Raw genomic sequence first — 60,948 nt, 5'->3', positions numbered from 1 at the left:
TGTTCCTGCTCAGGTCATCAGGCATTAGTTAGAGTCTCATAAGGAGTGCGCAATCTGGATCCCTCACATGCTCAGTTCCCAATAGAGTCTGAGCTCCCATGAGAATCTAATGCCGATGCTGATCTGACAAGAGGCGGAGCTCAGGAGGTAATGCTTGAAAGCCTGCAGCTCACCTCCTGCTGTTTGGCTGGGTTCCTAACAGGCCATGAACCAGTACCTGTCTTGTGACCCTGGGGGTTGGGGACCTCTTATTTAAACTATAAACTCAATTTTTCCCAAAGAGAGCTTGGGAGAAATTGCACAGGAATGAGCAAAGACAGCCAGCCTGTGAGGCTAGAACCAAGATGGAGTCAGCCATGTCAGCTTTCTCTTATTGTCAGAATTTTGCAAAAGTAGTTTCAGAGGGACTACCCTGGACACTTGTTAAAAACCTGAGATGGATTTTATGTACTACAGTAGGCAAGAGAGACCAGCAGAGAACTGAGCTCAACCTCAAATACAGCAGGAAGAGTTGAAGATTATAGCCAATTGCAAGATAAGAAAGTCAGTGGATGGAAAGTTACTAAGAGGAACTTGATTAGCTATCAAAGGTGGTTGGGAGGACTTTTGCTAAGCTAGACTCAACAGTATTATTTTCTGAAACTGGACTTTCAGAAACCAATAGAGAAAAGGGCTCAAAGGAAAGCACTAAAGTTTGGTAAAAGATGGAGTCCTTGTCAACTCTACATTGAAGCTTCTGCAAATAAACGAAGACCAACCAAATGAAAAAAAGCAAAAGCTATTTATTCTGAGTTTGCTATAGCAGGGAGTCAGCCACTGTTACTTGTGTTTTGGTAGAGACTTGAAGGCAGTCAGAAGGGTGGGAAAGCTTTTTAAAAAGAAAGGCTTCAGGTATGCTTGGACTGGACGCTGTCAGCATGGTGAAGCTGTAGATAGATGAAAAAATCAAAATATTTTACTCCAGAATATATTTCTTTGGCATATTTTAAGACGACTGTCAGAGAGCCAGCAAACAGAAGTAACTCTGCAAAAGTATCTTTTGTAGGGGAAATTTACACCTGGAGAGAATCTGCATTAATCCAGCCTTCCCTTGTCAGGATTGAGAAATAAAAATAAGCCCTAGGCCCTACAACGAACTGAATGGACTCCCTCTTGGCTGACAGGACCTCAGAGAAGCCTTGAAAGCTGTTTCTGGCTGTGACAGGATAGGATGTCGGACATGCCCCCTTAAAACCCCTCCCTCACTAACTGCCATTATAGGCAGAACAGCAGAGGGAATTGGAAGTTGGATAAAAGGCAGAATGAGTAAAAGCAGAAACAGAAGCAAGGTGATGGGGTGGGAGAGCAAGAAGGAAAATAAAAGGCAGAAGTTGAGTAGCCAAAACAAAAAGTAAGATTAAAAAAAGCAAGCAAGCCTGGGTGCGGTGGCTCACGCCTGTAATCCCAGCATTTCGGGAGGCCAAGGCGGGCAGATCGCCTGAGGTCAGAAGTTTGAGACCAGCCTGACCGACATGGAGATACCTGGTCTCTACCAAAAATACAAAAAGCTAGCTGTGCGTGGTGGTGCACTCCTGTACTCCCAGCTACTCAGGAGGCTGAGACAGGAGCATCGCTTGAACCTGGGAGGCGGAGGTTGCAGCGAGCCGAGATTGCACTACTGCACTCCAGACTCTGTCTCAAAAAAAAAACCAAAAAAACAAAACAAAAAAAAAACAAAAAAACCCAGCAAGGATCCCCATTGCTGGCAAGATCCAAAGCAGTAAAGGGGCAGCTCCTCAGAGATAGACATGTGCATTCAAGAAAAAAAGTATCCTTAACCTGACTCCATATGATAATCAGCTCATTAAAACTCATGTATTTGGGCCGGGCGCGGTGGCTCAAGCCTGTAATCCCAGCACTTTGGGAGGCCGAGACGGGCGGATCACAAGGTCAGGAGATCGAGACCATCCTGGCTAACATGGTGAAACCCCGTCTTTACTAAAAATACAAAAAACTAGCCGGGCGAGGTGGCGGGCGCCTGTAGTCCCAGCTACTCGGGAGGCTGAGGCAGGAGAATGGCGTGAACCCGGGAGGCGGAGCTTGCAGTGAGCTGAGACCCAGCCACTGCACTCCAGCCTGGGCGACAGAGCGAGACTCCGTCTCAAAAAAAAAAAAAAAAAAAAAAAAAAAAACTCATGTATTTGGACTACATATCATGCATGTACTTAAAATTATGGGATGGAGGCAATGTGCAAGCACACAAGGGCCAAAGTAACTAAGCAACCCACCTATCAATCTAAAGGCAAACACTGGCTAAAGAGTAGGCATCCTTGTGAAGAGAAGAATAAAAACCACACATGAAAAGACCCAAAGTACACCAAACTAATACTGATCTCATCTCCCAGAGGTCAGCCCACTCTCCCCACTCTGAGAGTGTTACTGTACTTAATAAACTTTTGCTTTGCTTTGCTGCTTTGTGTGTGTCATGCACAGTTCTTTGTTTGGGACACCAAGAGCCTGGAACTGCATGGCACCATCTGGTAAGAATTAGGATTTTTTTCCCTAAGGGTTAACAAACCAACCCTTTTGAAAGACTTGCTTCACTACTGTTATCAACCAGCAGCCTGACACTTTCCCTGCCTTTTGTGGTTTTGACAAAGCAAGCAAGCAGCATTCCCTCCTGATAAGAGACCACCGACCTAGGAATGATTCTGGCCAGACTACAGAGGATGTGCAGTGAGGGTTTTCATGTCCTCTGTTTCAGCTTTTGACGTCAGAGGGCTGCAAACTCCACTCTCAGATAGCTAATGCCACCATTTTATGAACATGGGCCCCATGGAGAGGCACGAAGCTCAGTTGCACATCTGCACATTTTTCCTCTTGTAAATATTCATATTGGAATATTATTAGGTATTGCTCCCGTGAAAGATACATTTGCAGAATGTACTCAAATTAGAAGCGTTATATAAACACTATAATGTAGCAATGGCGCATCCAGTTCTCTACACTATAGAAATATCTGCGGTGTAGACATTTCCACAATGACCAAAGATATGTGTACAAGAATGGTGGCTGCAGCATTCTTTGTAATCCTAAAACCATGAAACCAACCTCATCTCAAAAACATTTTTTTTTGTTTTGTTTTGAGATGGAGTCATACTCTGTTGCTCAGGCTGGTGTGTAGCGATCTCAGCTCACTGCAGCCTCCACCTTCCAAGTTCAAACAATTCTCCTGCCTCAGCCTCCCGAGTAGCTGAGATTACAGGTGCATGCCACCATGCCTGGCTAACAAAAACATTTTGAAAAGGGTTAAATAAATCATGCACAAACTGAGGAAAAATACTGTTTTCAAAAATGATGGAGAGGATCACTATGATGATGACAGATTCCACTGGTCACATTATTGATAGAACAATCAGTAAATCCAGTCACATCCTGGGGATACTACTGGACTCCTATTACTAAAATATGAAAAAATGGAGGCACGTAAATTACTTGTTTAAGCGTATAACGGACTGAATTAGAATTTTATCACACCACAAGTGGGTTCCTAGGTCTCTGTTTCAGGATTCTTGAGTTACGCAGGTGTAAACCTGCCATTTCAGGAGATACCCTGTTAAGAATCTGGTCCGGGAGGTGGGCTGGTCCTTGACATGGATCAGTCATAAATTAGTGGTTTGTTACTCCGGGAAGATAAAATCTTCCCCGTTTGCCTAGTGATTGACAATGCGCGCATGCTTTAAAAGTTGCAGTAAGCGTCCCTGGGTGGGCTCGAACCACCAACCTTTCGGTTAACAGCCGAACGCGCTAACCGATTGCGCCACAGAGACAAGTGCTTTCGAACTTACTAGGCGACACAGGAAGGGCGCACTCACTAAACTTCCTCCTTTCCTTCTATTCTCAGGGCCCGCCCGGCAGGACGACTGAGCAAGGCCTTGGAAAACCAGAAAGATTAGAGCGGTGAGTCGCGCTGGTCACGTTGGACACCTGCGCGTTAGGAGATTTTGGAGCCAGAGGGAGAGCCGAATGGCCTTCGCCCGCCTTGCCCCTCTCCTTCTTCAGAAGCCCCCAGAAACTCCCCGGTCGGCGACCCAGCCCGAGCCGCCTGGCGTCCCAAGGGAAGCTGAACGCACGGTGGGCTCCCAGGATGGCTCTTCCCGTTCTCTGCGCCGCCTTCAGCCAGTGAGGGAGCCTGTGCCCACCCTGCCCAGTTGCTTTCGGGGCCGCTGCGGAGCTGCCGCTGCCATCTTCGGATCCTGTGTCCCGCACGGGGGCTCCACCAGGGCAGGGATGGTGGCGAGGGTCGTTCGTGGGTCCCCTTGCGGGGAGCAGGGTCTGGCACTCACCAGGGCGCCCGACTAGGACTTGCCGAATGAATCCATCGTCGCCTTTAGCTTTTAGTCCTTTGAAGAACCCTGAGAGTGGAAATCAAGAGATATTTTCCGTGAGGAAGTTCTGTTTACAAATCGTTGATTTCTCGGCACCCCCGCGGGGCAGGCAACTGGCAGGGCCTCCGGTGCACCTTCTGCGCGGTGGAGCCGCGGGAACTCAGCTGGGCCGTGGTCTGGTCCTGGGGCCGTAGAGCGGGAGCGGGGGAGGGGAAAAGCAAAAGCCTGGAAAGAAGCCGGGGAGCGGCGGACCAGACCTCCAGACCTCCTGAAAGGCTCGTGCAGAGGCACAGGCGGGATCTTCTGGAAGTGAGAATTGTTTTTGTTTGTTTATTTATTGTAGCAGAATGGGGAAATGGAGAGAGAACCTGAAAGAGCCCCAAACTCGAGGACCTGTTGCTCCCCAAGAATAACATCTTCCAGAACTAAACAGAAAACTAGGCGTCTGGGAACCCTGAAATCCTTGGAGGAGTAGCAAAATCATGACCCTCTGTGTTCCTTTTGGCAAAGGACTTGCTTCCATTGTTTGTTTGTTCAATTGTCTGTTTGCTAAATAAATAAAACTCTTTTCATGTATCTTTAAAATTATGTTGGTTCCATTATTTTATGATTACAATAGTGCTGCAGGCATCATTCTTGTACACTTCTCATTGCCCACTGGTATATTTCTATAGGGTGGAGGCCTGGAGAGCAGTTGTTCCAGGATAGTGTTTACATAGCTTTTACTTCATTCCGTTTTCTTTCTTTTGTTGCTTTATTAGCTATAACCCTTTTCTTATTTCAGTGGCTGCTTTCTGGAATACATCTTTAATTTATCACAGTCTGCTTTCAAGTGTCATTATACCTCCTTTTCTGGCCTTTATCCCAGTGTTATATATTTTTACTTTATGCATTATAAGCTTTGGGATTCATTATTATTACTTTTATTTATTATGTCAAATATTTTTAAAAGATTTAAATTATAAGAAAATGTGTAGTACATGCTTTCTAAATGCCATTTCCAATATTGGTTTCTTTGTATGGGCCCACATTTTATTTGGTATCCTTTTGCTTCTGCCTGGAGGACTCTTAAGATTTCTTGTAGTGTGGGTTGGTGAATTCTTTTAGCTTTTGTATGTTTTTCACTGTCCTTATTTCACAGTTTTGAAATTTTATTTTTGCATAGAATTCTAGGTTAACTTTTTTTCTCAAGGTACTTTAAAAATGTTGCCATTAATGAAGCATTGTCATTATAGTATCTTTCTTTCCTGTGTTTGTAAAAATGGCATAAAGCCGGTTTCTTGTGCTGGTTATATAATTTTCAGATTGTGTATTTAAATTAAAATATTAAATTTTACTAAAAAAACTAAAAATAATAATCATGAATGTCGTTAATTCATCTTAAGTTCCACCAACAGTGCACTTAAAATGTGCCCAACCTGAGAGTCAAACCTACCTGCTGACGTGTAATTTGTGTTTGTGAGACATTGTCAACAGCATTTGCTTTCCCCAGCCAAGTGATTTTCCTCACATCTGAATGTCTTCAGTGCAAAAGGAAACATTTTTCTTTGCAAAAATACTTGAAATTATTCTTACTTCAAGTAAGTGCATTAAATACAAACTTCTCAGTTGCATCCCTGGAATCCATCAAAAGCCCGAGAGAGACAATCAAGTCCTTCAGGATCAAGAGCTAAACAGGGGAGGACAAAATGTGGCTTCTTCACTAGGAGTCAAGCCAAAGTCAACTGATTTGGTCTCCAACGGAGACCAGAACTCGGTTCACCAGCGACGTGAGGACCCGGCCCAGAGGAGGCGGCCTTTCTCTTCGTGGTGCCTTCAGATAGGCAATCTCCAGGATTTCTTTCTTTCCCTTTGATCTACTCCCAACTCTCCCGTTCTATTTCTTCAAGACCTTTTTCAGATCCCTACTACAAAGGACCTAAGGGGCTGGTGCCATTCCCTACTGGTCCTTCCCTGGCTGGGTATCTTCACCCACGCTCACCTGGGACGTTACTGCCCACCAGAGACAGCGAGAGGACCAAGGAGGGCGGCGGGTGCGGTGGGAACCACAGAGTCACCTCGCACCTGTGCCTCCTGGGTTCCTAGCAAATTGAATAAATGCCCCCTGGAGCTTCTCTGCAGGTCACAGGGAAGGGGAGGGTGGCTGCCAACCTGGCAGGAGAAGCTTCAAGAAGCATCAGGAGGACCTGGCCCTGCCCCTGCACCTTGAAGACAGGCCTGGCCAGGTTGATTTTGACGGGTAGGCCCAAAGGAAAGGTTCAAGGGCAGCCCAAACCCTACCCAGAGATTAAGGCTCTTAAATGTCTGACGGTTTTGAGACTCCTCATTAGAATTGATCCCGCCTGTATCAGGAGACTCCTTTGCCAAAATTCAGAGACCAAGAAAGAGAAAGATTAGGCAGATCAAAGTCTGTAATTAACCAACCAGGAAACAGAATTTTTCTGACAAATTGTATGTGTGCTGTGAGAAACAGACTAGCCTCAAGGAGAATCTGTTTTTTTGGCTTGAGTGTAGGGAAGAATGGAGTTGCCACCAACAATGGTGTGTTGAAATGGCAGGTGCATCAGGATGTAGACGTCAAGGAATTAAAAATATTTTACCCCAAAATACATTTCTTTGACATATTTTGAGATGTCTGTTCAGAGAGCCAGCTGCAGAAGTAGCCCTGCAACGTTGTCTTTTGTTGGGGAGATTTGCATCTGTAGAGAGTCTGCATTGATGCAGCCAAGTCTTTCTTTGCCCAGATCTAGGAGAGATGAACTGAAATCCTGACACCTGTAAAGGTCTGAAAGAAACTTTTAGGGTTTATTCTCTCTGAGAGCTGCTACCTGTAAGGTTTCATTTACATATTAAGACCAACTTTGCTAGCCAAGCCTCCTCTTCTCTCCCTCCCATAACCTGTCTTTCCCACAATAAATGGACATACCTCTGACTCTGATGGTACCTGGTTTTGGCCATGCTTTGTGCTCTCATTCATTCTGTTACCTTGAGATGGTATATAAGCTTCTGCATCCCATTGTGGGTAGGGTAGGGTAATCACTCTGTGACTCTCCCCATGTACATGTTAGTACATTTTATGCCTTTTCTCCAATTAGTCTGCCTTTTGTGACTTGATTTTGGAGTGAAACTTCAGAGGGTTAAGAGGGGATTTCCGTTGACCTCTACAGTTTTGGAGCTGTAAGCAGGATAGCAAAGCTTTGCTCTTCTGGAAGCTGCAGTGAAGAACCCAGGATCTGATCAGCTGTCATAAGGGTAAGAATTTTTTTTACCAGCCAGGCTCCCGGCCTCCTTCTCTGTGTGGAATCTGTTCAAGTGGATAGTAAAAATCACTGTTTCTTTCTTTTCCCTCTCCAAAATCTTGATTAATGGGAGAAAAGGATTTGTGTGACTAGTCTTGGGTGTAGTGACTCTGGTGTGCTTTTTGGTACTTTGTGGTACCAATTCATATTGTTTAATCCCTTTCTTCCCAGAAATTGTCTGTTCCTTTGTCTTTGTCTCTATGTGTTATTCTGTCATAAAAGAGGATACTGGTTGAGGTTCCTTCTCATCTTATTTGATGTCCTTGAGAGCTTGACTTGTGACCAAGTGGGAGCACTTTCTCTTGGTTTTCGGTATCTGGAAAGAGGTGGTAATTTTCAGGTTATAGTAGGTGGCCTGTCTGAAAATGGCTGGGAATGTGAGCACACTGTTTGCTCTGACTATGTCAAGCTCTTGGGATTTGTCTTAAGAAATCCCATCCCTTCAAGGCTTTTGTCGTCTCAACTTTTGTTGCCTGGTTAGTCCTAGGAAAGCTCAATCCCAAGAGGACCTACCTGGTATAACAGATTCACAGGTCTGTGACTGGAAGCCCCCACAAATGTGTGGGTTACTGGAGGCAAACATCATCCTTAACCATCTGTGGCCTACTCCTTGCATTGAACTTTTTTCTTGGAGGGCAATCATTGGGATTGCCTCTTGTATGACCTTCCCAGGAAGTTAACCTGGAAAATGACATCCTGGGCTTTCCACAAAGAGGCTATTTGGTTGAATTGCTTTTGGAATAATTATACCATTCTAAATTCTAGTTGACAGTGGACTGAAGATGGATCCCTTAGACACCTGAATTTAAAAAAAAAAAAAAAAGATTTTAGAGATCTCTTATTTTAAACAGTTGATAGGAAGATCAAATTTAAAGCAAGGCACATACTAGTGCCATGGCTACCCTTAAAAATTCTCTTGACAATATTATCTGTGTTGTGTAGGGAAAAAAATTCCCTTGACTAAATGAAAGAACAAAATTTGACCCAAAACAAAGTTAAAATTCTTCATAAGCTTAAACTGCCTGCTCTGGATCCCTTCCAGGATTCACAGTAAAGTCTGCTCTACCTTGCAATTCAGTACTTAAAGTTCTGTGCTTTTGCTGCCATAGCCTGGGTTCAATTTGCAGTCAGGGAACCAGTTTATTTTGGCTTGATATTTGTGTGACTTTTGACTTTTTGGAATACCCATTTATTGATCCTTTTCCTTTTCATGGGCAGCTTTTGTTTGTTTGTTTGTTTATTATGATGGAGTCTCACTCTATCACCCAGGCTGGAGTGCACTGGTGCGATCTTGGCTCACTGCAACCTCTGCCTCCCAGGTTCAAGTGATTCTCCTACCTCAGTCTCTCAAGTAGCTGGGCCATGCCTGGCTAATTTTTGTATTTTTAGTAGCGACAGGGTTTTGCCATGTTGGCCAGGCTGGTCTTGAGCTCCTGACCTCAAGTGATCCACCCGCCTCAGCCTCCCAAAGTGTTAGGATTGTAGATGTGAGCCACCGCTCCTGGCTGTTGGCAGCTTTTGATTTCCTGTCCTTCCAGCTTCCAAAGTTTCTGATGAGAAACCTGTTGATAATCTTATTAAATATTTATGGCATATGACCAGTTGCTTTTCTCTTATCGATTTAAAGATTCTCTTTTTTTGACTTTTGAAAGTTTGATTATAATGTGTTTTGGTGTAGGTCTCTTTATCTTACTTGGGGTTTGTTAGGCTATTGTGTTTGTATTCATCTCTTTCATCAAATTTGGAAACTTTTCAGCCATTATTTCTTCAACTATTCTCTCTTGACCTTCTCTCCCTCTTCTTTAGAAATTCCACAATGCAAGGCTGAGTGCGGTGGCTCATGCCTGTAATCCCAGTATTTTGGGAGGTCGAGGCGGGAGGATCACCTGAGGTCAGGAGTTTGAGACCAGCCTGACCAACATGGAGAAACTCCGCCTCTACTAAAAATACAAAATTAGCCAGGCATGGTGGTGCACGCCTACAATCCCAGCTTCTCGAGAGGCTGAGGTGGGAGAACCGCTTGAACCCAGGAGGCAGAGGTTGTGGTGAGCTGAGATCGTGCCATTGCATTCCAGTCTGGGCAGCAAAAGCGAAACTCCATCTCCTCACCCCCCCAAAAAAAACAACAACAACAAAAAAGAAATTCCACAATGCATATGTTGTCCACTTGATGGTCACTTAGGCTCTACTCACTTTTCTTCAATCTTTTTTAATTTCTGTTCCTCAAACTGGATGATTTCCATTGCCTTATCATCGGGTTCACTGATTGTTTCTTCTGCCTGCTCAGCTTTCTTCCAATTTGACTTTGAATCTCTCTAGTAAATTTTTTGTTTCACTTATTTTACTTTTCACATCCAGCACTTCTTTTTTCTTTCTTTTTTGGTTTTCTATCCTTATTTATATTTTCATTTTGTTCATGCGTCATTTTCTTGTCTTCTGCTACATCTTCCTTTAGTTAGTTCTTTGGGCACCTTTAAGACAGCTGTTTTAAAGTCTGTCTAGTATAACTTCCAGATTTTTTTTTTAATTTTTATTTTTTCTCTTTAATTATTTATTATTTTTCTTTTCATTTATTCCCCCATGACCTAATCTTAACTTGACTATCAGGTATTTTTCAGTAAGAGTTTCTGTTGGTTCATTTTTTATTTTTATTTTTATTGTTGTTGTTGTTAAAAACTGGACATTTGAATCTACTAATATGGTTGACTCTGGAAATTAGATTCTCCTCCTTCCTCAGGGTTTGCTGTTTCTTTGTTATTTTTTTGTTTTGTTTTTTGATTATTGTAGGTTGTCTCTATGCCAAGGATCAGCCTGAGGTATAAAGTTGTGGTCTTCACAGATGTTTTCTGAGCCTGAACCTTTCCCTGGGTGTGTGGTCACTCCCTCATTTTACCTGTATATGCAGCTATTCTTGAATATTTTATCCTTTAACGTCTGGCTCCCAAAAGGGGAAAAAGAGAAAAATTGAGGGAGGGTGAAAAAAGGGAACCATCCCTTTAAACTTTCTGGAAGTTGCTTCAGCTTAGGGTGAAGAGCTTGCTACAATGGGGGGAGGTACAACAGTAGCTTCCAGCCTCTTTGTCTCTGTGCTGCAGTCAGCCATTAGAGAACAGAGCCCCAATGTGTGTGTGTGTGTGTGTGTGTGTGTGTGTGTGTGTGTGTGTGTGTGTGTGTTGAGATGGAGTCTTGCTCTGTTGCCCAGGCTGGAGTGCAGTGGCATGATCTCAGGTCACTGCAGCCTCTGCCTCTTGCGTCAAGTGATTCTTGTACCCCAACCTCCTAAGTAGCTGGGATTACAGGTGCCTGCAACCACACCTTACTAATTTTAGTAGAAACAGAGTTTTATCATGTTGGCCAGGCTGGTCTTGAACTCCTGACCTCAGGTAATCCACCCACCTCATTCTCCCAAAGTGCTAGGATTACAGTCATGAGCCACTGCACTTGGCCCAGACCCCCAATATTTGGAGACAGCATCCTTTTTTGCCAATTCTGGATCCTGAAAGATGTGTGCAGCTTACTGTAGGAACACAAGTTGCCTACCTTGGAGGTAGTGTTGGGTAACTGCTATTGTGCTAAGGGCTGAAATTGGCTGAAATTACCTACAGTTTACCATCTGGGCCTTCCTCTGGAAGTTGCAAGCCTTCAGTAGGCTCCAGAGTTCTGAAATATTTACATCAGACAGATCCTGCCAGTGCAGTTGTTGTCTAGATTCCAGGTGCTTCTCATTCCACCATCTTCCCAGGATACCCTCTGACCTTCTGGATTTTGAATTCGGTCAAGCTGTTCTGTAACAGCTGGGGTGAAAGCCAACAAAGTTCCTGCTAAGAAAGCTCCCTGGAAAAAAATGTTCAAAAGTAACACAAATATCAAACTGGAAAAAATTGATTTAGGAACCGAACCCAGATTGTCATAGTGAAAAAAGGGGCAGACCCTTAGCTACTGAACTGCAGCCTGGGTGTGAGGTGACAACCATTGCTCTTTTAGTTTGGTTTGGCCAGCAAAGGTGGCCTTGTTGTATAAATAAAGCCCCTCAGGTAGTCAAAACCTTTCTTTTTTTTTTCTTCTTTTTGAGAGGGAGTCTCGCTCTGTCACCCAGGCTGGAGTGTAGTGTCGCGATCCTGGCTCACTGCAAGCTCCACCTCCCAGGTTCACGCCATCCTCCTGCCTAAGCCTCCCCAGTAGCTGGGACTACAGGCGCCCACCACCACGCCTGGTTAATTTTTGTGTATTTTTAGTAGAAATGGGGTTTCACCATGTTAGCCAGGATGGTCTCGATTTCCTGACGTGATCCACCCGCCTTTGCTTCCCAAAGTCCTGGGATTACAGGCATGAGCCATTGCGCCTGGCCAAAACCTTTATTTTCTTGATGGCTGGATTTGTTTTTGTTTTTTTTTCCCTTTCGCTCTCCCTCTTTTTACATTTTATTTATTTATTTATTTTTCTGCAGGGATTTATCCAATTCAGAGGCCTTGTCCCCATAATTTGGAACTTTCCTTTGGATTTGATCAAGTCAGATAGAATGGGTCAAACCCAATGGGGAAAAGAAGGAAACAACAACAAAAACTGAAACAAACAAACAAAACAGTTAAGAAAAGTAATGATCACACAATTTATATGATTGCTGAGCACTCTAATGGTAAGAAGAAATTATGACCAGTTGGTTGTTAATCTTAACTTTAGTCATTTAGGAGAATTTCCAAGACAAAACACAGATTCAGTTACTTATAGGAATGGGGCCCAGGCTGAAGACTGCTCTGTACCATCCTAGAAGCAGGAAAAAATCAAACTCTCCTTCCCTGTCAGAAGTGAACTGAAACTCCAGAAAGGAATTGCCTGCTGTCCATCATTATGGAAGGAGAAAAACTTGCCTTCATTGCTGGAAGCAAGTAAAACTCCAGAAAATGAGTTGTACAGCAAAATAAACCTTAGATCTCAACCAAATTTTGGGAAATCAGGGATTCTCTGGAGGGGGTGGATCTCTGAGGCCTCAGCAAATTGTCCTATTGGTTTGAGCAATAAAGATAGCTCAAGCTGGTTCCAAGCACCTATAAGAATTTTGCCAAAGGTCAGGGCATCACCACTCAGAATTCCTTCATGGTTATAAATTGTAAACTAAAAAGTATGTGAGACAGGTCTGAATTGATTTAGAAAGCTTATTTTGGACTCTTACTCATAGGTATTTGCAGTCTTCATAGAGCATAGCAGCTAGGTGCAAATTGTGGGGACCTGGCAATAATTTTGGTATAACAGAGATTAAATAATTTGTCTAAGCAATAGCTTGGCAATTTTTGGAGCCAAGTTGTAATCCTGGAAAGATTAATGCTTGGCCTGAGATGTAACAGCCACTCTTCCAACTTGTCTTTTAACGTGGGAAGTAAGTTCTAGTGTGTTTCTGTAGTGTGGAACTTTTAGAAATAATATTCTTGTCACATTTGACAATACCTATGGCTGATCTAGACAAAATATCATCCAGTCACTGTTTAGCCCTGATTTGCATATGAGGCTTTGGGCTGGTCATCTGGTAAGTTTTCACTTGGCAGTGGGGATGAAGTAACTGAAACTCCAGAAAGAAGACTTACTAGATACCTCAAACATGATGAAGATATTAGAAGTCCTGGCCTTAGGGGTCCAAGGAAGAGCAAGGTTTGTGGGTAATAATCTGTATAAATCTGATAGGAAGCTTTAAGGAGGACTCTTAGGACTTTGAGGTGAGTGAAGGTTAGAGCCTGGATTAATCAAGGGCCTATGGCTTCTAACACCATCAATTGCCTGTACTCAGCCACCTTCAGCAGTGGCTCTAGAGAGCCATAGCATTCCAGGAGAGAAGGCTGCACAAAGACCTGGTGTTTGTGTCCCCCCATCTAGACAGACAGACATAGCATGCAGGGACAAAGCGAAAGAGAAGAGTAGGCAGAGACAATGTGAATCTGTTCACCACATATTGTAAATGCATTTAAAAGTATTGTTAACTCATATTTGCAGGTAGCACTAATTATGAAGTTGTTGGACTGAGGACTTTATTTATTTGTGACTCTCACCATCTTCAAAGTCAGCAATGAAGAGTTTCTTCCTCATTGAATCACTAACATGTTTTGGATCTCTCTGACTTGCTAGATTGCTGACCTCTGACCTCTAGACCCAGACTTTAAAGGCCCATGTGATTATATTAGTCAACCTGGATTATCTCCCCATTTTAAGGTTAATGTAATTATATCTGCAAAATCCCTTTACCATACAATGTAACATAATTATGTAATTAGCAACCATAAGAAAGCTGAAGTGACTTTTAACCCAACCCAATTGTCCCATGGAACTGATGTTTATGGTTTCTTTTGAATAAACATAGAAATTGACCCTCTCAGTCTTGAAATCTGAGAAAGTTACATTTGTATTATCTGAGTTCCTTTCTCAGGAAACCAACCATGGGCCTTCCAGATAGTAGCAAAGAACTGAAATTTACCAGAATACCACATCTGCACAGCAAGATGTCAGACCCCTCACCCCATCATAAATGCCTAAGTGGTTACCTGCTTCCTGTTGACCAATTCCTCTTTCTTACCTCTCCCTAATTCCTGTTTTTCTGCATGTAGTTACATTTCTTCCCTGCTATCTAAACCCCGACTTTTCATTGGTCAGGAAGATGGATTTGAGACTGATCTCCCATCTCCTAAGTTGCAGTACCTGACGAAAGCCTTCTTCCCTGGCAATACTAGTTGGATTCAGTGATTGGCTTTCTGTGCAGTGAGCAGCAAGACTTAAATCAAACCTCTGGCGTTTCAGTAACAACTATCCTAATACCAGAAAAAATAAACAAGAGACTTTAAGACAAAAAAGTTATCAAAGACAATGAGGATATTTTGTAATGATACAAGGGTTAATCAATCAGGAAGAGAGTGCAATAAATACATATACATCTAACAGAGCCTCAAAACACAGGAAGCAAAAACTGAGATAATTGAATGGAGAAATAGACAATTTAACAATAGTAGATGGAGACTTTAATACCACAACTTTCAATAATGGATAGAGTAACTACGAAGAAGACCAATAAAGAAATAAAAGATTTAAACAACATAACCTACCAGACATCTGTAGAATACTCCACTCAACAAAAACAGAATACACTTCCTCTCAAGTATACATGGGACGTTCTATAGAATAGAGCATATGCTAGCCCTTAAAATAAATCTTAATAAATTTAAAAGGACCAAAATCATATAGTTTCTGATATATCTCACAAACTAATACTGTTATGCACTATAGTTTCAGGTTAGCATGTAGGGTATGCAGTTTGTTGGTCCTGCTTCCTTCTGTTTGTCATGAATGTGGAGGTGACCATGGTTACACATGTGTAGGCCAGTAGCCCAGGAAAGTCAGGCAGCTGAAGGGAAAGGACAGATATTCCATAAGAGTCTCCCTATCTCAGTCTCACAAAGCCAAGGAGGAATTGATACATAGGAAATGAAGAGGTACATCAGGGGATCACTTCTCTTCTGTCTATATATGCCTGTCTTTAAAACCTCAGTTTCTATCCCACTAAACCCCATTGCACAGGAATGCTGTTGATCACCACCAACCACCACAGACTCATGACCTTGATTTTTACCATGATCTGTCTGAGAATATATCCTCAGGCCAATGGCTTTGGCTCAATGCAGATCTTTAGTGTTCCATAAAAACTGCTTCAAACATATACTAACAGTTTATAAGTCATTCCAAATTAGGTGGCCACTACATGTATTTAAAGAGATATACATAAATTATTTCAGTGATTACGACAAATTGGAAAGAAAACCTGTAGAGTTAGAATGAAAATCATAAGTGACAAGCACAAAATATGTATATAGAGATCATAACACAAAGCAACCCACACATACGGGAGTGGGGTTAGGAGTTACGAATATAAAACTTGTCCTCAAGTTAAGTGAAAATCCAACATGGACCAGGTGTGGTGGCTTACACCTGTAATTCCAATACTTTGGGAGGCCAAGGTGTGAGAATAACTTGGGCCCAGGAGTTTGAGACCAGCCTGGGCAACATAGTGAGACCCCATCTACACACACACACACACACACACACACACAAAATAGCTGAGGGTGGTGACATGTGCCTGTAGTCCCGGCTATTCAGGAGGCTGAGGCAGGAGGATCCCTTGAGCCTGGGAGTTTGAGGCTGCAGTGAGCTGTGATCACACCATCGCACTCCAGGTTGAGCAGCAGAGCTAGACCCTGTCTATAAACAAACAAACAAACAAACAAAAAACTAACATGCTTCCCCAGTGGGAGAAAAGATGCCAGTATAACATTGGTTTGCAGCAAGAAGTATATTAAGACATTGACCAAAATCCTTTTATTATTTATTTTGTTTTTATTCTTTGAGACAGGGTCTCACTTTGTCATCCAGCATGGAGTACAGTGGCGTGATCTTGGTTCACTGCAGCAGCAAACTCCTGGACCCAAGTGATCCTCCCACCTCAGTCTCCTGAATAGCTGGTACTATAGGCATGTGCCACTATGCCTGGTTAATTTTTAATGATTTTTTGTAGAGGCAGGGTTTCACCATGCTGCCCAGGTTGGTCTCAAACTCCTGAGCTCAAGTGATCCAACCACTTTGGTCTTCCAAAGTGCTGGGATTACAGGTGTGAGCCACTGCACCTGGCCTCTAAATCCATATACATCAATTATTCACACACTGAGAAGAATATTCAGAAATTTTTTCTTATAATATTAAAATGATGTGGAAAATGGGAGCGCCAAAGAAGAACATCAAGACTATCTAGAAGTTTTAAAGTTTTCATTAGGAAGAAAATGACTTCATGTCAGTCCTCAGGAGAATGATAGAACTTAGGGAACTATGTATTTCTTGATGTTTTCTATGCATTAGCAATAATAAACAATGAAAATATGGTTAAATTTTAGAATGAGGCCTGTGGTATTGTCACAAAGGTATACAAATGCTGAGAATGACTGCTGAGGGAGAGTTGTCTCCATTGGTGGTGTCCTTCAGAAAAGACCTTGTGTTTCCATATGGCCTAGACCTGGAAGGCAGATATCCTAACATTCCATGACACCCCCACCTTCTAATTCTGTTATTGTGACTCCAGACTGTTACCTGGCACTAGGTCTTACCTTTGGCATTCCTATCAGAGCCTGAACCACAGACAGTACCTTAGACTCTAAGCTCGGGCACCTTGTGCCTTGTTTTTGTGGCTGAGGATTCTTAGAGTTGTGGGATGCTGATAAAGTTTATCCCAAAAGTAAGTAATGAATCAGATCTGCTTTCTTTTGACTCATTTAAATCTTTGTTTAATGTAAAGAAACTTTATTGAGGTGTAATTTACATACTATGAAATTTACTCATCGTAATTGTACAGTTCAATAAGTTTTAGTAATTTACCCAAGTAGTGCAACCATTACCATAATCCATGCATTTGTTTTTAATGTATTATTTGTTTGGGTTTATTCTCCCTAGGCTCCGATTCCACTTCCTCCACAAGCTTCAGCATGGCCGTATCTCCCACCACTTGTTCTGGTCCAAGGGCAGAAACAAGCATCCTAGAAACCAATCAGTACTTGCGCTCTGAACTGGAAAAATGCAAACAGAACTTCCGAGACCTCACAGAGAAATTCCTGACATCCAAAGCTACTGCCTACTCCCTGGCCAATCACCTGCAGAAATACAGTAGGTCCCACAGGGGCAAGGTCACCAAAGTGATAAATGATTGTCCATTTTCCTCTGTGAAATGAAACACTGCAGACTTTATTCTCTATCAGAAGTAATTTTATCCTAACTACCCTCCCAAAAAGGTAGAAGTGGGCATTTTACTCTCAATTTGCCAAGGACAGAAAAACTGAGGCACAAAGGTGTAAAGTTTACAGAGCAAGTGTAGTGAGGAATAGAGACTAAAACCTTGGTTTAGGCATGAAACTGTCTTTCCCTTCTCAGCAATGAGTATCAGCTTCTACAAACATGTAATATCACTGTTGGTTAAAACAGCTCAGGATTCTATGAAAACTTTTTAAAGAACACCCATTTGCAAAGAACTGTGCCAGGGGTGAAAGAGGTAATAGTATATACCCTATCTTCCTTGAAGGAACTTAAAACTACTTACTCTCAACTGAGTCATAGATATGTGGAGATGCGAACTTCAGTAGCAGACATGGAGAAAAGTCTTTATGATACCTGGATCAAGATTCTCTTCCCACAGAAGTTCAAATAAGCCATTCCTCATGCTCTGGTTAGATTGAGGGTATTTCCAGAAAATCAGAGACTTTGTAACACCCTTTCTGTCTCTCTCTGAGTATCAGCTTTACAGACAGCAAACAACTGCAGGTGGACGTCCAGGATCAGAGCTATGAGACACATGGCCAAAATGAGAACAAGGCCAAGTGGAGCAGACCGCTGTTCTCAGTAGAAGGCCAGGCCAGGTTAGGGGCTGACCCTTTCCTCTCCACAGTCAGCTCTCACATTTGTAAATCCGCTGTAAAATCCCAAACCTGTTACTAATATTCGGGGAAGAGAGAAGCTGTAATGACAAGGAAACATGGGAACAAGGGCATGAGAGGAACAGGGATATTAGAAGAGGATTCTGGTTAACATTGAAATTGAGTTTGCTTTCCAATTTCCACAATTATTTTAAAATAAATCATTGCGTGGGGGTGGGGGGTGGCTAAAAGTTGCTGTCTAACTTACTGTCATAGAAAAGTAAAGCCAAAAGCCCACTTACTAAAGAAGGGAAAAGATGAGCTTTGGTGTGTGGAAAAACTAGTTTAAAAAAAAAACAAAACAACAACTTCATGTCCTATAATTGTAGGACAAAATTTTCTCAAGCTAGAGAAGAAGAAAGACATTACCTAAGACATTAGTGTAAAGGTATTATTGCGCAGTGATTAAAGAGCATATTCCCTAGGGCCAAATTTCCTGGGTTCAAATCTAACTTATCATCACTGTGCCTCAGTTTCCTCATCTGTAATGGTAATAGGGTAGTAACTACCTCTTTGGATAGTGGTGATGATCACATGATGATAATTCTTAAAAACCTACTGCAACAGTACCATGACAAACACTATGTGTTGGTTCTCCCTTTAAAACACCACCTACCACCTATTAGCATTTGGGCATATATCATTTGGATCGTTCTCCTCCATATGCAGTTTTACACAGTTGTATACAGATAAATGTTTAAATCTTTGAAATATTTTGGGATTATTGAAACTCTTGAAACAGGAGAATCATCAGTCCTATAGTTCTTAGTATCCTCCCAAACACACAGGAAGTCATTATTTCATGCCCTCATGTTCATGTTTTACTTAAGAGACTGTAAGGCTTGGTAAATTGGCCTTAAGATTTGAAGTCATGGCCGGGCGCATTGGCACACTTACTGTAATCCCAGCAATTTGGGAAGCCAAGGTGGGTGGATCATTTGAGGTCAGGAGTTTGAGACCAGCCTGGGCAGCATGGTGAAGCTCTGCCTCTACTGAAAATACAAAAACTAGCTGGGTGTGGTGGTGCACACTTGTAATCACAGGTACTTGGGAGGCTGAGACAGGAGAATAACCCAGGGGTCACAGGTTGCAGTGAACCGAGATTGTGCCATTACACTCCAGCCTGGACAACAAAGTGAGATTCCATCTAAAAGAGAAAAAAATAAATAAATAAAACAAAATAAAAAGAGAGATTTGGAGTCAAACCTCAGGGAATGTTAATTCTAACTGTCTCTTTTCAGTTGAATCATCTTGTCATGTTACTTTATCGGCCTGTGGGCTTTTCTTCCTCATCTCTAAAATGGGGAGTAGTTGAGAGACTGAGGAATAAAGATATGGAAATCCCAGTATAAAGCCTGGTACTGGGGATACTTTTATCCTTGAGATAGACCCTGCCTCCTGCCCTGCAGGCAGTGACCACAGCAGCACGTCCAGCCTTCCATGATGCAGGCATGTCTGTCTTTTCTCAGACTGTGAAGAATGCAAAGACCTTATAAAATCTGTGCTGGAGGAGGAGCTGCAGTTTCAGGAGAGGGAGCTGGCCGAATTGCCGAGGCCAGCTGCAAGGCTCCGGTAAGGAGGTACCTCTGTGGGAAGTGTATAAATACCGTTTGAAGTGGGGCAGCCCAGGCTGGTAGAACAAAGAGAAAATTTGTGCATGGAGAAGGGCAGAAATGTATGAGGCAGGCACAGAACTAGACTAAGACACAATGAGGCTATGGTCCAGTTAGGTGTCTAGGGTTTTCTGTTAAATAGCATATTAGTAAAATGGAGACAGCTGCCTGTGTTGGCATAATAGCAATGTGGCTTCTATCTGTGTGTCCTTGGTCAAATTTACTTCACTTTTCTGCATGTCATCAACCTAGGCTACCTCATTTATAAAATGGAAATACTGACAGTATCTACCTTAGAGGGTTATGAAGATTAAATGCACAATTGCAAGTAGTTAGAACCATCTCTAACACATATAAAACTCTGAACAACTATTTTCTGTAATTATTATATTTGTTCCCATTTATAGATGTGGTGATTGTCATTAACATTTTCTGTAAGAGATATTTTCAAACTTTCCAAAGTGCCTTTCATGATAAGAATGTTTCTCCTCCAAACTTTTTAAAAAAGTGTTATACTAGGTGGAGTATTAACTGCTAGGGCTATTGGATAGATAGATGATTGAGCAGCTGTTATGCGGAAAATGAATTATTTGCTCAGGACCAGCATTGACTATCCTTAGAGGGTTTCAGACATAAGGTAGATTGTAGCATTCGACACTTCTTTTAATGCTTTGTTGAAATGAAATCATAGAAGCTCAAATGTGTAAAACTCACCAAAGCAGAGAGATTTGATTGAAGGGGGGACAGGTCTGGAGCCCCTGCTTCACCCCAGTATGCGTCTTTACTTCCCCTGACACTTTCTAGTAATTCTAAGGAATAGAGTTTGAAAGAGGACCTGCGGATAACTACTTAGAAGAATAACAGGGAGAAAACTCGAGCATTAGATGGGGTAGATGACTGTAAATGTTCAGTCCAGCTCTGGGACTACATGGTTCTAAACATTAACTGAATAACTACTCGTATGTGTACATACTACCGGGTGCCGTAAGTTGGGTCATAGGTGGCACTGTCCTTAGACTCAAAGAGCTCACACTCCACATTTGAACCCACGTGTATTAGTCCATTCTCACACTGCTATAAACATGTATCTGAGACTGAGTGATTTATAAAGGAAAGAGGTTTAATCGGCTCAGGGTTCTGTGGACTGTACAGGCTTCTGCTTCTGGGCTGGCCTCGGGAAACTTACAATCATTGTGGAAGTCAAAGGAGAAGCAGGCCTGCTTCACATGGCCAGAACGGGAGAGAGAGAGTGAGAGCAAAGAGCGAGGTGCTGCACTTTCAAACCACCAGACCTCATGAGAACTCATTCACTATCACGGGAACAGCAAGGGGGAAATCCGCCCTCATGATCCAGTTACCTTCCAGCAGGTCTCTCCCCCATCACAGGGGATTACAATCCAACATAAGACTTGGGTGGGGACACAGAGCCAAACCATATCACCATGAGAAATATTTAAACAATAATTAGAAAACAATGAAATCCAACATAGAATAATGAAATTACTACTCAGAACTTTACTTTTTTTCTTTTTTAGATGGAGTCTTACCTTGTTGCCCAGGCTAGAGTGCAGTGGTATGATCTTAGCTCCCTGCAACCTCCACCTCCCAGGTTCAAGCGATCCTCCTACGTCAGCCTCCCAAGGAGCTGAGAGTACAGGCGCACACCACCAGGCCGGCTAATTTTTGTATTTTTAGTAGAGATGGGGTTTCACCATGTTGACCAGGCTGGTCTCAAAACTCCTGACCTCAGGTGAACTGCCGCCTTGGCCTCCCAGTGTGCTGGTATTACAGGCATGAGGCACTGCACCTGGCCAGAACTTTCGTTTTAATAGCCTTCTTACTGATTATGGCCTATCTTCATGTCATTCAAAAGAATACTGCCCTTCTTGACTTTTTCACTGATTTTTCTTTTTAATTTTCAATTCATACCAGAGATACCTGCCCAACACTTTTGATCCTGGCTTGCTTTTTTTCTGGTTCTTTTTTTTTTTTTTTTTTTTTTTGCCAGCTACTGCATAATGCTTGATGTATATCATATGAAAATGTACTTGGACTGAAGTGGGGAACCCATGTGGCATCTTTTTAATGCAAAGTTAGTAAAATAACAGACAAACCCAGAACCCAAGGCTGTTTCTTCATTCCTTCTGCCACAGGCAAGTCACACAACTTGTACAAGAATTGATCTTGGGCCGGGTGCGGTGGCTCATGCCTGTAGTCCCAGCACTTTGGGAGGCCAAGGTGCATGGATCACTTGAGGTCAGGAGTTCGAGATGAGCTTGGCCAACATGACAAAACCCCATCACTACAAAAAATATATAAATTTTCCTGACGTAGCGATGGGCACCTGTAGTCCCAGCTTCTTGGAAGGCTGAGCCAAGAGAATTGCTCTAACTTGGGAGGTGGAGGCAGAGGCAGAGGTTGCAGTGAGTCAAGATTGCGTCACAGCACTCCAGCCTGGGCGACAGAGTGAGATTGTCTCAAAAAATAAAAATAAAAAAAAGAATTCAACTTGGGAGTTCCTTACAGGGATTCTAAGAGATCTCTCCTCTGAAACTTCTATAACGTATTATTCACTACATTCCCTCTTACATTTTACTCCTCTCTCCCACCTTAGGATACATGATCCCTTAATTCAGGCTCAGGCTAAAGAACTGACCCACTTACGACAGAAGATACAGGAAGGGAGAGGTGTCTGCTACCTTTTCACCCAGCATGTGAAGAACACAGTCAAGTCTTTTGAGGGCCTTCTCAGGAACACTGGCATTGCCTACTACCAGAGACAGAGATTCTGTGAGCAAATGGTACAAGGAAGCCAGCTGACAGAGATCCTTGTCAGAAAACTGGCCACAGGTAAGTTGGCTACAGGCTCTGAAGACCCTTAGCTCCTCCCAAGTGCCCCAAAGTGAGGAGAAAAAATGCAAACTTATTTCCATTGTATATTTTATTTTAGTTTTGACTATGGTCCTTAATCTGCATTCTATTGTTTTCTCTTTAGAGCACTCAGGTAATCACTTTTAATGTTCTTTCAAGAGTTCTTAGTTTTGTTTTTTATCTGCATTCTATTGTTTTCTCTTTAGAGCACTCAGGTAATCACTTTTAATGTTCTTTCAAGAGTTCTTAGTTTTGTTTTTTATTTTGAGACAGAGTCTTGCTCTCTTACCCAAGCTGGAGTTCAGTGACACGATCTTGGCTGACTGTGATCTGTGCCTCCTGGGCTCAAGCAGTCCTCCCACCTCAGCCTCACAAGTAGCTGGGACTACAAGTGTGTACCACCACGCCTGGCTAATTTTTGTATATTTTGTAGAGGCAGTGTTTCTCCATGTTGCCCAGGCTGGTCTTGAACTACTGAGCTCAAGTGATCCACCTGCTTTGGCCTTCTAAAGTGCTGGGATTACAGGTGTGAGCCACTGTGCCTGACCTGAGAGTTCTCAGTTTCAATCAGTAAGAGGGATAGAGTATAGTGGATTACTTCATCTTAATGAGCATAAGAACTCACCTTCATTTCTGGAAGATATTTTCACTGGGTGTAGGATTCTAGTTGACAGTTTTTGTTTTTAAAAAGTGTTTGAAAAGTGATATTCCACTGTCTTCTGGCTTACATTGTTCCCAACAAGAAGTCTACCATAATTCTTATTTTTGCTCCTCTGTACATAATATGTCATTTTTCACTGGCTACTCTTGAGATTTTCTATTTATCACTGGTGTTAAGCAGTTTGATTATGATAAGACCTTGTATAGTTTTATCTTTTATGTATTGTTTTACTTTATTTAGTTTTTTGCATCTGCATGTTTATAGTTCTGATCAAATTTGAATAATAATGACGTATATGTCTTATATATGGCATATACAATATATATAGCATATATATATCAAATATATATAATATATATTCTTTCTCTCTATTCTCTCCTTCAAAGACTCCAGTTATATTTGTATTAGCTGCTTTGAAATTTTACCACAGTTGACTAATAGTCTGTTCATTTTTTGTTGTATCTTTTTTTTCTCTATTTCTTTCTATTTCCATGTCTTGGAATTGATTAATCTTTCCTCAGCAGCATCTAATCTGCCATTAATCCTGTCCAGTGTATTTTCATCTAAATTTTATTTATGTCTTTTTTAAACTCTTCTATGTAACTCCTCATCATTTCATATTTTCCTCTATCTTCTTTATTTTATTTTATTCTATTTTTTGAGACAGAGTCTCTCTCTGTTGCCCAGGCTGAAGTGCAGTGGTGAGATTTTGGCTCAAGTGATTCCTATGCCTCAGCCTCCTGAGTAGCTGGGATTATAGGCACTTGCCTTCATGCCCAGCTAATTTTTGTAATTTTTATAGACATGTGGTTTTACCACATTGGCCAGGCTGGTCTCAAACTCCTGACCTCAGGTGACACACCCACCTTGACCTCACAAAGTGCTGGTATTACAAGCATGAGTCACCACACCTGGCCTAGCTTCTTTAATACAAGGAATATAGTTATATTTGTTTCAATGTCCTTGTCTACAGATTCTGTCATCTGTGTCCTTTCTATTGTTTTTTAATTCTCACCTGATGTGTCCTTTCTAAGTCAATTTAAGTAGACTGATTTTTTTTCCCTTCTCATCATGGATTATGGTTTTCTGTCTCTCTGCATTCCTAACACTATTTGATTTGGTGTTAGACATTGCAAATTGTAACCTATTGAATGCTGGATTTTTTGCATTTTGTGTTAAAATTCTTTTGACTTTGTTTTAGTATACAATAAAGTTACTTAAAAACAATTTGCGTCTTTTCAAGCCGGCTGTTTAAATTTTTTAGGCAGGATAAGCACAGCTATTAGTCAACGGCTACTTTTTTCCCACTATGGAGGCAATATGCCTTTAAAAAAATAGACCTTATTTTTTAGAGTAGTTTCAGATTCACAGCAAAATTGAGCGGGAAGTACAAAAAGTTCCCATATACCCCCTGCCTCCACACATGCATGGCTTCTTAGGCTATCAACATCTCTCCCCAGAATGGTACATTTGTTACAGTTGATGAACTTACATTAATGTGTCATTATCACACAAAGTCCACAGTTTACATTGGGGGCAACACTCTTTTGAAGGTTCTAAGCCAGTGATTTCCCACAGATTTGGCACCAGGGACTGGTTGCATGAAAGGCAATTTTTCCACAGACAAGGTGGGGGTGGGATGGTAGGGGTTGGGAGTTGGGTGGTTTCAGTAGGAAACTGTTCCACCTCAGATCATCAGGCACTAGTTAGAGTCTCATAAGGAGCGTGCAACCTAGATCCCTGGCACGTACAGTTCACAATAGGGCTTGTGCTCCAATGCTAATCTAATGCCAGCGCTGATCTGCCAGGAGGTAGAACTCAGGCTGTAATGCTTTCTGGCTGGCTGCTCACCTTCTGCTGTGCGGTCCCATTCCTAACAGGCCATGAACCAGTGCTGGGGGTTGGGGACCCCTATTCTAACCAATGCTCCCTCTATTAAAAGGGATTTTCACTGTAGTTGATGGAAACACCAAGTGTTGCAAGCTCTGTGTGAGCTACGGAGATTATTCCTTTTGAGAAGTTCTTTCCCCTGCTTTGCATAATTTCCTCAAATACATGTACTAATCAGTACTTAGCTGAAGATTGAAGACAGATATCCAAGGCATTCTGTCTGTGCAGCAATCTATTCTCTAGTCTGTCCTGTGATGTCTACCCACCCTGACTTCTTCAAGCTTACTACCAGGCTCTGCCTGGGTCCTCCCTCCCTGCTCTGCAGTTGACAATCTCAGGCAGGAAACTGGAGCAGTCATAGGGCTCACCTCTTTTATTTTCTCTCTCTCAGGGATCACTGTACTGTACTGCACTATATCCAATGTTGAAGCTAGAGTTTAAAATACCTTTTCCAGTTTCTTAGTTGTTTAAGGTGGAGGACAAATCTGGTCCCTATTACTCCAACTTGGCCAGAAGCTGAAGTCTCCGTTCAATCTTTGTGGTCAGAAAGAACAGCATGACAGAAGGCAGCTTGTTAGAATGGGAAGACCCCTGGACTAAGAATCAGAATTACCTAGGCTCTAGCCTCAGCGCTGTATTTACTAACTTTGTGCAAGTGATTGATCCTTCTTGAATTTCTGTTTCCTCATTTGTAAAGTGGGTCAAATCATAATTCCACAACTGCTGTACAGATCGGTTGAAGTAGTATCTTAATGTTCATGAGTGTATTTCTCTTTCAGGGTTATTTATTTATTCATTTATTTTCAGGTCCCAATAAATTGGCCAAATCTTTTGGGGTTAGTTTAGGCACTGGATATAATAGAAGCTGATGTTAGAAAACTTGATTTATACTGGAATATTTTTCATAGAATCGCCCCCAATTCTCACTAACAAACTGAGAAGAAAAAAAAAAAAAACAAGAATTACCCCCAAGAACATCTGAGGAAGCACAACAGGGACAGACTTCAAGGCACCTGGGCAGTCCTCTGGTTTTGGAGTAGAAGTAGGAGAGGGCTATATGTCCTCTCCAAGACTGGAGCAGGTTCTGTGTGTGAGTAGCAATGGGACAGTCATGGTCTGGCAACCAGCCTGTGGCAGGAAGGAAGGTTACAACTGGAGAAGTCCAAAGGGCAGCCAGGCAAGTATTCTTTGAGCTGGGGAACAAAAGACTTTTGCTCTGCTTCAGGCAGCTGATGTCATGGTGATGATTCACCACATCAGGAACACCCTGTCCAGTGGACTCAGGCAAGCCTGCCAGGCCACTTCTCTAAAAACACAACCTGAGGCCTCCTGCAATAATTCTCACAGAGCATTCTGAACACACATGTCAAGTGTTATGTCCCTGATCATACAGGCCCCATGTGTGCAATGTGTGAATTGAGACCTGCTTAATTTCTGACCAGCTCTTTTAATTTTGGTTTGCAGAAAATCACAATGGTAAGAAAAATGAAGAGAGGCAAAAGCTACTGGCTCCCAGGTAACTCCGAATGATGAAGGGGCTGATAATAGACTGACCAAATCTAGAGAGGATTCCAGAAGCAAGGACTCAAATCTAGAGAGGATTCCAGAAGCAAGGACTCAAATCTAGAGAGGATTCCAGAAGCAAGGGCTCAAATCTAGAGAGGATTCCAGAAGCAAGGACTCAAATCTAGAGAGGGTTCCAGAAGCAAGGGCTCAAGAGGTTAAAGGTCCCAGATCTGGAAAAAGCAGACACTGCTGAGTGTTCCTTTTTTTGTTGACTGATTATACAATGTGTCCTTTTAAAAACGGTTCTCTGCTCTCTTTGCAGTTCTTGTATTGGTTCCTATTTCCTAGTAATTTCTCACACTTAGTTAACTAGTCAGTCTTACCAAAAAGTAAACTAACCAGGGATCCCTGGTTTCTGTATCTTTAAATCCTATATGGTTGCAAACCAAAGGGAGATGCCTATCTGGTTTCTGCACGGTTGTCCTGAATTATGTTGGCAGATATTTTATAGCCAGAAAATTACCTTGAAAAATAAATTGAAACCATAGCAAGTATTTAGAGCTAGGGGTCTAAAATATGCAAAAGCCCTGGGATGTTACGTTGTCTCAAGAGCCAGTATTCAATGGATCACTCCACATCATATTAAATAAAATCTGAACACAGCATTTTGAAGCCAATAGTATGGCTCTCTGTGTCCTGTGTGCCCTGAGTGTATTTTAGAGTAGTTGTTGAGTCTGCTGCCTTATCTGTGTGTTATGAGGTCAATGCACTGATCACTTGCTGTTTTCACTTCTATACTAACTCTCGACTCACTATACTCCCAGTCAAAAGTGGATTGTATACTTCCTCTTTGATATGATGGACCAAGAGGTCCTCTTGGTGCCTCTTCCATGAGCTTCAGATCAGAACTAGCTATGAAGCTGTGGTTCCAGGCTGCCTTGGTTTAATCCCTTGTCTTGCCTACTCCACCAGGCTCAGGAGGGAGGCCCAGGAGGAAGAAATGGATGAAGTCCTGGAGGACTCACTAGATGAACAGTATTTGACTCATTCCAGCCGCCATGACTCCCACCAGCTTCCCAGCAGCAATGCCTTCCTCTCTGATGCACAGGAAAACCCCTCTTCTCTGGATTTAGCCAGTGAGTGCTCCTTTGATAAGAAAAATAAAGCTCCATTAATCTCTCCGTAGCTCCTACATTCTACATGCTCAACAGCTCTGTCTAAACTGAGAGATGTTTTTCTCTGCAGGCAGGCCCTGAAGATTCACTTTAAAAAAGTGATTAGGCTGAACACAGCTCTGGTTTCAAGTCTCAAGTACAGGTCCCTAGTGTGGGTCAGGTAATTTGTTCTGTTCCTGTCCTCACCTCAGTCTCTCTGGCCCGGACTGGCATCTGCAAGCTGGTATACTCAAAGCAGGTCAGAATGGAGAGAGTGAAGAGATTATGGCAGACTCTGCCACTACTGCAGCACATGTACAAATCCGTTTAACAGATCTCCTTCTTTAAAACGGGACATCTTATCTTTCCTGAAATATATAGATTTTTTGAGACAGGGTCCCTTGTTCTGTCACCCAAGCTAGAGTGCAGTGGCATGATCTCGCTCACCACAACCTACAGCCCAGGGTCAAATGACCCTCCCACTTCAGCCTCCTGAGTAGCTGAGACCACAGATGATGCCACTACTCCCGGCTATATTTTTGCCTATTTGGTAGAGACAGGGTCTTGCCTTGTTGCGCAGCCTGGCCTCAAACTCCTGAGCGCAAGCAATTCACCCACCCCTGCCTCCCAAAGTGCTGGGATTACAGACGTGAGCCACCGTGCCCAGCCTTCCTGAAATATTCTTGATAATTATAGTTCCTGAACAGTTTTCCCAAGCTGTTCTAGCCATCCCAAGAATGTTGGCAGGCTTGTCCATATGTTTGGAGGTGCAATTATAATTTCAAGCTCCAGTCTCCATCTCCCCTCAGGTGCTTGCTTTCCCATAAGGTTCCATCTGACTACTAGAATATCAGGGGACTTCCATAAAGACAAGACTTTGATCTTGGCAACCCTTTGGTAAATAGCCAGGATTCTCAATCTTTGTGCAGCACCAAGGTATTTTTACGATCTCTGTTAGTTTAGTCTCAATGTTGTAATTCAATCTAAATAAACAACGAGGCTATCTGCTGGAGAAAAGGCTGAATCTAACAGCAATGCCACCAGCATGCCCTCTTCCCAGAATGACTCCACGCTAGCCATTGGAGCTTCTCTAGGTATATAAGAGCCCTTTGGGTTGGTGCCTCACTGGTGTATGTATAGATTAAAACCTTGACCTATGTCTCCTCTCCCTTACTTGAATGTTTGACTTTACTTTGGGGGCAAAAGTTTGGATTGTTAGGGGACTATAATATACTCTTCTACACAATAGAAAGAGACCATATTAATTCACTCATTGAGCTTTCATAGTAATGTAAACCACATTAGGCTTGTCATTTTGTCAGGAATGGGTATAAGTATGTGGCTTTTATTACTCATACCATCCTCTGACAAAGGTATCCTTATTTCTCTTTACAATTTCACAATAAGGTGCAGAAGAAGGTCTTTACCATCTGTTAAAGATGTTCAGGGCCGGGCACGGTGGCTGACACCTATAATCCCAGCACTTTGGGAGGCCTAGGTGGGTGGATCACTTGAGGTCAGGAGTTCGAGACCAGCCTGGCCAACATGGTGAAACCCTGTCTCTACTAAAAATGCAAAACTTAGCCAAGCATAGTGGTGCACGCCTGTAGTCTCAGCCACTTGGGAGGCTGTGGCATGAGAATCCTTTGAACCTGGGAGACGGAGGTTGCAGTGAGCCAAGATGGTGCCTCTGCACTCCAGCCTGGGTGACAGAAAGAGACTCTGTCAAACAACAACAACAAAATAAAGATGTTCAGGAGAGATATTTTGTAGAGAGGAAGATGTTCCCTAGTACCTATAAGTCATCTCAAGGAGGTGGTCACACCTTTCCTAGTGCTAGAAAAGCCCTGCTCAGAGACCTTCAGTGTTTTCCCACCTCCTGTCAACCTGCCTTATACTTCCCATATCTCCCTGTGGGAGGCATCCCTGTGGAGTCTGCTTAGCACTTGGCCATACTTTGTTTGAAACCTTAAAAGCTCTTAAAGAAAGTTGCCTTATGTTCCCTGATGAGAAGATGAAGTTGGCAAAAGCATGGTGAAGGCCAGGGATCTTGATGAGAGGCCCCTGACTACCCCTTTAGTGATCGGCATTCTTCATTTCCCATCTCATTCCATGTCCTGGTGGAACGGCTGCAGAAGATGAGATCCAGAGCCAGCGGCAGCACCTGAAGGAAACCCTTTTCATCAACAACTGCCTGCGAGAAAAGCTGGAACGTTATCTCAGCAGCTTTGATGAAGAAAATGGTAGGAGAGGCCCAAGTGATCTGCTTCTGGCAATATGTATTGTTCTAAAGGCCTGTGACTGGGGCAGAGTTTTGTAGATTTCAAGCACTTTGACATACTTTACTTCACTTATTCATTACAAATGTCCCAGCTAGAGAGGTAGGGCAGCTACTATCATTCCTATTTATAGGTGAATAAATAGGCTTAAAGAATTGCCTCCATCTTAGAGGTGTCTACCTCTAAAATCATTCTTGTGATTCCCAGGCTGTCTGCTGTCTTCTCTCTGCTTCTGTACACTGCCTGCTGTCTCTCTGCTTCTTATGTGATTGGCATTCACTAGAACCCAGGTTTCTGAGCACCTCATGTAGCAGAATGAGAGTCTCCTCTGCTGCCATCCTCATCAGCTTCCCTTATGTCTTGGTTACTCTTCATTCTACCACCCCAAGGTGGTTCTCTCCAACCCCCTCCTCTTCGATTGCTCTCACACAGAGGCCATCATTTCACAACATCATGCTGGGCCAGAAGAACAGTAACCAGGTCCCTTCCCATACCAAAGCAGCAACTATTTCAGGAAAGCCTCCTTCATATTTCAGCCATTGGACATGATAATACATGTGATGTGCTGGCATTTGTTCAGAATCATGTGAAAATTTAGCTTCTGCCCCATCACACTAAAGTTCCAGCCCTGAGTCCCCACGGTTTTCTCCCTAGGCTAAGATAGAGAGGAAGAACATGAAATGTGCAGAAAGCATTCTCTTAAGCAAACGTGTATAACTTGCCTAAACTGTAATTATTTCCTGGAACAGGATGCAACTCTAACCTCTACAGGCAGATCATAGATTCCGTTGTCCAGCTGTATAATGAAAATAGAGTTCTCAGAGAAGAATACCGGAGACTCCCCCGGCTTGCCTGAATCAAATTTCCAGAGGTAAGTGGTGAAAGGCCACAATATGAAGTCACTCTCAGATGGGTCCCTTCTCTTGTCACACCCCACTTAGAAACAAAAGAGGACGGGGAGGCCATAGCTGCTCAAAGCCTTATAACCCACGATTCTCATAGTTATTCTCAACTTAGAGACGGCTGCTTTCTAGATGCACCCCCTCCAGGCCCCCAGACTGCCAGCCTCCAGGAATAAGTAGCTCTAAGAAATACACTATTTAGGTACAAGCCACACTCCACTATTGCAAATTGGAGAAGAGAAGGACAAACTTAAAAGGTGAAAATATTTAAGAGAACAACATGGTGAAATCCGGTCTCTACTAAAAATACAAAAATTAGCTGGGCATGGTGGCACGCGCCTGTAGTCCCAACTACTTGGGAGGCTGAGGCAGGAGAATCATTTGAACCCAGGGCGGAGGTTGCAGTGAGCCAAGATTGTGCCACCGCACTCTAGCCTGGGTGACAAAGCAAGACTCCATCTCAAAAAAAAAAAAAAAAAGAAAAAAATGTAAGAGAACAATTATTTTAACTGAATACATTTTGTCAAGATTAAATCAACTTTCCCTTAGAGTACTGAAACAATAAGCAATCATAATTTAGATTCTAAGTTACTGGTCTTTGAGAAAGTGTGAAAACCAAAAAGATGTCATAAGCCAAAAAAGGAGCAAAAGTCCTAATTTTCAAACTGATGAAAATAAAGTACTAAAAAATTGAAATAGTCATAGTTCATCTTGGTCCTTGGCAAAATACAAATTTATTGATTTAAATCATAATATCCTAGCTATCTTTCTGTGCCTAGCTCTTACCACTGAGGAGAAAAACCAAACGTAAACAAAAGTATGTTCAAATTGGCAAAAATGTTTACAAACCTGCAAAATCTCTTCAGCCTATCCCTTAAACTCCAGACTTGGTATTTACTAAGCTCTGCTGTGTACAATACCCACCTTAGTATCCATTCTTGCACAAGTTCTGTTAGGTATAAGCCAAGACCAGATGGGATTTCTTTTTTTGTTTTTCAACCTCTCATGCCTATGTTTGCTTTTGCTTCCAAAGACCCTTCTAAGGACTGTCCTCAGACTACTGGAGTCACTTAGTCACAAGCTTGCCTGAGGCTCACAGCTGGCAATATCTGGGAGTTTATGTCAATCCCACAGCACCCAGCAACCCCGCCTGCAAAGTATTTACCCATGATTGACAGGTGCAGGTGTATGAAAGCCCAGCTCCTTGACTTGATCAGTGCCTTTGTGGTGAATTAGCTTTGAGAAAAGGGAATCCAGAGGACAACTTAGTAAAAATTCAGATAGATAAATGGAAAGAAATCTTTGCCTTGGAAGGCCAATTGAGAAAAGATAGCGATTTACTTGAGACTGTGAAAAGACAGACTGACGTCTTCACTTTCTCATGGGAAAGAAGCCTATGGTGAAAGAGAAACAGAATGGTGGGAAATAGGTGGGTCTACTCAGTAGCTTTAAACCATTCTGTCATATTATAAAGCCTTGTGAGGTTTTAACTAACACAAGTGCCTGGACTCTACACAGAGATTCTGATTTAAATGCTTCCAGGTGGGTAGAAACCACTAGTAGTACTGAAAAGTTCCCAAGTAATTTTAACATGTGGCTAGAGATGAAAAGGACCATCTATCTACTAGAATCTCAAGTCACCAGCATAGAGGTGTCCCAAATGTACAACTACCTCATAGAAAAGGCTTAACACCACCCATTGATGGAATTTGCCTTCCTCTCTCCATGGTCTTGTTTGCATAGCATGGAAAAAAGAGAAGGGAAAAAGAGGTAGACAGATAGATTGAACCTATAATTTGCCTATGTAGAGCAGTTTCTCAAACTTTTCTGACCACAAGATGCAGCGAGAAATACACAATTCTTTGTGATCAGTTTTTTGAAAATCTTTTACTATGTGTAATCCACCCTACCTAGTATTTAAATAAAGCCTGTAGTAGTATGCCGTCCACTATATTGATTTCACAACTCATAAGTGGTTCAGAATTGCAATTAGAAAATTTTTACTTTTGGCCGGGTGTGGTGGCTTGCGCCTGTAATCCCAGCACTTTGGGAGGATCACCTGAGGTCGGGAGTTTGAGGCCAGCCTGACCAACATGGAGGAACCCCGTCTCTACTAAAAATGCAAAAAAAAAAAAAAAAAAAAAAATTAGCTGGGCATGCTTGTGCATGCCTGTAATCATAGCTACTTGGTAGGCTGAGGCAGGAGAATCGCTTGAACCTGGGGGGTGGAGGTTGTGGTGAGCTGAGATTGCACCGTTACACTCCAACCTGAGCAACAAGAGTGAAACTGCCTCAAAAAAAAAAAAAAGAAACAAACAAACAAACAAACAAAAGTTGTTTATTTTTGCTCAGCCTTTTTATCAAGCAAAATCCCAAAATAAGATTTACTGTAAAAGAACATTTACTATAAACATCCTTCTGTGAATCCTTATTTCTGTCCCAGCCACCATGAACCAATAATCTCTAGAGCCTGTTAGTGTTCTCCAGATTGAAGACTTCCTTCTAACTGCTCCTAAACTCTGTGATGGAGTGGAAGAGGTTTGAAGCCTCGATTGTCATCCCAGGTTTTTCACCCACAGATCACATGGCCTGAGCCTCTTGACCCATTGTCTCCTTATGGTCAAAGATGGAACTGTACTTGGATGGTATCTGAGCACCCTGCTGGCTTTCACATTCTAGGGCTCTTCCCTTGGCACCACTCTCTTATTTAAAAGGAATAGAATGTGGACTTAGGAGGGTTATTTCTCTGCAAACTGTCCTCTCTTTCTGATGACAAGTTATTTCTGAATGTGCACATTTGAGGCTAAGCAAATCCCTTCCTGGTAGGTGTGAAAGAACTTTATTTCTCTCCACAGGAGTATTATGGAGAGTCAATTATTACTGAGGGGGTGGTAGAGACCTAGCTAACTCATCTGCAGTGGCTTTGAGCAAGGCTTTTAGAATCATAAGGTGGCTGGGGTCCTGTGTCCTACACCACAGGCCAGCTAGTTCATTTCAGGAGACTTTCTTTTCAATCTATTATTACTATCTTCTTCTAGGAGAGAGATTATCTTCACTACCAGAGATTATCCACTTAGCCGCACTCAGTTTGCACCTGGCCTGTATCACCACTTAGCTCTCACTCCAGTCTCAGTTAGGTATCAGCAAACCTCACCAAACACTATCGTTTAGTTGTGTGTCTGTGTGTTTTTGTTTATTTCAGGTAACAACTAATGTTGGAACTATGAAAAGCTCTTCTCTACTTTTAACAAAGCTTAGTCACAAACAGTTCCCTAGTTGATGAGAAAAACTGAAAGAACAGAACAATTGAAAGTCCAAATCTGAAAGCTCCATCTCTGAGAACCAAATTTTACAGCCACTCCAGATTTGTACTCCAAATGGATAGTTTGATTGTAGAAATCACATCCCTTCAGCCTGCAAATGTGATAACTGCCCAAGAGACAGTGATACCTAGATTCATAGATAATCCCCTTTCCCCCAACCTATATGTAACTGGAGTCAACAGCAGCTGGAGGAAAATGGCAAGGACTTGGAATCAGATTTAGAATAACACTGCTGTAGACTGTTTATCAACTCTTCAGCGTATGTCCGTTTTCCTTGAAGGATGAGCGTTTAGAAACCTCTGACAATAAAGTTTATTTTACACACATTCTCTTGCCTATGATTTTTTTTGTACAAATCACAATTATAAAACTTTCTTGCTCCAGCTAAAAGCAGGAAACGCAGTCACGAATGTGTTCATTACATGTATACCACAAAATGATAGCAACCAGTCTGAATGCATCACTTGATTCCAAAATTAAATGTTAGCACTCAGTAGTGAAACTGCATGTATCTTCAACTCCAGAAGCTGCAGGCAAGATATTCCTGTTTCCTTGCAAGGAAACAGATCTATAGGCAGGGCAGCAGTGTCACACATGTACATTCCTGGGAAACCCAAGGAAACAGTGGTAGTGACGCAGGGCAGGCGAGCCCCAAAACTGGTTCATAACCTGGGAAAATTCTTCCAGACTGCAGTTTCCGTGGCTTTGCCAAGGAAAGAATTCAAGGGCAAGTCGCTGGCGAGAGAAAGCAACTTTTATTGAACTGGTGCTGCTTCTTGCAGAGCAGGGCTAATCCACAGGCAATGTGTCCAGAGTTGGTGCCTGTGGGCTGCTAGTTAGTTGTATTTAGACCCACTTTTAATTACATGCCAATGAAGAGGTAGGTTATTCAGAACTTTCTGGAAAAGGGGCAGGGAGTTTCCAGAACCATATAAAGTAACTTTCAGGTCATTGCCAAGGTGTGTTGCTATGACATTTGTAAACTGGCCATGTCCCAGTGGTAGTGTCTTTATGCTCATAAGCAGTGAGGGCAACTAGAGGTCACTTTCATCATCATCTGCTGGTTCCAGAGGTTTCTTCACTGCGCCCTGTTTTGACCAGATCCTGCTCTGTTCAATGGGGTTGTGACTGGATAATAAGTCCTACTGGTCTCCCACCTCATTTCCCCATCAGAGATTCTATACTCCTCCTTAATCTTAAGGGGTTTGCAGAAGGGTGGAGGTTCATCTTCTGTAACTGCTTCCTGCTGATGTTATGGGCACAGACCCTGCCTAGCAGTGGAGAAGTAAACTCTCTGGATACCTGTTCTAAAAGGCCCAAAGGCAGGATGTCTTTATTTTCTGCGTCAGAATACGGGATGGGTTGGAAGCCTTGTGCCAGCATCATCTTTACATGGAATTATTGTAATCTAGAAGACACAAACTTTACAAGGAGGTTAAACAAGCAAGGACCAAAGATTAGTAATAACAAGATATCTGTTAAAGGTCCTAGGAAGGGTAAAAACCAAGTGCCTGCTGGTAGAGATTCATTTATTGAATTCCATCAGCAGGGCAAAGTGGTAAGATAGAAAACATCGTAATTAGGAGTAAGAGAAAAACTTTCATGCTCATCCACAGCATCATGTTATTAATACTTATCTGTGCATTTGCAAAACAATAGCTTTAAGTCTTCTGGGAGTTTGCAAGTGTAGGTCATGGCATCTTCCTCTGGCATCTGTGAGACTCATAAGAATCCTTGAGACTGGGCACGGTGGCGCATGCCTGTAATCCCAGCACTTTGGGAGGCCGAGGCAGGCAGATCACGAGGTCAGGAGTTTAAGACCAGCCTGGCCAACATGGTGAAACCTCGTCTCTACTAAAAATACAAAAAAAAAAAAAAAAAAAACAAAAACAAAACCAACCGGGCATGGTGGTGCATGCCTGTAATCCCAGCTACTCGGGAGGCTGAGGCAGGAGGATTGCTTGAACCCAGAAGGCAGAAGTTGCAGTGAGCTGAGATAGAGCCATTACACTCCAGCCTGGGTGACAGAGCAAGACAACATCCCAAAAAAAAAAAAAAAGAAAAATTTAACTTTGAAGTTTGACTAATTCTCCAGGTCAAATGGGGGAGTTAATCCTTATCCTTGTGGGAGGAGGTTACATTTCATTTCCATATGGTTGAAGGGCCTTTTGAATCTGGCCTAAGTGATAATCTATGTGTCTCTTCATCAAACAGAAGGTCTAAAGTTAAAAAGGGCCTTCCATAAGTCATTTCAAATGGACTAAGCTTTAAAGTTCCCTTTGGAGCCATCCTCACATGCAAAAGGGCTATAAGTAGCAGAGAAACTCAGGCCTCTGAGGTCCCCTGAAAGAGTTTTGCTAATGTCATGATTGGCTTTCTATGTTATCTGAAGATTGAGATCTCCGTGAGGGGTGAAGATAGGAGGGTCACCTTAGCTATGAAGGGAGGTCAGTTATCACCTTTCAAAGCTTTTGGTAATCCAAATCTTGGGATGATTTCTTTAAGTAAGAATTTAGACACTTCCAATACTTTTCCTGTCCTTGTGGGGAAAGCTTCTATCCACCCGGTGAAAGTGTCTATAAATACTAGCAAATATTGTCGTCCCCTGTAAGGTGGCATCTGGGTTAAATCTGTCTGCCAGTCTTCACCATGGTATGTTCCTTGGTGTTGTACAGGTTTAAGCAGGAATCAGGGTATGGGGTGGCTTCCTGAATGGTAACCCTTTTTATAGTTTGGAACAGTCCCTTCCCCTAAGAATATTTAGGAAACTAATTTGAATGGAGAATCCTGTCCCAAATGTGAGGAATCATGAAAACGTTTAATTATTTCCCATTTCTCAGCCTCAGGAATAGAGTTTGTTATATTCTAGCAACCATCCAGAGAGGTCTCACTGGAAGCCTTTTACTCAGTTCCTTTAATGTCCTTAGGGGTATAGTATGGTGCCACTGACATGGATGGAGTACCTGGTAGTAGCGCAGCAGCCTGAAATACCAGGGTTTCCTTAGCTGTGGCCTTAGCTGCTCTTTCCACCAGGGACTTTCCTCTAATCATAAAAGTGTCTCCCTTCTGGTGTCCCCTGCTGTGAATACTTGCTATTTCTTTGGAAGTTGGACGGCATCTAAAAGTTCCAAGATCTGAGTAAAGTTGTATGGGGGATCCCTTGGCTCTTGATAGTCCCCTTTCCTTCCGTATGGCTGCAAGAGCATGAAGCACCGGAAACCCATATTTAGAGTCAGTAAACACACTGATTCTTGATTTTTTTTTTCTTTTTTTTGGAATAATCTTGCTCTGTCTCCCAGGCTGGAGTGCAGTGGCATGATCTCAGCTCACTGCAAACTCTGCCTCTCAGGTTCAAGCAATTCTTATGCCCCAGCCACCTGAGTAGCTGGGATTACAGGTGCCCACCACCACACCCGGCTAATTTTTGTATTTTTAGTAGTGATGGGGTTTTGCCATGTTGGCCAGGCTGATCTCGAACTCCTGACCTCAGGTGATCCACCCACCTCGGCCTCCCAAGTACTGAGATTACAGGCCACCACACCCAGCCTTAAGTCTTTTCATAGTTGGAAGGACCTAATTAGAGCAGTTAATTCTGCTTTTTGAGCAGAAGTCTGAGAAGGTAAACACTTGGCCTCAATGACTTCTTGTTGGCTAACCTTCCTCTCTTACTTCTTCATGAATAAAGCTATTTCCATCTAAATCTCTCAACATTGGTGTTAGACAAGGGCTTGTCTTCAAGGTTGGGCCTTCTAGAGTAGATCTCTTCCATGGTTTCCACACAGGTGTCGATAAGTTGAGGATCTGTTTCTTGGGACATGAGGTCCAGCAACAGAGTAGCAGGGTTTAAAAATCAGCATACTTTAAGGGTAACATCTGGGGTGTCAAGCAGAAGGGCCTGACATTTCAGTAACTGGCCCCCTGGTAGCCATGGTGTACTTTTGCTTCTAAGACCCTCTGTACTGTACTTCATGGGGTGGTGTGGGGCGGGGGTTGGTACGGCATCTAATTGTCCCAAGTTAAACTTACTGGCTTCCTCTACCAACAGAGTGATGGTAGCCACAGATCTCAAGCTTCCTGGTCACCCAGGTGCCACCTAGTCTAGCTGTTTAGAGAAATAAGCCACTAGTCCAAGGTAATTCCTGAGTCTTCGAGTTAGAACATCCAAAGCAGTCCCTTGTTTTCCATCCACACAGAGGGTGAAAGGTTTTTCTAAGTGTGAGAGTCCCAAAGCAGGGACTGTCCCTAGCTTTTCTTTTAAGATTAAGAATGCCTGTTGAGGCCGGGCGTGGTGGCTCACGCCTGTAATCCCAGCACTTTGGGACCCTGAGATGGGCGGATCACGAGGTCAGGAGATCCAGACCATCCTGGTTAACACGGTGAAACCCCGTCTCTACTAAAAATGCAAAAAAATTAGCCAGGTGTGGTGGCGGTCTCCTGTAGTCCCAGCTGCAGGAGAGACTGAGGCAGGAGAACGGTGTGAACCCAGGAGGTGGAGCTTACAGTGAGCCGAGATCGCGCCACTGCACTCCTGCCTGGGAAACAGAGAGAGACTCCGTCTCAAAAAAAAAAAAAAAAAAAAAAAAGCCAGTTGACAGGTTCCACTCCAATTCAAAGGCTTGTGACCACTCCCTTTTGGAGGTTCATAGAATGGCTTTGCTATGAGCCCAAACCTGGGAATCCAAACCCAGCAGAATCCAGCTGTTCTCAAAAAGGCTTCTTAATCTGAGGGACCTGGAATGCCAACAAGGTCTCTTTTCATCCCTGGGCCAAGATCCTGGTCCCAGGAGTGAGCATGTGTCCCGAATATGTGACCATTTGGACAGAAATTGGGCCTTTGGGGGGGACACCTGATACCCTTGTTTTGCTTCAAAATTAAGGACTTGAATTGTACTTTTATCAGAGTCTTCCCCTAGTAGGGCTGGAAATTAATAGGTCATAAACATACTGTAAGGGGGATCCATTAATTAACTGCAGTTCCCTTACCTCTTTTGCCAATGCATTGCCAAACAGATGGGGACTGTCCTAAAACCTTGGGGACAGGACAGTCCAGGTAAGATGAGATGCAGCATGAGTGTCTGGATTAGTCCATTCAAATGCAAAAATGTATTGGGAGTCTAGGTGTAAAGGTATGTAAAAGAAAACATCTCTTAAAATGAATACTATGAACCAATGAGCATCTTCAGGGACTTGAGTTATTATTGGGTAAGGATTAGGAACTATGGGGTGACTGGAACTACTGCCTCATTAACTGCCCTAAGATCCTGAACAAATCTGTATTCCCCGTTTGACTTATTAAACGGAAAACAGGGGTGTTACATTGGGACTAACAGGATCATAATAATCCATACTTCATTATCAGGGGATGGACGCCCCTTGGAGCCTAAGATCTAAAAGGATACTGGATTTTTTTGTTTTTTGCCTTTTCTTTCTTCTTTTTTTTTTTTTTTTTTGAGACAGAGTCTTGCTCTGCCATGCAGGCTGGAGTGCAGTGACGCGAGGCTCACTGCAACCTCTGCCTTCCAGGTTCAAGCAATTCTCCTGCCACAGCCTTCTGAGTAGTCGGGATTACAGATGTGTGCCACCACACCTAGCTAATTTTTGTGTTTTTAGTAGAGATGGGGTTTTGCCTTGTTGGCCAGGCTGGTCTCAAACTCCTGGCTTCAAGTGATATGCCCGCCTTGGCCTCCGAAAGTGCTGAGATTACAGGCGTGAGCCAACACACCTAAAAAGATATTGTCTTTCCCATAGATAATTAACATTGGGTTTCAAAGTATCCTGGACTGGGAGTACACTTACAGTTCTTCCAGGACCTCCCATGTCACAAGCAGACGGGTCTACTTACGGAGTAATATGTGGTGCAAGGAACGTCTTTACTTTATCTGTGTTAAGATATGAACTTAGAGCTAGGAGAAGTGTCCCTTCCCAGCCTGTGGCCTTCTCTTGAGGTGCTCCAAATTGAACTGCAGGCTGTTATTGGGAAAGTGAGTCTCTTCCCAGTAAATGAATACAGCACTCAAGAATAAGCAAAACTCTGTGGGAAAACATATGGTTCCCCACAGTGCAACTAAAGGAATGGGTGAGTCTCCTAGCTTTTAGATGGTCATCAGTCCTCACTACAGTACAGGAGTGGGAAGACAGTGGTCCCAAGGACTAGATCAGAACTGAGAAGGTGGCTCCCATGTCCAATAACTCAATGTTTTTACCCGCCATGTCAAGAGTTACCTGAGGCTCTTCTGTAGAGATGGTAAGGTGTCTGGTGGAAGCTGCAGGGAACCCTGGACCCTGTCAGTCGTCTGTTCTCTCAGCCATTAGGAGTCCAGGGAGCTCAGACTCCCTTTGGAGACTGAGGCAGTCTTTCCTCCAGTGGCCTCTTGCTTACAGAAAGCATGCTGATTCCGGCCCAGGGGCTGGCAAGCTGGCTTTCGTCTGGGCATCCCAAAGCCACTCTTACAACACTTTCCCAGGATGAGCAGTTCAAAAGCAGTAGGAAACTAAAAGCAGCTGCTAAAAATTGCACTTTTTGGCAATTTCTTTTGGTTTTCTCCTCTTCCTCTGCCCTGTCCCTGTTGTTGTAAAATCCAAAGGCCATGTTTAAGGGTTGGCTCATGGAGTTTGGTGTCCCATTCCTGCCTTTTGTAACTTCCTCCTAATGTGAAGGGTAGATTGAGTAATAAAATGCATGCCCGGAAGAGCCCGCCCTTCCTGGGTGCCTGGGTCTACATTAGTATATTTCCTGAGTGCCTCAACCAAGCAGCCCTAAAACCGAATGGGATTTTCATCCTTCCACTGAGTTAATTCTCTCTCCTTGTCATAATTAACCGTCTACTAAACAAGTTAGCATGTGATTTCTATGTTCAAATTCTTGGGAACCCTTCTGGTAGTCCCACTGAGGGTCTCTATGTGGAACTCCATCTCCTCCTACATAAATGGCATGGCCTTGGATATGAGCAACTACTCTCTCTGTATATTCACCAGATAGTACCCAGAATCCTTTGCTTCTCCTCTATAGTACAGCAAGTGGATAATAATATTCGCAAATTGTGCCAAGTTAAATCAAAGGACACGATCAACCTAACAAACTCCTCTATAAACTTCCCTGGATCCTTCAAAAACCAGCCAAATTTCTTCTTCAATAAAGTCAATTTGGACATAGGAAATAGCACATATATTCTGATTGTTCCTCTATCTCTGCTACTACCTCCTGCAATGGACACAGATTCTATTTCAGGGGCTGATATAGAGCTCCACTCCTGGTGGTACTGGTCGGGCTTACTTCCTTGGGCAGTGGAGGATATAGGCTGGAGCTAGCTGAATAAAAGGGAGGGGTTCCTGATGACATTGGGGTGGAATCCCACGGTGGAGAACTGGCAGGAAACCTCTCAGAACTGGGGGACTGAGAAGACCCTGGGGAGGGCATGGGCCTTCCAGGGGGTGCCACTAGGAAGGGAGCATCGAGGATATCCCACGCAGTTTCTTGGTTCCTGGAAGTAACATGAGCCAGACACATCCTGCAGTTGGCTCTGAAGTCAGAATCCTGGTAGGGGCCATAAAAGCCTGTACATAAGGAACTTCTTCCCATTTTCTTTCCTTTTTACTGAATAAGTCCAATTGTAAAATAGTATTATCATGTAAAGAACCAGTTTCAGGCCAAATTTCTTGTTCTCCCAAGAAAATGTGTTTCTTTTTCTTTGAGCCATCTGATTTGAATTTGCTCCAATTGCCTTAAAGACACACTAGTGGGGAGTCCTTTGGGATGCTCGCCCATGTCTAACAAGGATCTCTACTACACCCAGAAGTTTTTCTAAGTCTAGCAAAACCTCAATTACTTTTCCCCTCAAATTCCCACCTCCTGCAGAGAAGATGTAAGTACAGGTAGCAAAGCATTATGAAAGTAGATTATGAAATATGAATGGGAAGTAAAATGATGGGTTTGAATTCCCCAGAGAGTGAAGAAAGCGTTTTAGTTTGGGCAAAGAGGGGTTAAAAGAAACAAGGTGATCTTGGAAGGGAGGAAGGGAAGGCGTGAACAATGTTGTCTGCTGAGCTGCCAGAGAATCTATCCAGCAGCCACAGACACTGAAGAAAAATATTTGGGCAAAATGTTTGAGTGGCTGCTGCTTGTCTGCCACTATGGGTAGTTGTCACTTGGGTCAGGGGTCCAGGAACCCCTGGTCCCTGTGACCAAGAGTTCAATATGGGCTTGAGCAAGGTCACACAGGAAGCCACAACTGGCTGTTATGGAAAATTGTAATCTTTTAATTTAAGGGCAGAGAAGATGACATCAACACTTCCCCAGGGGAGGGGCTCTAATCCACAATCCTATAGGGAATGTCAATGCTGAAAACCCCAGAGCACCCAGGGGGAGGCCAACAGTGACAGTCGAACTCTCACCCACAACAAAATGCCAAAAACCCAGAGTACCCAAGTATCAGCCAATGAGGGTCCCCACACCAAATGCTGAAACTCCAGGGGGTAGCCAATGGTGAATCCCAAAGGCCATGTTGGGGGCACCAAACAAGGTCACTCTGGCATCTCAGGGTCAACACGTAAGGGACTTTTCACAACCAAGTGTCCTGCCTTAAACAGTTCTTGACTCTGTCCTGTCCTGTCCTGTGTCATGTCATGTCCCATCCCATCTTGTCTTATCTTGTCTTGTCTTGGTGGTCACCAGATGATGCAAGACAGGACAACTTCAAAATTGGGGCTTAGCCCAGGAGAATTCTTGGCTTTGCCCAGGTAAGAATTCAAGGGCAACCCCACAGTGAAAGAAAGCAACTTTTGTTAAACTGGTACTGCTTCTTGTGGAGCAGGGCTAACTCATGGGCAGTGTGTGGGCTGCTAGCTAGCTGTATTTATACCCACTTTTAATTAGATGCTAATTAGAAGGTGGGTTATTCAGAACTTTGTGGAAAAGGAATGAGGAGTTTCCAGAACCATACAAGGTAACTTCCTGGCCATTGCCATGGCATGTTGACATGGCATTTATAAACTGTCATGGCACTGATGAGAGTTTTTATGCCAATAAGCAGTGAGGGCAACTAGAGGTAGCTTTTGTCTCCATCTGCTGGTTTTGGTCAGCTTCTTCACTGCATCCTATTTGGACGAGATCCTGCTCTGATCAAACGGCCACAACTGGAAAATAAGTCCTGCCACTTTCCTACCTCAGTAGAATCTCTGCCAAAGAAAGATCTTGAAAGTTTGCTGTTTACTCATGATCTGGAAAAATCTTCCTGCATAGGCCAAATTCCCACTCTTGAGATTTCTGAACGACCAACAGGTAAAAACAATATACCCCAATGGGACTGTTAGGTTTCAAATAACTTACTGTCCTTTGGATTTCTTTTTCTGTAAATAAATTCTTCATACACATTGACTTGTCTTTTGCATTCCAATGTAAAAGTGGGACATCTTCTTCAGAAGCTTTAAAACATACAAATTAGCCTCAAACTTATCTACCAGACTTCGAGGCTAGAAGGCTGATTCATGTAAGAAGGACTAAGAAGACATTTCACCCATATCCTGGGTAACAGGAGGGCATGCTTTAGGTAGGTTTGTCCACCAGACGGGTAACCTATACTTTCTTCTAGCAGTGAGAGGTACTGAGATCTGTCACTCCCTCCTGCAACGCGAAGACCCACAGAGAGCCAAAGTTTAGCCTAGAACTCAGCCAGCTCTTCACAGTCTCCCATGTTTTACATTTTCCTCCACAATTGTTTACTTTGAAAGATTTCAAGCCTACAGAAAAGTTGAAAAATAAAAAAAAGAACACCTCTACGCTGTTCACCCAAGTTCAACAATTAACCTTCCTTTACCTTTTTGCTCTGTCTACATACACCTACACACACATTCATATTTCATAGTAAATGCAGACCAAAAAAACTCCACTTCATCCCTAAATAGTTCAGCATCTATTTCATGAAATTAAGGATGTTATCCTATATAATTATAATACAATTCAATTATCAAACCTAAGGATATTAACATTAATTCAATAATATTCTAATATATAGTCCAGGTAAAAATTTTGTAATTGTTTAGAAAATGTCACACCTATACACATATGTATGCATGTATATAGATATTTATGCATATATAGTGTGTGCATGTGTGTATGTATGTGTATATATAACACACATGCACATTACATATGCATAATTGTCCTAATTTAATGATACTTATATGTATAAATATCTTAAAGATATATACATGTCATTATCTGGAAGCTGCCTCTATCCATATTTTAAAGGTTTCTCCATATGTGGTGAACTGTAACCTAACTGGATGTATTCTGTAACCTACTCTTGTGCCAATGACTGAGTTTTAGCCAATTAAAGATGGTCAACTGTTCAAACTGGGTTCAAATAAGACAAACTCAGAGCTGTAGCCAATCCAATTCTTTTTGCACCTCACTTCTGTTTTCCGTAAGTCACTTTCCCTTTTCTATCCATAAATCTTCTACCACATGGTAGCACTGGAGCCTCTGAACCTATTCTGGTTCTGGAGCCTTCTGATTCAGGAATTCTTCTTTGATTAAGCTCTGTGTGTGTGTGTGTGTGTGTGTGCATGTGTGTGTGTGTATTATATATATTATATATATGTAATATATATATGCGTATATGTATATATAGTATTTATTTAAGAGAGAGAGAGAGACAAGTGACTTGTGGTACTGATGTTGCTTCCCCAGGTTCCAAGTAAAGTTCAATTGCACTTTAGTTACCTAGAACTGTCCCTCCATTTCTTTGTTTTTGCTGCTAAGTTTTTGTAGTGGATAAGCTAGTTATCTTGTTCAATATCCTGCATTCTGATCAAACTAAACATTTTTGGAAAGAACGGGAATAGGAGTTTGTGCTTCTTACCACTCAACCTGTCAGAAAGTAAGTGATGCAAGAACAAAATATTGTGAATATTTTTACATTGAAAGTATTAAAGAAAACTCAGCATCTGCCAGCAAGTTCATGGTGTGCATTGGTGGTATAGTGATTGACACTTGGCGTTGTGAATGAGAACCTCGGTTCCAATCCAAAATGGCAGTGTCTGGCATTTTTTTGGGTAGAAACTGAGCTGTCTTTTGGTTTGCTTTCAATCTCTGCACTGACTGAGTCCTTTAGCAGGGTTTACCACTGACTCCTGCAATGCAGTGCAGTCAGGCAAAAAGAAGGAGACTCCACATTGCACACACCTAGGGCCTGGGACATGTCCTATGTCTCACCATTGAGCAGAAAATATCCCAAAGGGTAAAATGCCACCTTTCAATCTGCCAGGTTGGTAGCTTCCACTGATGCAGTGGTGTGGTCATAACTGGTTTTTACTGTTCCTCACAATGGCTGCAAGCCTTATTGGTGACTAGAGAACAAGGCTTACCACTAATTTGCCAGCGTGATACAGCCAGGACCATCAAAAACACTCCTGGACAATGTCATTGGGAACTTTGGAGGTGCCTCACGTCTGGGCATGTGTTGAACCACCCCACAAGGTGAAATGCTCTTCTCAAGGAGACCTGTCTGTAGTTTCCACTAATGAAATTGTGTAGTCATGGCTGTTCCTCTGGTTGAGATATTAGCAGGGATTTTTGGTGAGGTGGGGGGAATGAAAATGAGCTTTTAGTGAGTTTAAAATAAAATCCAAACTCCTTTCCCTGGTCTATACTGGCTTGTCTCCATCTTCCATCCTCCACCCCCCATGTTTACGCTAAAGAGCTAACTTTTGAAATGTAATTCACATAGTGTAAAATTCAAACATATTAACTAGACCGGTTATTAAATATTGACAAATGAAATCATCACAAAGATCAAGTTATAAAAAATTTCCATCATCCCAAAAAGGTCTGTAGACGCCAGGCGCGGTAACTCATGCTTGTAATCCCAGCACTTGGCAGGCTGAGGTGGAAAGATTAACTGAGCCCAGGAGTTTGAGACCAGCCTGGGCAACACGGCAAGACCCCATCTCTATAAAAGAAAAAATTTTCAAATTAAAAAAATAAAAAAATTTAAAAGTTCCATAGAGTGCCTTTCCAGGCAATCCTACTCTTCTCCATTTAGTTAATCACCATTCTGATGTTTATCACCATAGATTATGTTGCTCTATTCTTGAAATTCACATAAATTCACTTTTTGTGTTATGGGTTCTTATTCATGTCTTTGAAATGTATCCATATTATTATATGTATCTAGTTTATTTGGGTGTTACTGGTGAGTGTTATTCCAACATGTGAATACGCCACAGTTGATGGACAATTTGCTTATTTCTAGTTTGGACTATTATGAAGAAGGCTACTGTGCATGAATATTCTTGAACAAATCTATTTATCAACAAATATTCTATATTTTCTTAGATTTTGTATTTGTCTCTATTTGGCATCTATTCATCACAGGACAGTTATAATAACTATATTTTCTTTAATTTAGTGATGTATGCTTCATATACTAAAAGCTGTACATATGTAATGAACACAATTTGCTGAGTTTGGAAATAAGTATAGACCCATTAAATCATCACCACAATGTATGCAATAAAACTATTCAGCTGGGCACAGTGGCTCACACCTATAATCCCAGCACTTTGGGAGGACCAAGCTGGCAAATCACTTGAGGTCAGGAGTTTGATACCAGCCTTCCCAACATGGTGACACACCATCCTACCAAAAATACAAAAATTGGTGAGCATGGTGGTGCACACATGTAATTTCAACTACTCAGGAGGCTGAGACACAAGAATCACTTGAACCTGGAAGATGGAGTTTGCAGTGAGCCAAGATTGCACTCCAGCCTGGGCAGCAAAGGAAGACTCCATCTCAAAACAAAACAAAACAAAACACAAACAAACAAAGCTATTCACCACCTCTAAAAGTTCTCTCCTGCCCTCTTTGCTTATTATTATTTTGTTTTATATTCTAACTGATACAAAATAATTATTCATGTTTGTGGGAGTACATATGATATATTGATACATGCCTACAACGTGTAATCATCAAATCAGGATGTTTAGGATATCCATCATATCAAACATTTTATCATTTCTTTGTGTTGGGAACATTTCAAATTCTCTCTTCTTAGCTCCTTTGAAATGTACAATATACTGCTGTTAGCTGTAGTCACCCTACTATGCTGTTTCTTTTCTGAGATTCCACCTAACCCTTGTTGTTCCACCTGCTGTGGTTGTCTAAAACTTTCTCCTCTGTTCCTTTAATCTATCAAGACAGTTTGGTTTTGTATTCTAATTTAGCTAACCCAAGTAAGGTGGAGCAAAGTTTGTTCTATAAACTAAAAATAAAACCCTAAGTCCCCCAACTGACTAAATGGACCCCTGTTGGCCAACGGGACCCTAGGCAAACCTTCAAAACTGACTCCCAGGCCAAGAAGGAACAGGAGGCCAGACAAGCCTCATTATATTCCCAGCCTTTTGCAGTTTAGACAAAACTGACTAATATTAATGTTATCACAGAGATCATAACGCTGACAGAACGGACTCTTTATGGCAATAAGACACCAAATGATAAATAAAGACACCATGCCAGGCAAGGCTTAACTCACACACCCCCTACATGCAAAGAATAAACTATGTTCTAACTGCCACAAGGTTTTTCTCTAGCAGCTAAACAAGCACTGGCCTTCAGAATAGGGAGTGTTAAAGCACTTGCGGCTCACCCTTCACCAGATACTGAACCCCGCGGTTCCACAAGCTGTAACTACAGCCTTGACTGACAAGAGACTGATTTCAGTAACTTTCTTCTGATGAGAACCAGTCACCATGGACTGGTTCTGTCAGTTTTACAGTATCTGTGCATTTGAGTGCCTTTGTGTCCTGAAAAGACCTTTGTGTATAGGGCCTAACCGTAACGCATTAAAATGCTAAGTATCCGTAACAAGGTGAACAAGGTTGTATATTACGTGAATGTTTGTTGAATAAGCATGCATCAGGATCCCCTTCATAAATATTCATGAATCCTCCTATAACTTGTTGAATATGTATGTTAGGCCAACCCATTCAACTTAAATCCTGTCTTGCCCCTCCCTGCCTCCAAGTGCCTGCTTCTGGGCTTCCTGCGTTTCCCAACCTGTCAGGACGACCACCTTACATGCTATAACCCTTTATAAGAAATAAATTCTCCTCTGTAACCTCACAAATTGTACAGTTTTTCAGTTAACAGCTGTCTGCTAAAAGTTTGCAAAATGGAAAACTCACTACATGCTGTTCTTCCATATGTCTGCCTGCTTTTGTTCAGTCTTCCAGCACATTCACTTTTTTTTTTTTTTGGAAATACATTTTTCTACTTTATAGTCCTTATCTGTAGGAGAATTACTCTGAAAGCAGCAAGCAGTCATTACCAGAAGCAGAACTCATTCTGTCAGTAATGGCAGCCCAGCAAATGGGGCAGGAGCCCCACCCAGCTGTGGATCAATGCATGGCTGTATAACCTTGAGCAAACTGCTTAGTTAACCTCTGAAGTCAGTACTGATGTGTGAGAGATGGAGATATGAAAAGAACAGGAGTGCTTGGGTGCCCAAGGGAGAAAAGAGTAGGTAACAAGGTTTTTGGTCGTGAGCATGAGAAACAGGCAGAGGGTCGCCATTAACTCCCCTTCTTCACCAGAGTTTTCTAGCACAAAAGGCTACAGAAACTCTCCTGCTCTGGGCCTTGGGGCACATTGCAAGTTCCAGTAACAAGGGGGAAGATCTCCTGCTTTTGGAGATCTTCCAAAAGCAGGGAACATATGTTCCTGGACCGGGAATCAAACCCACACCGTGGAAGTGAAAGAGTGGAATCCCAGTCACTAGACCATCGGGGAACCACCAGCAAGCATTTTTCATTCCTCTTGTCTTCCAAAGTTTTCCCCAAAAGGTGAACCTGCACGCGATACTCACGAAGGTTGCCAGATGCACAAGTCTAAACTGATCTAGAGGCTCTGAAGTCTACCGTGCTCCCTGAGGAGTGCGGAGCCACTGGAACCGCAGCTAAGAGGCCAATGTAAACCCGAAAGCCTATCCCCTGGAAGATGTCCACCACCTCACTGCCAAACCATTGGACCTCCTTCAGCAGTCATGTAACTACAAGCTGCTTCAGACAGGGGCCAATGAGGCCATCAAAACCCTCAACAGGGCTATCTGTGAGTTCACTGTGGTGGCTGCAGACACCGAGCCGCTAGAGAACATTCTGCACCTCCCACTGCTGTGTGAAGACAAGAATGTGCTGGACCTGCCTGGAATGTTTGTGCACTCCAGGTAGACCCTGGGGCAGGCCTGTGGGGTCTCCAGGTCTGTCATCACCTGTTCTGTCACCATGAAAGAAGGCTCACAGCTTATCCAGTCAATTCAGCAGCCCATTGAGGAAAACAAAAACACACAAGATATATTTTCTTCTCTCAAAAAACTTACATTCTACCAGTGGGGAGGCTAAGAAATTATGATGTAACATGAGTTAAGGTTTATGTAGATTTATGGGAGCACTCAGGAGATACAGTACCCACATAAGATCACTACAGAATTTACCCATATTGTTGGCCAACATCCCCAGAATAGACTGTTCTACCTGAATATCATTTAATATGTCCTCTCTACAGGAAAAAGAAAGAGCCAGGAGGAACCCTCTTTGGGTAATAACAAATCACAAACACTGACCTCAGTAATTATTCCTTCAAAGAAGTCTGAATTTTATTGAATTACTCAGTAGAGAAATTTATGTTCTAGGGCATTTTGGAAACAATGGAGCAATTAGCAGGTAATTATTAGATTAAAAGCTGGATGTAGTCAGGAAAGGGGACACCATAAGCTCTGCCAAAATTATTGTCACCCCAAGGTGACTAGGCATATGTGTGTCCTCTGAAAAGCAACATCAAAGACTTAACAGCAGAAGTATAGGGGAGGATAGAATTTACAAAAATAATCCAGCCAGTCACTGAACAAGTAAATAAGCAAATAATGAAAACAAGACCTAGTGAGGAGAGAGGGGAGAAAGACCAGTAACCAGAGTTTCTAAAATATACTATACAAAATTCCAGTTTCCAATATAAACTATAAACTACGCAAAGAAAGAGAAAAATATGACCCATACCAAACAAACAAACAAACAAAAAAATCAGACAACAAAAACCGCTGGTGAAAATGTGACTAGATGCCATATCTAAAAGATGGATTTCAAAGTAACCATTGTAAATACATTTAAAGATCTAAAGAAAATCATGATTAAAGAAGTAAAGGAAGATACATGACAATATCACATCAAATACAGAATACCAACAGTGAGATAGAAATTATAAATAAAAACCGAATTAAAACCCTGGAATTGAAAGTATAACCACTGAAAAGTTTACAAGAGCACTCAACAAATCAATATGAACTAACAGGAAAAGAAAATAATGAAGTTAAAGTGATAAAGATTATGCAGTTTAAAGGAAAATTTTTAAAAAACATGAAAAAAATAGAGCCTTAGAGAAATCTGGGACACAATTAAACACACCAAAACTGGTGTAATGGGAGTACCAAGAAGAAAGAGCAAAGAGAAAGGAGAAGGAAAAAATATTTGAGGAAATACTGGCAGAATACTTCCAAATTTATTGAAAAACAGAGCTACACATCTAGGAAGCTCAACAAATTTCACATAGAATAAATGCAAAGACGTACACAAAAAGACACATCATAGTAAAAATGCTGAAAGTCAAAGACAATGAGGAAATTTTGAAAAGCATCAGACGAAAATGGCTTATTATTTACAAGTCAGCCCCAATAAGTTTTACAGCTGACTTTTCAGCAGAAACAGTGAAGACTAAAAAGCAATGGGATAACATACTCAGTGTTCAAAAAACAAAACAAAACTTGTCAACTAGGAATTCAATCCAAGGATTTTAAAATTGTCTTCAGTTAAAATAATCAAAAATTGGAGGCTAGGCGTGGTGGCTCAAGCCTGTAATCCCGGCACTTTGGGAGGCCTATGCGGGCAGATCACCTGAGGTCAGCCATTTGAGACCAGCATGACTAACATGGTGAAATACTGTCTCTACTAAAAATACAAAATTAGCCAGGCATGGTGGCACACACCTGTAATCCCAGCTACTCGGGAGGCTGAGGTAGGAGAATCACTTGAACCCAGGAGGCATAGGTTGCAGTGATCCAGGATCACACCATTGCACACCAGCCTGGGCAACAAGAGTGAAACTGCATCAAAAAAAAAAAAAAAAAAACCATTAATCCATTAACCCATTAATTCTTAAATCTATGAATAGATTAATCCATTCATAAGGGCAGACCTCCCATGACCCCGTAACCTCTTAAAGCCCCACCTCTCAGTACTGTCACATTGGGGATTAAGTTTGAACATGAGTTTTGGAGGGAACAAAAAAATATTCAAACCACAGCAATTGCTTAAAGGAAGCTGACTCAGTTGGGACAAAGGCCTGTTTTGGTCTTCTTTTTATTATTGTTATTATTATACTTTAAGTTCTAGGGTACATGTGCACAACGTGCAGGTTTGTTACATATGTATACATGTGCCATGTTGGTGTGCTGCACCCATTAACTCATCATTTACGTTAGGTATTCCTCCTAATGCTCTCTCTCCCTGCTCCCCTCAACCCACGACAGGACCCGGTGTGCGATGTTCCCTTTCCTGTGTCCGAGGGTTTTCATTGTTCAATTCCCACTTATGAGTGAGGATGTATGGTGTTTGGTTTTCTGTCCTTGCCATAGTTTGCTCAGAATGATGGTTTCCATCTTCATCCATGTCACTACAAAGGACATGAACTCATCCTTTTTTATGACTGCATAGTATTCCATCGTGTATATGTGCCATGTTTTCTTAATCCACTCTATCATTGATGGACATTTGGGTTGGTTCCAAGTCTTTGCTATTGTGAATAGTGCCACAATAAACATATATGTGCATGTGTCTTTATACTGGGACTGGTGACTTTATAAGAAGAGGAAGAAAAACCTGAGCTAGCATACCCAGTTCTGTCACCATGTGATGCCATGTGCCACCTCAGGACCCTTCAGAGAGTCCCTACCAGCAAGAAGACCCTCACCAGATGTGGCCCCTTGACCTTGGACTTCTCAGCTTCTATAACTGTAAGAAATAAATTCCTTCTCTCTGTAAATCAAAAAAAGAAAAAAAAAAGAAAAAGGAGAAGGAGAAATTTGCTAAGTCCTAAATCTTAAATGTCCTCACCATATGCACACACATACACAAAAGGGTAACTATGTGTGGTGATGAATGTGTTGTTTAATTCAACTGTGGTAATTGTTAAACAATAGCTATATATATTAAGTATTCACGTTGTATACTTTGAATATATACAATTTTTATTTATCAGTTATACCTCAATAAAGCTGCAAGAAATTAAAAAAAAATTGGAAACCACCAAAATTTTCTTCGAGAAGAAACTACTTAAACTGTAGTGTATCTATATTTTGACTGAACAATGAAAAGGGACAAACTGTTGATAGAAACACACAATCTAAATCAATCTCTAGACAATTATGCCAAATGAAAAATAATACATACTATATTTATACATACTTATATATACTATACTATAAATACATACTATATTTATAAATATATAAATATTTACATTTCAGTTTAATTTCTGTCTTTGTCACATACTAGGTTTGTGATTCCGTCATATATATACACACACAGAGATGTGTGTGTGTATAGCATCCTTCAAATAAAGCAATTATTAAAATTCAAAATAGATTAGTGATTACCAAGCTGCTAAGGGTTAAGAATGGAATGTGGGTGAGAGAAAAGTGAATGTGCCTATAAAAAAGCAACAGGAGGGATTCATGTGGTGACTGACATGTTCTGTACCTTCACTGTAATAATGTCAACATCCTAGCTGTCACAGCATAGTGTAGTTTTGAAAGATATTACTCTTGAGGATAATTGGGTAAAGGATACATGAGATCTTTCTGTATTATTTCTCATAATTGCATATGAATCTACAGTCATCTAAAAATAAACTTGGAATAAATGTGATCTGAGTTTAATTTCTGTCTTTGCCACATACTAAGTGTGTGATTCTGTGATAATCACTTACCTTTTTTAAGCATCATTTTTACCTCTTTAACGGGATCATAATTTCTTGTATCTGAAACTGCCAGTGATAATATATATTGTCGCTATGAGTTTAGTAATAGAACCCTCTGGAATTTTAGCTGAGTACACAGATGGCCAGTTAGTTACTACATTTATTAGCTTTCTTTGTGGCCAGATTTGACTATTAAGTGACCACATTTTTATCAATGAGATATAAGTGGAAATGATGGATGAAACTTCCGTGTCTCTCTCTGAAGATCAGTTTCTCTCTTTCTGCTTTCCTGATGGCGAGGATATAGAAAAAGAGAACAGTGCCTTGGACTTCCAATAGAAACCTTCTATTGAGTCTGGGAGGACCAACCATCTGCCTGTGCTTTATACACTCTTGTGAAGTCAAGCTGTTCCACCGGCCCTGCCAACTGTGAACCACTCATCACTGTAGGGCTATATGAAAGAGAAATAAATTCTATCTTATTTAAGCAGATGTGTTTTTGTACCAATCTAAACTTGGTAGTTTAGATTATAGCTACATTGTATTGCTAAGATATTAAATAAAATATATATAAAGTTTTTAGCAAAATGGCCAGTATATAGTATATAGTGATTGTTCAGTAAATAGCAATTGTGTATTTTTTGCAGCAATAGGAAAAAGTATAAAAACAGTTTCCTCTTTTTTATTTTAATACTTTTTTCTTGTTTTTTCACCACCCTCACCTTCCTGAAATTGTCTAGTCTCTTAACCTCCAGAAACCACTGTACTCTTACAATTCCTTTCTTGGACAACTTGTGGTCTTTTTCCTTCTTTGGTCTACACTTCTCAAGCATTTCCGTTCCATCTTTCTCTTTCTTTTTGTTCTCAACTCTCTTCCTCTGGTTACATTTATCAAGTGTGATTCTACATATTTATTAATGCTGACTCCCAAGTTTATAAACTGAAGACAGACTTAAGATCCAAGCCAATATTTCTGATTTATTGCTGCATATATCTGCCTTTCCCTTGAGCTTCATATGTCAAGACTGAACTCACCCCCGGCTTTCTCATGTTGTTCTGCCTTCTGTGTTTTCTGAAAGTTACCATCTCCTTACCACTTTGAGCGAAAATCTCAGCAATAACTGCATTTCTCCAACTCCTTATAGCATCATTTAATCTTTTGCAAAGTACTTACTTATAATCCTTTTATTCTGTAGTAACAACAAATTGTCATTATTGCCAAGAGGAGAGAGCCATCATTTTTACTGCAGGCACTTCCTCTCCAATACTGCATCCTAAACCGGTCACCTGGGCTCTGCTTGAACACTTTCAGTGATAGGCTATTTAGCACATGCCCCACGAGGTACCCTACTCCATTCGTGACAGTTCAGTAGACCAAGAAGCAAAGAAGCAACCTTGGTATGAATGACAGTCAGGAATACCAGAGTGGTAAGAGAAAGAAAACCCCATTGTTTTCAGAAACAGACTCAGATCTGAGGCAGGAATCAGGAATTCACAAGCACTCCTCTACATATCTTCCCACCAATTATCCTGAGATCTTCCCTGTGCATCAAGTCTTATTTACAAAGGGTTGTAAAGAAGGGCAAGCAGCAAACAGGCTTCCTTCATGGAGCTTGTAGACTTACGGAAGAGAGATAAAATATCTCTCCCTCATACATAAACACAAACAAGTGATAAGAGGCAACTGGTGAACAGAGTTTAACAAATAAACATCGTTTATTTCATTTTATTTTCATTGGGTCACCTATGCCCTAGAACAAATGGTCCCTGAGGCGACTTGGACACAATCTTGTTGGGGAGAGCTAGGTCACCATGACAATGCGTACTACGGGGCTATGTCCCTCATGAGAATGTAATAAGGGAAATGTAATAAGGGCTGGCTACTGCTGCCTCTGTTTGCTTCAGGACCCCATCTGCAAAACCTCAGCCCTGCCATGCCACAAACGACTTAGAGACCAGCATGAAGTATCAACTTTATTGAAGAGTTTCTAGGGCAAGCCATACCTGCTCAGAGGTAAAAGTTAAACAGCCTATTGACAAATATCAAAAGGCAGGGTATGTGTGTGAATGTGGAGGACAGTCAAGCAAAGAAGTAGGTGAACTTATGTGACAAATTTTGTCCTTATTCAGGTTAGACACCCTCAAATCCTTCATCCATTCCCTACAATTTTCGGTTCCTTATAATCCTGAAAATCACCTGAATTTCTCGAGATATACAATGGGCTAAAAATTTGAAAAAACTTAATCATTCGAACATCTCAGGGTGAGTACCCTGTCATTTTAATCTTTTATTCATATGTTTATGATTCTAGAGATAGCACCTGAGAAATGCATTTGAAATGTTCACAAGAGTGAGGGATTTTTTTTTTTTTTTAAGTGGCAATGTGGTAAAAAGTTAGAGATTTGTAAAGACATTCATTGGTCAGGGCAGGAAAATATGTGTGGGAAAGGGGAAATCAGAAAGCAGAAAGCCATGATAAGAGAGGCAGAAGCCAATCTTGGTGTATTTAGGGTGTGGCACTTCTCTTGCCCTAAGGCAAGACCCAAAGAAATACCTATCATATTAAGTCTATATCTATGAATTCGAACGAGATTAAAAAAAAAAAAAAAAAACAGGCCGGGCGCGGTGGCTCAAGCCTGTAATCCCAGCACTTTGGGAGGCCGAGACGGGCGGATCACGAGGTCAGGAGATCGAGACCATCCTGGTTAACACGGTGAAACCCCGTCTCTACTAAAAAATACAAAAAATTAGCCGGGCACGGTGGTGGGTGCCTGTAGTCCCAGCTACTCGGGAGGCTGAGGCAGGAGAATGGCGTGAACCCGGGAGGCGGAGCTTGCAGTGAGCTGAGATCCGGCCACTGCACTCCAGCCTGGGCGACAGAGCGAGACTCTGTCTCAAAAAAAAAAAAAAAAAAAAAAAAAAAACCTATTGAATGAATTTGACTGCCATACACAGAGAAGACAAACAAACAAAAATCTTTTATTCTTACATAAATGAGTCCATCTGGCTACACCCATGGGCATTTAACTTATTTCTGTGGAAGATGTAAAGGATAGAGGTTAAACTTCCCACTATAACTTCACAGAGAGATTATCTAGGTTTATTCCACTTCTACAATTTTCTAGATGTATGATCTTGAGAAAAAAAACACTCATCTTTCTGTGTCATTTACAAATAGAAATAATGGTGCTTAAACTTACTGGGCTGTTGTGAGAATTAAGTTAGCATATGAAAAATACTACCCTACACAGAGTAATCAATTATTATTATATCTTCTTTATATACCTTGTAGATACAGACGAAGACAGTAATTATAATAACTTCAGACAGTCCTCAGTTGTTAATTCACCAGTTTTTTTGGTAGGCGCATTAAGATTGTTCAATTTGCGATGATACAATGAGGAATTCAAGGGAAACAAAGAGAAACAAAACAGGCAGTTTTCTCTGGGAGTGGGATATGCCTATGCAAAGGGCTCTGCTCAATGTGTCTCCAGAAGAAGGCTTGTGTTGATTTCCATAAAGCACTACTGAACACCAGGCAATCTGCTACTAACCTTCACTTATGTAACATCTAGAAGGTAGAGTTTAAACATGAATCCAGGTAAATATGCTGGTGTGAATAGCTGGTTTGGATGATCCAAGTGATGTCTACATGGTTTCAGGCCCACAGAGCTATGGCATCACCAGTGTGCTTTACGATAATAAATTGTTTCATATTATGGGCAAATAATTATCAGCTAATTATCTCTTTTAATGTGATATAATCTAATGAAGTAGGAATGACATATATTACCAGCAGCTGCAGCAGCAGAACTATTTCACAAATAATAAAACAGTTTTGACATTCTACCCTTGAAACGACATTCTACCTTTTAAATTTCCAGGTTCTTAAAGTATTACCTTATTTATTTCTTAACTAATTTGATAAATATGCATTGGTTATGTATTATGGCCAAAGCAATGAACTTAACTAGAATAGAGCAATGAGTGAGATCTCTGCTACCAAGGAGGAAAAATCCAGGTAGATACGTAGCTACCCCACAGGAGTCATGGTCATAATAGCAGCTGTGATTGTGAAGGACCTTTTGGACAAAGCCCTCACAGAGGCACTGTTGTTTATTAGGTTTATTCACGTGCAAAAGACCAGACGTAAAAATAACAGAGTGGTGTCTTGAAGAATTCTGATATGACTAGAGGAATAAATAAGAGGAATGGAAAACAGGAGTAAAGGGGAGGGTAATATTGAAGGGGAGCATTCAAAGGCAAATAAAAAATAAATTATGCAATAGCATCAATATCATCTAGTCCTGAGAAGACCAACCCATAAACAGCTCTTCTTGGTTCTGAGGGAAAATGCAGTGGGAGAAGTCTTCAAGGTGTTCCCCATTAATTATTACTTGGAATCTAGGTTGCCAAATGAGAAGGATATGTTTAAACAGATCATCACTGTATGACTGTTAACATTGCAGGCTAAGCTGTACTCTGCTGCCCTGATGGTAGAATTCTCCCCTAATATAAAAATTTTGTAGCACTAATAGAGGAGGAAGGGCTCCCAACTGATGATGGAGAAAAGACACACCTAAAAGTTAAAGCAAATAAGATACAAACAAAAGAACAAAAACAGTAAGAGATCAGTGGGCACAGTGCCGTGATACACTCAGAGCTACAGAAGGGATCTGAGTACTATGATTCAGAAGTAGTCTATTGAGGAGGGCCTCTTCAAAAAGGGAGGGCAGACTGGGAGTAGGAAAAGAATAAAATAACAGATCATTTCTGGTGGACAATAGGGGCTGAAGTTGCCTTGGTCAGAGAAGAAAGTTCTTGGCAGTAGCAGGCCAGGTGGAATAGCAAAAAGGGTTCAGTTTTCAGCAACTGAGCTTGCTTGAAACTTATGAAGATGATGATATAATATCACTGAGAGTGGGCAGGAGGTAGGGGTATGGGCACCTCTGGGCACAAGGGGACCAACTTGCAGGCTTGTCTTTGAATCACCAGACAATCAAGCCACGATAGGCTACAGAGCAAGATTGGCTTCCAACAAACTTGTGAACGGTCAGTAAATTTCTAAGGCTGCTTCCCACCCTTCACTTCATTTTCCAACAACTTCTCTTCCACATCCCTCAGGACTGACCTGGTAAGTTGGAATTTCAACCAATTTTTTGCAGTGCAATAACTGGAAAAGAACGCTAGTTTTCCTTTAGTTCAACTGTCTATATTTTCAAAGTATAATATGAAGCTGAATGATGTGAATTCAAGCTATACAAATCAAGACTGAAACTCATTCCAGTAATATTTATTGAGTGTCTACTATGTTTTGCTACTGCTCTATTACACTGATAATAGAGGGTTGAGGACAAGTCCCTCTTCAGATGTTCTGTCATTTTTCAGTCGGCCTTAGCATTTCAATTCCCTTACCTTGTCTCTTGAGAGTTTCCAGCCATCATTTTCAAGTTTTTCCCATCCTCTGTTATTACCTACTCCTGAGTCATGGTGGGCTTCCTTCCTACCCTGTCCCTAACCTTACCACACATACTTTCTCTTTAAACTCTCACTCAGAAAAGTATCTGATACATTAAAGTCACTGTTTCCAAACTGGACTTTTTTGGACACTTGAGGGTACAAAAATTAAAAAAAAAATCTTCTAATGTCCAGGCAGGAATAGCTCCAAAGGACCGATTCTCTCATCTTCAACTCCCTTAAGAGCTCTTAAAATTGATCTGCTAAAGAAAGTGTCTTTTCCTTTCCCACTTCTCCTTTCAATTTTTTTTAACAAGGAAAGACATAGCAAAATATTGCCATATGGAAGTGTCCAAGAGTGTAAGTTAGTGCCAATGCCAATGTCAGTGTTGAGAAAGTAAAGGGTTAATAACTGGGTATCAAATCCTTTTGCAGGTCAGTGATTTACAATCTATTCCTTTCAACGCAATTGAAATAGAAGCTAATCAAGTTGTCAGTTAATAGATGAATGAAAATAATTTTGATGATATGTTACTGGATATTTTCTGGCACACAACTAATAAAAAGTTTAAATAATCTAGTGTTATTTCTACAACAAAACTAACTTCCATTCATGGAGCTATGGTACATCAATATCACTTATATGTGAATTAGTTTTCTTAGGGTTTACACCTCCAAAATGAAAATTCAGAATAGAATTGATGCTAAAATCTTTCTCATTGTGGTAATAAGTCTTACAATGCACACAAACATTGGACAAAAGCATAATATACATTATTATGAGATAGTTTTCCAGTAAATTAAAAAATTTTTGTCCAATATATTTTTAAATGTTTTATTTATATGTAATTGCTTTAGGTAAATGTATTCTAATTATATAACAGCTAGAGAAAATCTTTTATAAATCACTCATAGTCTTTTTTTTTTAATTTCCAACTTTTATTTTAAGTTCGGGGTACATGTACAGAATGTGTAGGCTTGTTACATAGGTAAACGTGTGCCATAGTGGTTTGCTGCACAGATCATCCCATAATCCAGGTATTAAGCCCAGCATCCACTAGCTATTCTTCCCGATATTCTCCCTCTTCCCACCCCCCCAACCTCCAACAGGCCCCGGTGTATGTTGTTGTCCCACCCGCCCATGTGTCCAAGTGTTCTCATAATTTAGCTCCCACTGATAAGTGAGAATATGCAGTATTTGGTTTTCTGTTCCTGTGTTAGTTTGCTAAGGATAATCCATCCATGTCCCTGCAAAGGATATGATCTTGTTCCTTTTTAAGGCTGCATAGTATTCCATGGTGTATGTGTGCCACATTTTCTTTTTTATTATTATTATTATACTTAATGTTCTAGGGTACATGTGCACAACGTGCAGGTTTGTTACATATGTATACATGAAGCACTCATAGTCTTAAAAGTACAGGAACAAAAAACATGTAGGTAGATACAGAGAAATCAATAAAAGACTTGCAATTATAAATATATTACAATACCATGAATTGTGACTTTGGTGAAATAAACGATGTTAAATTTCCAGTTTTACAAAGATATGCTCATTTGTGTACTTGTTTAAACAAGTATCAATGGATATCATTACCATAGCACTGATATTTAGATTTCATTGAATACATAAAGAAGTAATATAATAGTTTCATTTAAAAGTTCGATTATCATAATGCAGTAAAAAATTAGATTCCCTGTGGCCACATAAATGTCTGATAAAAAATAGATGTTGTGTCTGTAGTCCTAGCTACATAGGAGGCTGAAGTGAAAGGATTCCTTGAGCCCAGGAGTTTGAGTCCACCCTGAACAACACAGCAAGGACACATCCTTACAAAAAAATTGATGTCAAGTTAAAACTATGCAAATTAGTATATCATTTTTTAAGTGTCTTAGAGGAAAATAATGTTTAAAGACAGGTACTTAAATCACACCAAAAATGAAAATGCTTAATGACATGTGACCCAATCCCAAGTCAGACTTGTAATTTTACCAGGGTCTCCCTGGAAATGTCAGGTCACTGGCAATGTTAATAGAAGACTGGAAAAGCACAGAAGAGTGGTTGGGAAAATGACTTCCTCTTTCATTTTCCTGCCTCACCAGCTGCATCAGTTTCC

General features: G+C 41.6%; 2 protein-coding genes and 1 non-coding gene across 3 annotated transcripts; 1 reads left to right on the top strand and 2 right to left on the bottom strand.

Annotated features, from left to right (window-relative positions):
- Positions 1–762: 762 nt before the first annotated feature.
- LOC114677348 (uncharacterized) lies at positions 763–16,803 on the bottom strand. The gene is made up of 5 exons (XM_028846747.2): positions 16,795–16,803; positions 11,414–11,500; positions 4,502–4,670; positions 3,828–4,394; positions 763–926 (listed from the first exon to the last, which is right to left on the bottom strand). The coding sequence occupies exons 1-4, from the start codon at positions 16,801–16,803 to the stop codon at positions 3,880–3,882; spliced, it is 780 nt and encodes a 259-aa protein (XP_028702580.2). The 3' UTR covers positions 763–926; positions 3,828–3,879.
- TRNAN-GUU (transfer RNA asparagine (anticodon GUU)) lies at positions 3,736–3,809 on the bottom strand. The gene has a single exon. It is a non-coding gene; the product is annotated as a tRNA-Asn (tRNA).
- Positions 16,804–17,169: 366 nt separating the features above from the next.
- On the top strand, positions 17,170–27,638 carry NBPF9 (NBPF member 9). Its single transcript, XM_077984772.1, has 5 exons — positions 17,170–17,347; positions 19,620–19,722; positions 22,378–22,613; positions 26,650–26,701; positions 27,593–27,638. Exons 1-5 carry the CDS (start codon positions 17,170–17,172, stop codon positions 27,636–27,638), a joined length of 615 nt encoding a protein of 204 aa, XP_077840898.1.
- Positions 27,639–60,948: the final 33,310 nt, after the last annotated feature.

The sequence above is a fragment of the Macaca mulatta genome, chromosome 1 (genome assembly GCF_049350105.2).
Source record: "Macaca mulatta isolate MMU2019108-1 chromosome 1, T2T-MMU8v2.0, whole genome shotgun sequence".
NCBI classification, from domain to species: Eukaryota; Metazoa; Chordata; class Mammalia; order Primates; family Cercopithecidae; genus Macaca; species Macaca mulatta.
The sequence above is the reverse complement of the archived record's forward strand: the minus strand, read 5'-3'. Positions and strand labels throughout refer to the sequence as shown.

What these genes read in the sequence shown, in the direction of transcription:
- LOC114677348 (XM_028846747.2), bottom strand. An exon ending in AAAATCCAGAAGGTCAGAGG is followed by an intron (nt 4,671 to 11,413) that starts GTATCCTGGGAA and finishes TCTCACTTCCAG; the next exon opens with AAGATCCCGCCTGTGCCTCT. An exon ending in GCGGCTCCACCGCGCAGAAG is followed by an intron (nt 4,395 to 4,501) that starts GTGCACCGGAGG and finishes TTCCACTCTCAG; the next exon opens with GGTTCTTCAAAGGACTAAAA.
- NBPF9 (XM_077984772.1), top strand. Translation starts at nt 17,170, where the DNA reads ATGGCCGTATCTCCCACCACTTGTTCTGGTCCAAGGGCAGAAACAAGC. An exon ending in CAATCACCTGCAGAAATACA is followed by an intron (nt 17,348 to 19,619) that starts GTAGGTCCCACA and finishes GTCTTTTCTCAG; the next exon opens with ACTGTGAAGAATGCAAAGAC. An exon ending in TGTCAGAAAACTGGCCACAG is followed by an intron (nt 22,614 to 26,649) that starts GTAAGTTGGCTA and finishes TTTGGTTTGCAG; the next exon opens with AAAATCACAATGGTAAGAAA.